Source organism: Struthio camelus, chromosome 5 (genome assembly GCF_040807025.1).
Source record: "Struthio camelus isolate bStrCam1 chromosome 5, bStrCam1.hap1, whole genome shotgun sequence".
NCBI classification, from domain to species: Eukaryota; Metazoa; Chordata; class Aves; order Struthioniformes; family Struthionidae; genus Struthio; species Struthio camelus.
The window spans coordinates 68,561,046-68,633,134 of record NC_090946.1 but is presented as its reverse complement, the minus strand read 5'-3'; the positions used below and the strand labels follow the sequence as shown (position 1 = coordinate 68,633,134).

General features: G+C 38.8%; 2 long non-coding RNA genes across 2 annotated transcripts; one reads left to right on the top strand and one right to left on the bottom strand.

The window, feature by feature from the left end:
* Window positions 1-18,209: 18,209 nt before the first annotated feature.
* LOC138067324 (uncharacterized) lies at window positions 18,210-19,999 on the top strand. The gene is made up of 4 exons (XR_011141197.1): window positions 18,210-18,278; window positions 18,986-19,074; window positions 19,172-19,207; window positions 19,451-19,999. It is a non-coding gene; the product is annotated as an uncharacterized lncRNA (long non-coding RNA).
* A 12,608-nt stretch (window positions 20,000-32,607) lies between these two features.
* On the bottom strand, window positions 32,608-69,678 carry LOC138067520 (uncharacterized). Its single transcript, XR_011141641.1, has 7 exons — window positions 69,442-69,678; window positions 65,510-66,065; window positions 64,880-65,002; window positions 63,173-63,377; window positions 56,180-56,325; window positions 38,408-39,060; window positions 32,608-32,695 (listed from the first exon to the last, which is right to left on the bottom strand). It is a non-coding gene; the product is annotated as an uncharacterized lncRNA (long non-coding RNA).
* Window positions 69,679-72,089: the final 2,411 nt, after the last annotated feature.

Below are 72,089 nucleotides of genomic sequence, written 5' to 3'. Positions count from 1 at the left end.
TCAGGGCTCTGATTATGCTTTTTAATATGTTGGCAAAGATTTTCACTTTTGGAGAACTAATCAGGACACTGTCTGGATCCTATACCTAGACAACCAAAACCCTTTTATCTCCCTTGACACCACAGGCTGAACCTCAGGACAGTCAAATCCAGTTCTGTAGGGTTTTGCTGATTGAAATTCTGTGTTTGTATGCTAATTTTCCAGCTGATAACTCTTATAGTTGTCAGGACATAAAGACCTGAAAATGAGTACATTTCTAGATGACCATCAGTGTATAATTAGCCCATTAAAATTGTCAAGATGCTACTTTTGGTTAGTTAGGAGATGCATCAAAATCATTCTATTGCTTAAAAATAGAAGACTTTTTCCCCCCAAAGGAGAAAGGAAACTTATTCCTTCATCAGTGATTTATGATAAGGGCTGTGTTACTATTATAACACTCTGTTAACACCCCACATAGGCTAGCTGGTAATTCTGATTTGCTGATTTCATAGTAGCTACAGGTAAGCAAAGTTAAAGTCAATGAGAATTGTGCTGAGAATGTGTAAAATTGTGTAAAATTTCAAGCTCTCTCAGAAAATCAGACCCTAGGTTTTTCTTAGTGAACATAAAAGGCAACTTTTGACTGCACCTCAATCCCCATATGTAAAATGGAGATGATAACAGTGCTTTGGCTCACAGGGTTCCTGTAAGGATCAGTTCATTCAGTTTGTATAGAATAGAGAATCAGAACCGCCAGTGCCCCAAAGCTCCTATCTTCTGCATCAGACAATGACCTGGCCTCGGGCAGAACATCATTCATACCAAGAAACCTTCTTCATTGATGGCCACATAATGCCGATATGTTGAGCTAGTTGCTGTGTGATGCAACGTATCATGAGACACGTACATTCTCAGATAAGAAAATGTGTTTCATGGCAGCAGGTTCTTGTTTTTACAATAATTACATTTTGATTCTGATTTTCATTTTGCAAGCATTGTTTTGAATGAGCAATTCTTGTGTTCACAAACCTTGGACTAAACATGTACTGTAGGAAGCTAGAAGAGTTACCTGATTTGAATTTTTAAGTTGCTTTTATTCCTTTATTTCCATCATTTTTAACAGATGAACACCAAGAACTGTTAATTTGCAATCATCAGCTATGTGAGCTCTCTCTCTAACTATGTATTACATAGTTTTCCCATGAAAAGCTTTGTCTGGAATGCAGAAATTTACACGTGAAAAATCACACATATAAATTTTCCAGCATATTTCCGAAGAATGATAGCAAGGCTTCCTCTGACATTTTGGCCCCAGAAGTCTCAAGTCTGCTGTGCTTGTTTGGATGAGTTTGTTTTATTTTTGTCAAACTTTTTTTTTGCCTACCTTACTTGTACAAACTCTTTGCATATTTTTTTAATACACATGAATAAAAGATATTCCTGCGGACTGATGTAGTACACAGGCTTTCCAGATCAAATGGTTTCCTTCTCCAGGTGAAATGTGGAAATGAGAGATAGCGTTGTCATTATACTGTATTATTTGTTTGTTTGAACAAATATGGCAACAGCAATCATTTCCATCGATTTTCTAAGAATGACAGGTTTTTTTTTTAACAGAAATCAATAAATGCAAAATTTTCCATAAAGCCTTCAGTGAAAAATATTCCTCCCTCAACCTCATGTATATTAAAGTGCACAGAATATGCTGACTAGTATAATGCAATAAAAGTGATTACTGGGAGGCAGTGGAGGTGATTAAATATCGCAGAGTAGTTGGAGTTACCTGAAAACATTATGCATCCAACACTCCAGAGAGGAAAAAACATCAAAACAAACAAGTTCTTTGGAAGTCTGCAACTCCCAACTAGCCACCCTGTTCTATACACGGCTTTATGATTGGTGTTTTAACGGATGCATGACAACAGCAGTTGTTATCTTATACAATGCGAAAAAGTTAATCATTAGAAGGGAGGCAGCTGACTGTCCATTGTAACACACATATTTTGACAAGGAAGGTTTAGATTCTCCTGAGAAAACAACATAGGCAAAGAATCTGCCTGCTTACAATTGACATTGTTAAATATTGAGGAGCTTGCTCAACTGGTTGCTGAGCGAACTGGAGAATTTACTGTTGGCACTAGGGAGACTAATTCCTCATTTGATGACTAGCTGACTTAGCCACACATTTCTAAGTCCGAAATACAGTAATGATTTAAAGCAGGGAAAAACCATCAATTAGTCATTTTCAAACTCCCTTGAGGTATTGAAAATATGGAAGCTATTATTTGCAGTGAGGAGAAGTAACTTAAGTCTTAGTGCAGAATATGTTGATGATGGCATGAAACTTTAACAAATACAAGATTCTTCGGGCTTCTTACTAAATTTATTGTCAATATGGGTGAAATTTGAGAAAGGAATATGAGTAATGAACCACAGATCAGAGAAATCCCCATAGATATCCTTCTATTCATTAGAACACACATTCTCTGTTGAAACAGTACACATTGGAGTTGATTCTTTTTACTGGACCTCTCATTCACATCCTCCATCTCCCTATAGTGCCAGACTGCAGCCCTTTGTCTCATTGCAGACCCCCACTTTTAATGCACTACCAGCTTGCCAATCTAGTTTTTCAAAACTCCCTATGCCTTAATTTATTCCAGATCTTCCTTTAAATAGCTGAGAAGCACGAGAAAAATAACATAAACAATGGATCTGCTCCCGGAGTTCATGAACATCTCCAATTCCATGCTGGCTTTAGTTGAAAACCTAAGTACTCAGCCTACCTTCTTTGAGACCTGACTTTTGATTATTCCTCAAACACTCTGTTGACTTCAGACCATAGATCTTAAGTCTGCTCTATTTCTTTGCCATAAATAAGCTCCAGTTTATCTGACTGGAGCTGTCTGCATTTTGGCTTTTGTACATCCCTGTGAATTGACTGACTAATATGGTCAAGATTCACATAAGTATCATTTCTCTACACAGATTTATCCCTCCTGGAGCCCTGAACAAAGGTGTCATAGACCAGAGTTGCTCCCCTGAAAAGGTAGGTGCTCAGCTATCAAAGCACACAAGCATATGCCTACCTTAAGGCAGACTGCACATGCCTACAGAGCTCGGTCCTGAGACTGCTCAGCCCTACAGATCTGTGTCCATCTAGCATGGCTGAATAGCCCCATGCCTCCTCATGCTCAGTTTCCTTGTGGGTCCACAGCCCTGCATTTGAATTCCCTGGAGAGGAGGAGCTCTAGACACTTATCTGAGGAGAAAAAGTCTTGTGTGAAGCTGTAAGAACTGTTTATGCATTTTACCGGGTATCATTTTTTTAATCTGAATTTCAGAAACTATCGTAAAAGCAAAATCCCAAGTGCGAGATTCACTTGCAGTATCTAATGAGAACAAATGTTGGAAAAGGATTGAATGAGACCATATTTTGCTTGAAAGATTAAGATAAATTGCAAAAAGCATCCAAGATTAGTAAAAGCTAGTCTATCAGAGTCTATTCACTGCATTATGTAGATTTTGGATTTCAGTGGAGAAAAAAGTTGCACCTGACCTTTTCTTAAAAATAATTTAATGTGCTAAACAAAAACATCATCCTAAAGCAACTGCTCTCAGCAAAGGTTTCCAAGTGCTTTAAGCTAAAGTAAGAAGCATATACTGAAACCCCAGTGTGTAATAGGGGAAATTTCATATATAAATATCTTCACACAACCCTTCCTAACATGTTCCTAAAACATAAATGCTGTTAGAAATTATTTCTTAGCTTCTTGGGGTTTTTATTCCCTACTATGTGGATATACTTTCTTAGTCTTATTATCATTACTATTACTTTATTGACACTATCAAGGAAATCCACTGACTAGAAACAATTTAAATCTAAAGATACAAAAGTTTAGGAATATGTTCTTCTGGAGAGGTTTTTTTTTTTTTTTTCATATTCTCTGTAACATATCCTTTCATCTGAAAATCAAAATTGTCTCAAACATCTTTATAAATGCAAACATGCCCTTCACTCCATTAAAACAATGCATGCTGAGGCCATGTTCAAACACAGTGAGAAAATGACAGCAGTGAAGCATTGATTTAATTTATCTTAAGAGGGTGGTAACTTTAAATACTGGAGCCTGATTCTCCTTCCATTGAACTCGATGGTAAATCTCTCATTGGTTTCAATGAGAATTGCCCTGGGCCAGGTGTGATTCTAAAACCTGTGAATAACTGGATGGAAAAATGCACACTGTGTTCAAATCACTGTAATGAAATAGTAAAATAATTCATGTTGTTTCCCAATCTTTTTCTACCGGAGCCAAAGATTTGACTTTGTAGATTAGCATAGTTGGGATCTAATAGAAACAAAACCAGGGAGGAGTGTATCACCCTGTGTATACTTGAGGAAAGGAAGCAGAGCTGAGAAGACGGGGAGGAGATGGGCCCGAGGAATTTCACGAGTATAAACAGGGTGGCTTACAGAGTGCTGATAGGCATTGCTCACATGGGAAAAACAGAGCATAGCCATTATTTCAGTTTAACTGACCACAGCCATAATCAATTACTTTTGGGCTGCTTTTCAGGCTCCAGTACAGCATTCCACAAAGTCTGGGTCTTGGATGGTGTCAGTGCATCCACGTAAGGCTACAGTTTGGGTAATCCCCGGACTTACCTGAAAATAATAATGTCAGAACTAAAGTTGTATAACTGCAAAACTGAGGACAGCTGGAGAGGAAAAAATATTATCCAGTGACAGGAGTCTGATGCCAGAAAAACATTTTTGTTAGGTAAATCTGGACAGGTGAAGCTACATAAAAACACCTTTTGCTTGTTTTTACATTTTAGTCATTGCTTTGGAGTAAGACAATGCAAACATAAAAATGCAATTCACTACAATATTGGGGAAAAAATATCAATAAAAACAGGGCTCTAGGTGTCTCACTTTGAAAGACGATTAATACAATTTTGGTAATTTCCATATTAGGAGGATAGATCCATGCTTTATTTTGACCCTTCACTTGAAAAAAGAATTTTTTTTTTGCAATTTCTAAGCTGAATTTTTGCTCTGAGGTGTTTCTTCCATTAATAATAACTTGAAAAAAATATATCTTTTCGTTTTAATAGCAGACTAAGCCCTGAAGTTTGTACTGGCTTTGCTACAAACCATCTCAATAAATAGCAAAGTTTGTACCTTTCCCCAGAAAGGCTAAACTTCAATTCCAAACCCCAGTTTCCTTGTGTGACACTTTTAGTATGCCAAGCTACAAGAATAGCTGCAGAAGCTCCGACCAGTTATCCACATTTATCCATGTTCAGTACTGACTGGACATGGACCGATTTCAATCGAGAAGCTGTACAACCACATTAGTCCTGCACTGTGCCTGATCTAACATGCTTTGCTGAGATTCAAGAGGGGAATAATTAATAGAATGGTGGAGGGGTTGAGAAGAGAAGGAAAGAGACACGTCTTATTTGAGCCTATGAGTACAAAGTCACGTTGGGAATGCTGACGTAAAGAAGCAGCAAGGCTGCTCATACTGAAACGTACAGATGAAAGACACAGCTTCCACCTCACTTTGTTACCAAGGTGATAAGAATGTGAGCAACTAGATTAAACGAAAGCAGAGATCGAAAATGACCCCGAATCTCTTCACACTGCCAAAAAGTTGGCAGTCCCATTTGGTAAGACATCTGTATGTTCTCAGCCTCAGTCACCTACAATAAGAAGAAAATAGTCTTAGATTCCTGTACACAGTCTCTCCTCATCTGAGCCTTAATTTTAACAATGACCTTTGCAGCGGAGTCATACCATAATCTAAAGAAAGACACTGCAGAGAGCTTAAAAACTACAGTCTAGGTACCTCTTATCAGTAGTTAGACAGGACTGGAAAGTTTCAAATAGTTGTGCTGTCTATCCAAATATATTCTGAATTACTCACCGAATGTAAGTACTAAATCTTTTCCACAAGCAAAACACTTAGCAGACAAATCACTTTCTAATTCAGGCTTTTTGGAAAGTTCTATCTACTTTATTAATATTATTATTATCAGTTTTTCCTTTTTCACACCAATTCTTTTGGTTCCATACAAGAATACATAAAATAAAAGGTGTTATATTTGTCTAAATAAGGTAATGGCATGGCAGATATCCAAGGAAAAGGAAAACAGTTGTCTTCCTATGCCAGAATGTAGGTGACCCAGAATTAAAGATGAAGAGTGCTGTTAAATGGCCAGTCACAGTCTTCTTAAGCAAATTGCTTGGAAGCAGCTTGTCTTCTAACAGAAGAACAGCAAAAAATATTAAAACTTACATCAAGGATTTAGCTTGATACCAAATGTATTCAAATTAAAAGGAAAGATTTCTGTGAATCTGAACAGATAATGAACATAAATTGATATCATTGGGTCATTATTATAGGTGATAACACTATAATGTAAAGCTATCTTGTGTGAAAAAACACACGTTATAGTGAATTATAAATAGACAATGATATATGAAGAAATATATTTGATACTAATTCAGAATATTTGCTGTTGATATAGTGTAGGATTTTGAGAAATGTTCAAATAATGTAGTTGTATATGTTCAATAGGTAAAAAGAACAATGGTCAGTGATATGCTACTAAACACTGAACAAGTTTTGGGAAAAAACCGCGGATCTTCTTCCTGGAAAAATATTAAAAAGAAAATTAGCAAAATGACTTTATGGCAATACCATCCAAGGAGTAACTATCGCTGCTGGACCAACAGTACCCAACTATCTTTATATATGCCACAGTAATAATACAGCAGTTCCTGCAGAAATGGACTTTCCAAAGGGATTAATATCTAGTCATTTACTATAGCATTTCCCTGCTGAGCTACAATGCAGTCTCAGAACCTTTTTGCATTACCCAGACTTCCTCAGCATCCAAAAAAAAAAAAAAAACCCAACAAACTTTAGCAAATCTGTTAAGAGATTGCAGTCAATAAATTTATGTGTGGTCAGGGCATCGTATGAGGATATTGATATAACAAGCAGTTCATATTTATAAAAGATATTATTTTGTTTAGTATCTATCACATGCTTTGTATGTGCATGTGGGTATTTGGTATAAAAAAAGAAATCTGAAAGCGTGCAATCTACATGCAGTTGCATAATAATTTCATCATTATATTCTGATTTTATAAGGCCTTGCTCCTTCTTCATATCCATGGCTTGTTATGACTAGCAATCTCATGCCCCCTGCTTGTGTATAGTAAGATGCATTTACCGTACTGCTGGCTGGACCTGAGTGAGATCTTATTATTCAAAGTGTCAGACACGTTCATTGTTCTGAATTATTGCTTGTGTATTGCACAAAGATGTGGGCAGGCATAACTGTCTCTGCTGGAAAAAGCAGGAAGATAAGCACAATTTCTCACTTGTAGAAGTGTTTCTTCAGTATGATCGTGCTACTTTCCAAAGAGCTACCTTTAGTTACACTAGTGTAAACTGAGGAACTCCAAGGCACAGCATTTCTACCCCTGCTGGCAAACCACAAAGTCAGGCCTGAGCACAAACATTTATCTGAACACAAAAAACTTCTGTACAAACTTCATACAATCCAGAACACACTGAAACTCAAATTGACCCTTGACGTCCTGTGTCCTGAGAGGACTGTCAAAGGCATGAAGCTCCCCACTGGCAGTTATCCAATAAAAAAAGCTAAAGGATTACACATATCAAAAGCCTATTGGGCAGAGTGACAATAACTAAAGGCAAATTGCCTTCATGACTCACTTGAGGTTCTGCCTCTCATGACTTATGAGCTATTTTTTCTGTAATGGAAATTGTTTGCAGTAATGATATACAATGCATTGGCTTGCTGCTATCACATGTTCCCTTTCTTATTAAAGATGGCAAGTATACGTGTGTTATATGTACAGAGAGACACATATGCAAGCACACAAACATTACAACCAGTGGCTTCTGCACATACCTTGGAAGGTTTAAGTTGGAACCAAAGGAAAGAATCACAGAAAAGCTGAATAAGTTCAGCAAGCCAGGCACGATCAGATCGCACACCTCTCAGCTGAGCAGCACAATGTACAAGATCAGTTTCTATTGGCTTTATAAAGCCATGACACTAGCTCAACAACCTTGTTGGCTCTCTAAATATCACATTATATGGTCTGTAGTAAATAAACCTTCGCAACCTCCTGTTGTGAAGGGCACAAGAAGGAAGTAAAGGTACTAAGATAGTCTCTATTCAGACATGTTTATTTCTGTCTTGATGTACACTAAAAACACTATCTTGAATTATAAGTAAGAGTAGTCCCAGGTTTATTAAAATGTGTTCAGTCATTTCATGACCATAAAAATAAGAACTATTCATGAGAATCTCAGCCATCCTCTTGCTATCTGACAAGAATGAAGCTCTGCTGTTTTCTGGATGTGATTACCTTGTATGTTTCTGTAATTGCTTAATTTTATGTTCACAAACTATTGACTATTTGTCATCTGGTTTCTACTCTTTAACACCTCTGGCTTAGATGGTCCAGTTCTTAGGGAGCATTGGTAAGAAACCTCTTCAGGGCCTGAATTACTTAAAGGCTCATGACTTGCAGAAACTGCTGACATATTTTATGAACACTTGAGGAGTGGATATAAGCACGTGTTAGGGTTTTAGTTTAAGCATGTTAACAACATTTGATTAAATTTCAGTATTATATAACCTGTGGTCTACACATTACTTTACAAAGTACTTACATTATTGAATTAAACTTCTCAGTTTATCTACACAGAGATCTCAGTTCCAACCTAGTAAACTTCTGAATGTTTTTCAAGGCAAAATATATGTGGTAAGTGGAAGGCAGAGGAAGGAAACAGAGTCATGCGGGGACAGCCCAGGGTAGCCTAGGAATTGTCATGTCACTGGACATTCCCTGGAGGAGAGGAACACTGCCACCTACACAGAGGCATAAATTCACATTTCAAGTCTGGAAACAGTCCAATCTAGTTGTTCAGGGAAGTCACAGGAACCAAACAAATGTAATTATAACCAGCTAGTGGAAGCACGTTGCTGCTAGCAGAACGTCAAAGGAATTCTATCATTCAACGTGAAATAAACTATAGGTGAGATACAGGTGGCATTGTTAAAGAATGAGAATAAGAGAAAACCTGAAAAGAGGAACACTCGATGGCCTCCCTGTGGAGTTCAGATAAAATTCTGTGCTGCTGCAATCCATAGAAGCTGCTTGAATTGTCTCTAAATTATATTGTTGCCTTATCATAACATAAGATTTGAGTAAACGGTAGACAATAGTACTGGAAGGAGTTTCAAGGTGTCATCTCAGTCATCATTTTGTTCCCTTATGTTTTTGATAATGCATACTGAAAGGGAGAGGCCGTTGTTTTCTCTCCCTACATGGTGGAAAGAAAGGAAAAATTGTTCCAAAATAGAGGAAAATCCTACCGTATCCATCACCAGGAGTTGAAACACCTGTCAACATAGCTTCCAGGATGATTTGTCTCAGAAAATCCATCTCACCACTGTGCACAGTCACTGTGCAGTCCCTGTAGAATGTTTACTATTAATACGTACCACTTGCAGCAGTTTCAATGCAATGAAAGTTGAGGTCATTACTCACTTACTTCTCAGATGGATAAATGATATTATAGAGGGGCCAGAACATGCAAAAAGTCATCCAGCAAACTGATGTGAAAAACTGCGTTTAAACTCCACTCACAGGAATCCTTGCATCATTACCTGTCCTCTGAGTCATGCAGCCTAAAACACCCCTAAAAAACTAGCTCAATTCTCTCAGGACAACCAAAGCCTCCGTAGATACCCAAATAATATAATTTTTCCATTACAGGTATCTCCCTCAGTTTCTATACAGCTCAATATAGGACAAGCTTTAACTGAATTTGTGTGCCTCAAGTTGACTAGCTGTAAGACAGTCACAAAAATAATTTAAAAAGCTTTGGAAGAAATTAGGTATTATAATAAAAATAATTAATATGAGAGAATTGCCTTTCCTTTGGTATGAACATCCCGGGCTCAAATGGAAACTTTTAGATTTCCAGGAACTTCTCAGAGTGCACCTTTTATTTACAGAGCATTCTCCTGAAAATTATGCTGTATGAGTACAATGAAATTCTAAACCCAGATAGTTAAGTGTGAAGAAGAAATAACACAGTAATGGTGGCCTTTAGTGCTTACTTCCCAAAAAGACCAACAAAGTCACAGAACTCCAGGACTTTCTGCAGACCGTGCAAGTCCCTAAGCCAGCACTGTGAGCAAACGCCCTCTGTTGCCTCTGCCACTAGGATGAGCCACAATATGAGATGTAAAAGCTGTTCTTAGAAGCAAACACAAATCCTGCTCAAAGGATAGCTGGCACAGCCCTCTGCTTTATGGATGCAAAATTAATAGATGAAAAAGGGCTATAGGATCAGAAGCACACGCTAAGATTTTCATCCATACCGCTTGCATTGCAGTTCATGCATATACAAACGGAAAGCACGACATATGATTCCCTGGCTCAGCTTTTGGCTGCTGCTGGCCAGAGGCATCATGGGGCCATGCATGGAGTCAGGTTTGGGAAAAGCCAGCAAGGGCATGTGTGTTTTATCAGCATGCTGAACAAACTGCGGCTATAAACAATCCTTCAACAGTTAAATTGCAGGCTTCTTTGAGGACTGATGTCTGTTTTTCAAATATAGCTGCATTAAAAAACAATAGACAGATTTCCAGTTGGCCAGCTAAGTGCCAGGGAGGAGGGGGACGAAAAAGGGGGAAGTCACCGAAGCCTGCAGCGCACAGGGACAAAAGTGGAGTCAGGCAAGAGTAAGATGCCGTATGTCATCGATTATCACATTGATTAAAAGCGAGCTTCTTTCCTCACCCCACCCCCGCTCAACAAGCCACTAACCACAGCTATTTCATAGGGTCTTTCTTTGCCCTACTTATTTCATGCACACAAAGTTAACTGTTGTGGTTCAGACAGTTTACATTTGGTGTGTTTGAAGAGCAAGAGAGAAACGTCCCACTGTTTCCTACCATACACTGCTGGTGCACGGAAAGCACTCCTGATTTTAACTACCACCATGTGAAAGCTTTGTCGGCGCATTGGGCGAGCACGGAGGAGAGGCTTTGGGACCGGACCCCTCAGGGACCGGACAGCTTTCGCCCCTCGGTTAGCGGTGCACTGGCTGATGGGGACGAGCTTTCCACATGCTACAGGCTTGCAGTTAAGCACGTCAGCGCTCTGTAAGAAAGATCACAGCTGTGTTTCTCTGTAAGCTCTGGAGGACTTACTGTAGACATAAAGCAAAGCTTGAAGCAAAAATCCAAAAGCGAGCAGAATAACATAAACAATTGCCTTTAAATCCTGTGGTAGGCATCGCTTTGGCACATTTTCAATGTTTATTACACACTTTATAAAAATGCTACTGCCACAGAACCGTGTTATCATGAAGTTACATATCAACAGAAATTGTGAATAATAGCTTTGCAATTGGGGGGGCTTTCTGAATTTGCGACTGACTTAATGCTAGTTGCGTTTGTGTCTTCTGAGGCACTTTAACACATTTGAAAACCTGGCCTTGGTTTTAAAACCCTTACTCTGTAGCCATGGATATAGATTGTAAATCTGAAAATTAATGATCATAATGAGTTTCTGCTTTTGTCATAGCAGCTCAGTGGTTCAGGCAGAGTCTTGTGTGGCTTGAAAGGCAAAACATGCTAGCGAGAGATTCAGAGAGCATAATCCCTCCTAGTGCTCCAGGAAGATTAAGGAGAGCACACTTAGGTATAGCATATCCTTATCTGTTTCCAGTATAGCAAAAGGTAATGGGGAAGAGAAAGTGGGCAATTTTCAGGAAAAGGAAGGCACCAGTGGACAGCAAAGCAAGGCAGTTTCTACTGAGATTTATAGAAGGCAACCGCATGGCTCCTGCAAAGAGAAATTCCAGCTGTGTCTGGATATTTTGCCAGGCCCCTTGTACTTTCTTAATCTGTACATTCATGGCTGGGTTGAGGAATAATCTTATCACATGGCGATCAGTGTTAAGGAATGTTAACTCAGATTATACATCCAGTGATAGAAACTGAAGTTTTATATTCGATGACACAAAATAAGAAAATATTTGCTTCCAGAGTATCGGACAAGGTGGGCCTTGATGTGAAATGCAGAATTCCATTTGGGATCTGTTTGGTAAGAGAACGTTAAAATTGTGAAAGTCCAGAGAAAGTTGTTAAAGATGGCTAGGGATATAGCAAGATTTGCATATAAGGCTTGCAGGTGCTAGGGTGATTAAGTGCTGAAAAAGAAACACTAGAAGGGATTTAATTAAAGCATTTAAGATTATGAAGGGTACAGTCAAAAAATAGCCAGTCCATCTTTTTAACAGTGTCTCAGAACACCGGAACAACAGGAGGGTCACTTGAAGTTAATGACAGGTAAATGTAAAACAAAAAAGAGAGAATAATACTTCACACAGCATGTAATCAGCCTGTGGGATTTCTGTCATGGAGGGTCACAGAGTCAAATACTTCTGCTGAATTTTAAAAAGGGGAAGGTAATTTTATGACCAAGATGATAATTTTATGAATAATGATATTTATGTTTGCTAAAACAGGGATCATTAAAATTCACATCGCCAGGCATAAGACTATTACCAGCAAGGAATTCATTCTACCTCACTCACTATCCACCCGATACTCATCCCACATTGCGCAGTTGTCAGATGATATTTTCTGATTTGTTCACTGCTATTTGAGGTATTTGTTAAATGGCATTACTGGAGAGGGGAATCATCCACTCCAGCAGAAACAGGCTTGAAAACTGGAAGTCTGAGTACATCATGATTTAGCTACTACACTCTTAACAATTCTCTATACCTTTGAGAAGGTCCTCCACTGAAATCTGTATTGTGGCTACCAAATAAAATTCCATGTGGTGCCCCTCTAATGAGTAGACAACTTCTAAAATAAATACTATAATTCAGCTAGAGGGGATCGTTCTTTAAAGGCCTTACTTAGAGAGCACGAAAAAGTAATTTCCTCTGACTTAAGAATTACAAAGTGAGATGTTGTGAGTCATGTGATGATACTATAAGCAAGATCTGCTTCTATGAACAATAATTTGGCATTTTATCTTTCTATCCTTTTATCTTCTGATCACATCAGACTTATTAAAAAGTACTTTTCACTGTTCACTGCCATAGGATAAACTGAGAGGTTGGTTAATGGAGAAGTTAGTGGGGATGGTTCACATTAGTTAGAGAGACTTGGTCTAGCAAGCCAAATATAAAACGAGACTTTTTTGCTATTTCTTCGTCCCCTGAAAAGTCTATCATTTGTGTATTTTGGGAAAGAATCTGTGAATAGTTTCAATATGGAGTCTTCAATGTCAGCTCTCAAGCTAGGTCAAAAACTATTTCTAAGTCCAGAGGGCATCTTCAATGGTCTATTTAAAGTACAGAGATGAACTACCTGCAGTGAAGGTTACTAATGTTTTTCTGTAGTTCTAAAGAACTTTGCATAGTGTTCTAGCGACGATTATGTTCAGGAACATAATTGTTAGCTGGCCTGTAATATTATTTACACATACGGTAAGAAATAACTGTTTCCACAGTACCAGACTACCAATGTGCTTTGTTAGCAGCTTTATTATAGAAACAAAATTACTTCCCATAAATAAACCTCCATTAACTTTGAATTAAAGCTGCAAATATCTAGCAATTATGTAAAGGAAGGTGAAGGGGAAACCTTATTAAAATAGCATGCCACTTAAATATAAATAATAAAAAAAGATAAAGATCTTGAACTCCTCTTCTTCACAACTTCCATTCTGATCCCTTGATAATAGCATTATTAATGTAATGTTTAATTACTAATAAATAAAATAATGATGGTTATTAACAAGCATCTAAAAATCAGGTCTCTGGACAGAGAGTTGAGATCATGCCTATAATCCTCCTTATAAAAAAATTAAGCTGTAAAAATACACTATAGGAGTTAATCCAGAACATAACTCAATAACTAGGGATTGCAGAGCTTTGCTTGTTCTTTCAGTACTTTCAGCACACAGAACATGTTTATGAACAAGCTCGCAAGCTCTGGGTTACCACTGAGCAATATGATTACAATCCAACTGCTGCTGAAGTCAATGGCTTTTCAGTGCAATTTGGATCACAGTAAGTTGCCCCCAGCTGCATTTAAAATCATACTTGTAGTATTCACACTGGAAACCTGTTTCTAACAGTTGCACCACTCCCCCAATCAGACAAAAGAAACATAGTATGTAATTACATTTCCGACAAACACGGCTCCAAAATGAGCTGCCGTTCAAGAATTCTTCGTATAGAATCGTCAGTAAAGCAATAAGAACAAATACGTTTGAGAAAATCACAACCCACTACCAAATAATTCAGAGACAAAACTCACCCAATGAACGGTTTGTTAACATACATTCACTTCTCTCTTACGCTTACTTGAAGTTGCTAATGCATATGAAAAACCTATCCTTGTTACTGTTCCCTCTTTGTATTTAAAGTAAATTAATTTTCTTCATTTCCAGTAGGATCATTGTTACAGCTTCAGTTATACTTTGTATTTTACCATGACAGGATTCTAAACCCGTAGAAATATAGTTTTTGTTCAGTCCACAAAACCATTTTAAGGTGAACATCACTACCCACCCAGAGATTGTGATGTTTGCTTAGGAAAGTGTATTTTTTAAATGGAATGACCTTGCAATGATCAGTGAAAATGCATAAAATAAGTTTTTCATCTCTAAGGGTCTGATTCTATTTAAATAAGTATAAGTGATTCCATTGACCACAGTGAACTTTGGAAATTGTCCTAAATCGAGAAGAATTTAATGTATGTGTGTCTGAATAGATGAAACTTAAGCTGTGATACAACTGAGGTGGAAAAAATACCTTAGTTAGCTGAGTTCTAGAATGAGTTTGCCAAACATCTCCAGGAGTGACACTGAGATAATTTACTTTGCTTTGAGAGAGACGTTAATGCCCCAGCACAATCTAGGAAACAAAGGATTCCAAAGGACCATTATAGAAAAGACCAAAGCATTCTAAAGAACGAATTTTAAAATCCTTTACTGAAACCCTCAAATACAGTGAATTAATTTTAAATAGCCTTACTTAAATATTTTATTTAAAAGTATATATAGAATATGATTTTATTAAAAAAAAAAATTAATAACTACTATTGACATTTATAAGTCTCAAGCTGTTAATATAGATTATTTGGTGGTCTGTCTATTAGTATTAAATCTTGCCCAAGCCTCATATGTTACATTTTAAGGAAGTATGGGTATCCTTGTATCTGCAGGCGGCAACCTCAATATGAACATAAGTTCAAAGCAAAAAGAACACTAGCCTGAGGCAAAGCCTTCTTATTATTATCTAATTATGGCAAGTGGGTGTACTTAATTTGTCATCCTGTCTTTGGGCAGACTAGATCTAACCTTTAGCCTGAGTTTTATACCTTGTGGTTACCTAAACCAGTCTGCTCTTGCTCTGTGGTCAGTTCTAGCTGTGGAGGTGAAAAGTTAATTCTTCCTATGGCCTCTTGTCTATGACCATTTCCTTTAATTCATCTTTCCTTGACATTTCTTTCTGGCCTTACCTTAAAAGCCTACGTTATAAAGCATCTTAAGGCCTACTGAAGGTCTAAAGCAGTCTCTTAGCATTACCCTGTCCCCTCAGTCATTCTCTATATACCTTTCTCATTTTTTAGGTTCCTCCTCTGAATTATATGCACTTAACATAATAGCATTTTAGTTTGTGACTGGGGTCTTAGTTATTGCTAAAAGCTAAATGACTTCTCATTCCCTTCCAGCTCTATTTCTGTGATAAATAAATCACCTCAGATCACAGATAGAACTATTCTGAGAGGGGAAATTAAAATGCAGAAAGTCCTGAAATCAAGACTTCTGTTCTAATTATTAGTTTGTGATCCTTCTACTCGTGAAACTTCTGTAAATCAGAGAATGAACACACAGGTTTGAAGTCAGTAGAAATCAGGCCCATAACATATTTGTTAACATGTTTCTGAAAAATGGCAGGCTGTAATTTGCCTTTGAATATGTGTTTGTGATAATATTATTCAGTTTGAAAGATTTCCAGCATCATAAAAGGATTTAGGACGCAATCCTGCAAACACATATGCGGGTATGCAGCAGCAGATAATCCTGCTGACACAGCATGATTGTTAGTCCAGAGGCTGGACTAATCCAAGCATAAATGTTAAGTAATACACGAAGTTGGTGCTGTAGCCTCAACTTCATCTCAAGCAAACTGCCGTCAGCACCACAAATCACATTGCACTTCATCATGATGGACATCAGATTAGGACTTTTATTAGAGTGGAGGAGTGTGGTGGTCAGGAAGTGGCTGATCTGGCATAGTTGCACCACAGCAGAGAGGGAAAAGCCTTGATGAGCCAGTGAGCTCCATCCCGCTTTTCTACTTATATAAGCCCATCGGACAGCATAGACCCTTAACACAGAGTTGCTGAGCAGCTGAGGTATGCACTTTTTGACTCTTCTGCATCAAAGCTTTGCACCAGCTCTCTTCACCTGAAGCAAGTGGGCAAAGACCTGGAAAACAGCTGTAAGACTAGACTGGAAGCATAAGCATCCCTTGCTGTTGCTAGGTGAGTATGCTACACAGCCCTGTTTGGGAGAGCTGGGCTCTCAAATCATCCTGGCAAATCTGTCCCTGACTTGCATAGCATCGGTAGAGACACCATCAGCTAAGCATCTTTTCTGTTCAACGCTTCTTTCCCCATTATCTATCATCAGGTAGTTAATTTACTTACTGAAAGCAAGACAAATAAAGTAAATTTAAATAGCCTCCAGATTCTTTTGTACCCTTATAATCATCTAAACGTTTATCATGGAACTTCAAGTTCTCTTTGCAGTTCTGTTTGCTGCAGCAATACAGCAGCTCTTTCTCCTCACAGTCTGTATATTAGCAATGCTTTGCCCTGGCTGCTCTGAAATGAATAACTTCACAGACTTTTTTCTTCTCACTGTAGGGGATTATTCCAAGGGGGAAGAGAATTCTGTCAGGTAAGGCTTTTTTTCCCCCGTCTTGATATTCATCTTTCTTGATTCTGCCTCTCTATATTGTATTTTTTCTAAAAATACTAAGTAACCTTTATCTTTCTCTGGAATAGCCTCTCTTCGGAAAATCTACAGGATGTTATCATGTCTCCTAAGTTTAACTATTACTTAAGCAAGGCCATGAGACTTTAATTCTTCTGATTTTTCATCCCCTAAATCCTTCTCTCTACTTTCCCATACAGTGCTACTGCTCTCCTAAAGTCCTCACGAGTTGCCAGTTTTTGCCTGGTAAGAAGTCTGACAAGAGCAAACCCACTAATTTGGGTGTTGAATACTAGAGCTATGTATTACCGCCAGTTCTTCTGCTTATTATTCTGTGGCCATGGAGTCCCTTCTGCGCTCTCTTTTCCTCTCTCTGTCTTAATCCTTGCTATAATTGTCCTACTTTGTTAAAAAATAAAATAATTCAAGCGAGTTCAGTGTTACCTTGTTTTGTGCTGAATATTTGAAAAATTGTTTAAAATCAGGGCAATTTCTCCTTATATCAGATCCAATTGGACAAGATCATAAGGAAGGATTGCTGATACTGCTGATTATGCAGCATAGCTTTAAATTGACAGATCATAGGGTCAAATCATTCCGACACATGATGTTCACTAACTGAGGTGTATATGATGGCTGTACAGTGCAGTAGGTTCCTCTGTTGGATCTGCATTTCTGTGGGGATATTAACATTTGGAATTGCACTGAAAAGTCATTCTTTAGCTCTCAAGGGCATATGTCTGAACTTGTATGGAGGTACATCCTTGCATTATTCCAGTGATAAATGAGCACAGTGTAATGAAAATCACAATATTTTTTATTGGCAGCCGTTATAATCGCAAAATTTTATACTGCGAGTTCTCCATGAAGTAGCATGCATTCCGCTGTCATTTGAATGTGGTCAGAATGTTATGAGAGGTTAAAGCTTTCTCTTCTAATGGAAATGTTTTTAACTATGTTTACTTTAATTAAGAGCCAAAGCTGAGCAGCTCCTTGACAACGCCTTGAACTTTCATTTTTTGTGCAGAAGATGATAGTTCAAGTTATCTGCTCTGCACTTTGGATGAATAAAAGAGGGAAAATGACAATGTGCTAACTGCTGACATCACTTACTACCTCGTTTCCAGGTTTCGTTAACCTTTGTGTGCCAGGAGTCTGGGGAATGCACAGGCATGGAAGTGAATCTCAAAGAAAGGTCTTTTCCCTTTTTTAAAAAAGTTAAAATAATATTAATACTTTATATCATTGTTATCACAAAATACTTGGACTCTAGGTGAACAGTCTGGCTAAAACCCGAGGATCCTGAAGGATGGTACGAGTGTTCATTCATTACCAGTGAGAGTATTAAACTTAGTGTGCGGCTGGATTTTATCATCCTCAGAAATGGCATGTGGTAGCTCATTCCCTGAAGAGTTCTAGCACATCAGTGCAGTTACTCATAAATATTACACATCTCTGAGAATAATAGAAAAAAATAATAAAATCAAGGTACCGATCCAGGTCCAAAAAGAAAAGGTGAGCAACAAATCTGCATGAGCATATTTGAGAAATGTTTGCACTTTTTCTTCATAAGAATTTTGAAAAGGAAAATGTTGGCATTTGCCCCCTATCCCTCCACTAAGGATTAGATTTTTCATGGACAGGCTTAAAGATTCAGCTGGTTATGAGCGCCAAGTATCTTGTAGGAGTGCTCAAAATTATGGAAAATCAAGACATTTGTGAATAACCATGAAACATACATTAAATCAGTGCTATATCCAAGTGCTACATCATTGTCATTATTAATGTATGGCTAAATGCAATGTATTCAGCTGTTCTCGGCAAAATATGGATTGCTGGGATGCTCAGAGCTGGAATGATATTTGACTACTCATATCACTGTTTCATTATGAATGCTTTCAGTTTGGCTTTACAGCTATATCCATGAAGCCAAAATGCTACTAAATGCCAAAGATGCGTAAGAGACTGTGAATCTCGTTATAAGAAAAGGGGTAAGCAGATAAAATCTACCTAACTAAATTTATTAAGAAATTCTCTGTGATAAGTCTCTTATAAAATGTTCTAAGCATTGCCTTTCTTTTCTGACAGTCTGAAAGCCCATGGACATCCAAGAGAATTATGCCTGTAAGTAAAAAACATACTTTTGACTCATATGTGGTAACTGGGTGTTCAGCTAGTAGAACTTTTTAAACAGTGCTGAGTGGGACTTTCAATTTTTGATTCCGAGTTCAGACCTGAAACTTCTTGAGAGTATCTAAATGCTGCTGCGGAAGGCCAGACCAAGAGAAATGTGATGGGCCAATATTCGTATCCCAGAAAAGCCATTACAACTACAGTTAACTCTTTTCTTGTTGGTATTCTCCTCAGAATAAATGGCAATGGCAAAGGAAATTTCCTGTGCTCACCTGAGGAGACCATCCAGATCAGACGCACGGAAGACTGGTAATAACAGAGCAGAGGAAACCGGCTGTTGGGTTTTGCTGTTTTTAATTGGTAAACATAGGACACCCGTTTCCAATCTGTTAATCCAGTGCTTTTCACAGGCACTAATCACATTAAAATAATGTGAAGCCATGCTTTCTATTGAAATTGTATCGTTCAATATATCAGAGGAATGCATTTTCTTTTCATAATTTTAGTTTATATCTTGGCAGCAGAGCAAATGTGATTTCTTTGACTGATGGCTTGTTGCAATTGTGTGCATATTTAATCAACAATAGACTCAACATATAAACAGTATATATATCTATGGAGTCACAGTCAGCCATAATCTGCTGTCAGCTAAGCCTGGGTAAATCGAGAATAAGCAGCACTGAAATTAGTGGAGTTTTTCTGGATTTACAGTGAGGTAAAAGGGAGCAGAATCTGTTTCCCTCTCTTTAGCTGCTGAAATAAAATCACAGTGTAAATGAATAAAGGCCCTAAATTAAAATCCCTAGTTTTAGGAACATTTGAATTTACTACGTCTGCCTTTTGACTTTAAATAATTAAAAAAGAGGGAAGAACTAAACTTTGGCTTAAGTTAAAGCTTCAGAATGATTTTAATAATTGAATTAATTGGGGGTGGGGGAGATTGTGCTTTGAGCTTCTGCAAAACAGCATGCCCCCTCCAAAGCAAAAGAAAATTTCCTGTGTCCTTGCGCAAGCCCCAGTGGCTCCATCCCCTTTGCTCTGTGAAACCGGTGCTGGCACCTGCCTGGTTCCCTACGGAGCGGAGGACCCCACTCGCTTCTGCTCTGCAGAGTACGGCTGATGGAGCGAGCTGCTAAGCTACTGGCACAAAGGGACGTCACGGTGACTTTGCTTCCCCTGTATCTAAAAGGCAGTAGTTTTTTCCCCAAGGCATAAGGGCTGGCCCTGAAGTTCTGTCATCCTTAAATGGAACAGCTTGGGCCCTTCCTTCATTTATTTATTTTAGAAGTGAATTTGAGCTGTGTTTTGTAGCATTTTTGCTATGAAACTCCAAAAACATTGAGCATTTTATTGTTCCACAACTCTACATGCTTTCTTACTTTCAGCTCAGGCTTATTCAATAAATGACTTTTATTCACTCCCACGATTCACACTCAGATATTCAATAAAGGCTTTAATGAAATGTTTTCATTGTAACAAATAATAATAAAAAAGTAATGGGCATTGAGATATAAAATCCCATTTTCTGCAATAAGGTCACTCAAATAAATCTAGCATGAAAGAAAGCAAGTACTCTGAGAAGTCCCAGCAGGTACTTAAGTGGAGGGTTTGAATTTAGAGAACTGGTCTACCTTTCTGACTGAAGTGAAATATCTTCTCTTGCTTTACCCAAGCAGAGACTGTTTTGTGTAGTTTATTGTGGTGCCTTCAGATTCATCATATGCTATTTCTGGGTTTAAATACAGCAGGAGTTTCATCTATTGATGTGGCATGGATGCCACACATTTATGTGTGTTAATGGATGGACTAAGCGATTTAAGAAGTTGTAAAGTTAACCCTTTTCAGGAATGTCTGAATATCTCTGAAATAATAGTGCAGCTGCGACAATTTTTCACTGGTAACCAACCCTTCCTCCCTCTTTCTAACTCTACAACACTCTCTCCTTCAGAACGGAAACTTATAGGCTTATATAAATGTGTGATAAAGTCTTGTGGCAACGCTTACTGTTTAAGGACAATATGTTTGCATGTATTCTTAGTAACTTGATAGTACAGACTTCATTGGTACTGTTTTAAAAAGTCTTTGATGCATGCACACAGTGAAAAACATGCATCAGGAAGTCTTTCAGAGTGTGTTCTTGTCTCTCTGTCAGAATATGAGCCCAATGAAGGTTGCACAGGACTTGGGCTTGATGTGGCCATAAACCAAAGTGAAAAATGAAGTGAAGGAACATCCGGATGAAAAAGAATTAAACAAAACAACATTTACAGCAAGGAAATAACGTAATAAAATAATATCAGCCACCAAGGACTGAAAGCCTCTCCTTCCCTGAATTTCACTCATTTAAAAAAAAACACCCCACAGTCAGACAAATATGACACAAATAACTCTGTCCTGGCTTAAGGGGAGACAGTGAACAAATAATGCTCCTGTGTCTACTCCAGTTGTGATTTTTACTATTCTAGGTCACTATTTCTCCCATTTACTATGTTTCTGGATCCAGGTTAACACTTCATGTGTCAGATGAGCCATGGACCCTTGTGTGAAAAGACTTTCAGCACTCCTTATGCCTGACTAGTGTTTAACTAGCATCTTCCACTTGATCTTTGTTAGTGTCTTAGGTTTGTCCTTGGTTAAGGCTTCCTCTGAGTAGAAAATCAGTCCAGTCATACGACTTTAATGAGTGACCCTAACATTTCCTTCTCGTTCTAATCCCAGCCTTTAGGCCTCTGCATCAAAACACTGTAGCAAATACTGCAGAGATTGCAAGTCTCTTGCTTCACAGTCTAGCTCCCTCCTGAGTCCAGATTTTAACTGAAAAACTTAACACTAGAGCTCTGTGGATAGCTGCCTACAGTATTGCTTTAGGGTACAGTGTTATGCCATGCTGATACGCCTTTAATGTGCTTATAGTGGGTAATGATCACAAGATAAATGTCAAAAACATCTTTACTAATGAATCCAAGTGAGTCTGGCATGCACTGCTGTCCAGTTATTTCACACTTCAGAAATGAAGGGGAGAGATCAAATTTCTCATTGCTTCCTAACCCTCTAGTCCTTGTCCTGACTGGATACATATTTGTACCAATAGACCTCAACAAATTAGAGAAATGTAAGACAAATGGATAAAACAATATTCCCAGGCTCCCTCTTCTGTGTTGTACTGGCACTGTAGCGACGGTCTTTTCTGGTAAAATTACCAGCCCTTGTTCCAGTCTACTGTTCCAAGAGATTAAGACATCCTGTTTTATATATATATGTCCTCCCCAAATGGGGAGATCAGCTCATAATAAACACTGGAAAACTACATTTCAGATCCTGCTCTGTGAATAGTCTGTCTGTGAATTGGGAGACCACTGGTGGGCATCTAAACTGCAGGATTAAACAGATAATACCACAAGAAGCTTATGCTTTAATGAGCTTCTGGCTGCAGAAAGGTAAGTGAGGATGGAGAGGACAAAAGGACATAGACGAGGAATCTACGTGCGGACACTGACATCTCAGTCACTGCATCACCAAGGTCACGCCTTGAACGTCCATAAACAGGGCACAGAATCACAGAACAGCTGAAGTTGGAAGGGACCTCTAGAGATCATCTAGTCCAACCCCCCTGCTCAAGCAGGGTCATCTAGAGCACATTGCTCAGGATCGCATCCAGGTGGGTTCTGACTGTCTGCAGCGAAAGGGACTCCACAATCTCTCTGGGCAACCTGTTCCAGTGCTCAGTCACCCTCACAGAAAATAGTTTTTCCTCATGTTCAGGTGGAACTTCCTGTGGTTCAGTTTGTGCCCGTTTCCTCTTGTCCTGTCACTGGGCACAGGTGTTGTTCTGAATGACCTCTAAAACTTTGATTGTATCCTGAGAGTAGACAGGGCTGTGTTGAAATGGTGAGCAACGTCACTCCACCCACACAGCCATGCAGGAGGGAAGGTCACATTCAAGTGCAGGATTCATCCACTTACTGGGCTAAAAATCTTAGTGTTTTATTAGTTGCTTTTGAGATAGATGTTTACTTAAGGAGAGTTTTCTCTTTTTTTTTCCTCCATTTTTTAAATTTATTATTATTCTATTTGAGGATATTTGCCAAAAGTCAATGTAGTCCATATTTCTCATATATTCAGGATGATGTTGGCAAGGCACATGCAGAGAAATTAGTAGATGCAAAAGCTTTTTTAGAGGTAAGCTGAAAAAGGCTTACAGTGCTCAAGAAGGTATTCTGTACTCAGCTCACCTTCCTTTTTCAGAGGGAGACAACTCCTCAGAAGCATGAAAACAAGTGTCATTACTTAAATACGTGAAATGCAATTTCTTAACTTTAAGGTGTTTTGTCCTGATGCATAATTAATGCTATTAATTACTCATTTCTTTAATGGAACATAACCAACTTTCAATATTCTACTAGGATATTTTATTGACAAGGTCTCTGAAGTTCTCTAGTGACTTTTCATACTAAAATACAGAAATACGGATGCATGAACCACTCCAGCTTTCATCCAATTAAGCCTTTGTCTGCATCATTCTTATTGAACAGTGTGTGCAGTTCTCCTCTGCCTCCCTGGCTGAAATACTTACCTGACTGCATAGGTTTATCACCTGCAAAATATAACACCTCTGCCTCCTATCTCTCCCCTACAAGCCCTAGCAAAGAGTAATACTTCAGCAGTCATATGTATGACCTCACATGGGGACCTAATTCTTTATGGTGTATTTCTTTTAACAGTAAATTTTGAATTGACATTTCTTCTCCATATGTCCAGGTGTTCTTTTAGCAACTAAATAAGAACAAAATATACAGCTTATGTCAGAGCTGGTCAAGCTTTATACAGTGTGATCTCCTCATCTGCATCAGATTATCCTCTTATCACTGCCTTCTCCCCAACAGTTACTGTTTGATTACTACTTCTCCTCCCAAAATGTTCTAGTTGGTTGCCAGACACCTTATGCATGGTTTCTTCGTAGCTGCTTATTCCCTGGGCTGGCTGAGCATATAGGTAGCACTCATGCCCTACCATTGATTCATCTCCCAATTTCCAGCTGTTGTGATGGCTCTAGATTGCGATAATATTTGGCATTGCTATTCACTAGGCAAAATATGCTCCCAAATTTTCTTATGGTTTTCCTGTAACGTGTACTATGTCCAAAGAACCCAGAAAACAGAGCTTAATGCACCCTCAAAAGGCTTGGGAAATAGAACAGAGAAAGGAGAGATGCAAGTCAAAAGGCCATGGTTTGTAGGGACTAGGAGATTTGAGAGTAAACAATCCCAGCCTACACTGTTTTAAGGGATTTAAGAGCAAGAGGGGAGGGTTTTGCAGTATCTGTTGTTGAAAAGAGCCAGATGACTGCTGGAAACCTTGTTTTGCACTGAGACCCAAAGGCTCTGCTATGAGTGAGAGCATTCTGCACAGACTGAGGTCCTATTCCAAGGCTAAAGTCCAGCTAAACACCTGCTACTTCCTACTGCTGCCTCTATTGCCTTCCTCTTCCTTCTGATTCTCTCAAAAGCATTTAGCTCTATTATCCCAGCACAGGGTCATATGTGGAGTAGTACCAAATTCTTGCCTGTCTGTTCTTCAGATTTTAAAACGTGCATCACTTCCCATAGCTGTGTACTCATTATTCCGAGATCAATGCGTGACTTCAGATTTTAAGTCCGGAAGAGGCTTTTAGATCACTTATTCTGACCTTGTTTATGATTCAGACTTTATAATTTCATCCCATTCTCCCTGTGTGTGAAAGCACAACGCACATTCCTAAGTACTTGCTACGCACAGCATGCGATGATGTATAATTTAATAAATAATAATAAAGTGCATCTACATGGCATCTCAGTATAAAGGAAGGCTAAATTCACCTTGCTATATTATTGGCCAACTGAGAATTTCAGGTATTTGCTGGAAAGTTTAATGCAAGCTTTGAAATTTGGAGAGCATGCTTCTTTGTGTAAGAAATCCTCCATTTCTCATCATGAGTTTCTCAGAAACCATTAACATTTTTTATTTAAAGTAATAAGCTCAGAAGAAGGGGATGTAGCCATGAGATAATAGCCTTTGTGAAATCACTAGGTGTGCTGAGGTGAATCCATGGGTACTCAACATAATGACAGGATCATCAGCTAATGCCTACTTTTATAGAGTTTTAATATTCTAATCACTTTTCCAAGAAATAATCTTTATATTTAAAGGTATAAGGACAGTATTAGAGCCAAAAATGTTAAAATAATATTATGTTACTCTACGAATCTTGTAGACAATTAGTTTTAGTAGAACCTAATACACCAGTCTGATTCACTAAGACTGTAAGGTTTTCAGCTAAAAGAATTACAGAGACTATGCCGGCTCATTATATCTCAGCTCTAAGCCAATTGAGCTTCTCTTCCTCAGAGTCCTCAGGCTCATCTGCTTGGCAGATGGATGGTTTTGCAGCCTGCTGTTCCCTTGTGGCTAGCATTATGATTAAGCCACCCTTATTGCTGGGGTTCCAATATGAATGTGGAAGTCAGGATACACATACTTGACTCCAGACTCTAGCTCACATTTCATTCCTATAGATCCATTTACCTATCTATGAAAGATAATGCCGTGCCTGATTGCTGCAAGTCTTAATGAACTGATGATTATACAGAAGGTTTGAGACCCCCCACCAATAAAAACATATGTACAAATCTTCACTCTTAGATGACCTGTGAGGAAAAAGTTATTATCATTAAAAAATTCTTAAAATACTACTACTTACTTGGCTGCTAAAGACAAGCTTGCAAGATCTTATTATGAAAAGGGGAAAGTAGATCTGGAGCACATGCTACGGAAAGTATATGCAACCACATAATGCAAAACCAATCGTGTAATGGTGAGGGAGAGCAGACAGAGCAAATACTTCCCTGGGTTGCCAGCCATTTTGTCTTGCAGGTGGCAGCTCACTCTTTATGACAACTAAAGGAGTTCATATTATGAAAAAGTTGTTTTGTTTGTCTGCATACTCTCTTGGCACAGATATGCTATGCAGCACACATTTCTCCCAGGACAGTCAACTCACTCTATCTGTCTGCAGGTAAAGTATCTATTCCGACTTGGAGATAGGCACCCCCAGAGAAGATGGCACCTCTGCCTGTTCTTGTTTCTAATGCAAGTGGGATAAACAGCCTTCTGAAGAAGCCTAACAGGACTAAATTAGATCAGTTGCCTAACTTTTAGCAGATATAATTAGCTGAGGAGAATATTTTAATTTACCTTGAGGTGATACTACCTTTTGCATCCAAATCTACAGGCAAATTTGCAAACATATATACATGCTATATCCGGTTTAAAAGAGCTGTTAGAGATTGCCCTCAGATATGAGCCAGTTTCTGACTTGGCCAAATAGGCCTCTGGAAAGGAATTAAGTGTTCAAAGCATGAAATTGCTAGTCAGACTGCAAGTGTTTAACAAATATCAAATAAATATAATTGTTAAAAAGAAACAAAATTCAGGATGAGCAGGCAAATTTATCTTGTCATCATTTTGCAGATCACAAAGTCATATAAACTTTTTAAATGAGAAAGTTCATTGCATCCTATATAAAGCGGTGGATGATAGCTCAAGAAAACATGGCCATGCAGGAGGGCTTTTTTGATTGTATTAGATAGCAAAGCTACAAAGCCATTTTACTGATGTGCTTTCAGATATGGTTAAATAGTAGCCATGGGGTTATTTTCTGATTGTCTGTGTCTGAATATTCAAATGCTTTCAGTACTGTAATGAGGATTTTACTACAGTGCTTGTGATGCTACTGAGATCCAAGTACCCCTGTATTAAAGTAAGCAAGAAACATAATGTTACTCAAGTTATATTTTCCACTTGAACTGGCAATGAAATTGTGCATTCCAAAGCCACAAGCATAAAACCCTTGGAAACAGAAAGCAAGCAACAGTACATACTGGGATGTCAGTGATCCATAAAGGCTATATATAGGTTTATATAGCAGAAAAATACTATACTGTCATTAGACAGCAAGTAATAGTTCAATATTTGGGTCCTATGTCAGATTTCTACAGAACATTATTCTCCAACAGAGAGTATGGAAGTCTCTTCAGGACGAGGACAAATCATGAGAGAGTGTTCTGAATAACTGGGCAGCCAAGTCAACCACACAATTCAATGTTAGCCTCACAGGGGACACATATTAGAAGTTTTTCATGTAAAGGGACCAAGGAAATGAACTTGGCCTATTCAGGCAGTTCCTGGTAAACCTAAGAGACAGCAGTACCATCAGTTCATCCTGTAGCCTGCATTGCAAGTTCACATTAAGCGTTCCTCAGTTGCTTTAGTATGTTTTGTCATCTGTATATTCAGCTTTAGTTCATTGTGGCTTCCTATTACAGAACTAGTGACCGCCTTGAACAATGATTTCTTTTTTGGGCTTCCTCCCCCCGCCCCTTTTCTGGCAATTTGCTGTGGGTTTTCCCATTATCCCTCATGGTTAAATTAGGGAGATATGCAGAGACTATTTCTATTTCTCATAACTCAAGAGGCGCTAAGAAAATTCATCACTGTGAAGGACCAGTTATTTATTTTCCTTCTGTGAATCTAAGGCCAAATCAGACTATATTTTTTCCTTTAAGGTCTTTGTCCTTCCTGTAACCTGAATCACTTTTGCGATCCTTCACAGAAGATGCAAGTGAATGGCCCTTTCATCAGGACTTTGTCTTTTTTAAATATCAAAAGAGTTCTTTCTTTACAATTTGATGGCTAAAACTGTATGGCAGAACAATCTTCCAGCTGTCAAATAATATGCCTGACCAATTTTTGCTTCCAGACAGTGCATATATCCTGGTATTTACCTATTTCTACTTATTTGCTTTTCACTCTTCACACAGTCATCAAGATATCATGTGTTTTATATTTACTGGTGGCTAAACATTGTAGGCATCTTAATCTCTATTGTCAAACTTATCTGTCTTCCAACAGCTAAAGTTCACATCTCCCAAAAAAACAAACAAGGTTCAGGTCATGACTATTACATAATGCCTTTACTATGTTTTATTTTGAGCTACAGTCTCTGGGCTAGATTCCACAGAAGATGTAAGCCTGGCTGAAGGTCTGCTTCTGTCCTAGGCATCTGTTCCTATCTTTCAGCAGTAGAGTTATGCTCCTTTGCTCTTACTCTTCAGTGACCTCATGACCCTTTGCATAACTTCAATAGGGAAGCATGGAGAGAGCTCCTACTCAGAGAGCTCCTACTCAGAGCGTTCTTACCAACTTACCCCTATCTGAAGACTTAGCAAGAATTTTTAAGGCTATGCGTTGTGGGGAAGAGGCTGATAATCTTATTGTACGTAAAGATCAAGCTGGATGGACACGTGGACTCGCTGAGAGTCTCTTAAGTGTAAAGGTTTGCAAACTGGCTACAGGGCTACGTTCCAGCAGTGAAGAAGGCTAACAATGCTGGCATGGAAGCCAGGGACTTTAGCCTACTCCACATCCCCTTAAATGCTAGTTTAAAAATTTAAATGGACCCTATCCAAAGCATACGTTCCTGGCTGATCTATTTTATGGAAATCAACTACAGCCATGCCGTACACAATGCAAAAATTATTCTAGAATTATAGCTTGAAGGACCTATATAGAGGCCATTTGCCACCACGTGTTGCAGTTTTATCCCTTATCAATGTTACCCACAGCTGAAGGCAAGACTATGGCATTGTTCATTATGTCATTTCCTGGAATCAGTAACAAATCACAGACCAATACCTGGACAAAGCACATTTCACGGTTTGGTAATCAAGGATGATAGTGTCAGCTAGGCCTCCCACATTGCCAAAGCTGCAAATCCCACAGTTTAAAAGTGGTTAAAAAGGTGGAGGGAGACAAAGAGAAGACAGGCTTTCATATTTTACCTTTAACAAATGCTTTTTTTGCAAGAACAAACTTAAAAGGTCCTGATTTTTTTAATCTTTCATTCTGGTACAAGAAACACTCTTCACCTTTAAATGCTGAGTTTATTACTTTAAAGAGTTAAAAACTGAGTAATGTTAAAATGTAAATGATTCCCCTTTCATTTTCAAGTTATTTTGTTTTGCTGTACTGCGTAAATTTTAGGGAGATCAAATCATCATTTCATTCTTACATATTCACACACCATAGTTCTAGTTTTTGGGTTTTTTTTAAATCTGCTTTTAGTGTCATATCAGAAACTATTTATCTGTTATTGAGATGCAGATTATCTCATTGGCTGCTAAGCAGTTCTATCAGCTTATGCAATACCCTCAGTGAAGTGATATGTTCTTATCACAACCTCAGCAAGAACTGCCTGGAAAAGGATTTTTCCTCTTTATAAAATTATACCTCGTCATCAGGAAATCAGGCCACAATAAGTTTTGACCAAAACCTTAAAAAAAAAAAAAAATTAGAAATCTTTGTCTTCATTGAGCACTGAAAATAGGAAAAGACATGCAAATTCTGCTTTTGTAAATTAAGATATATTAAGGATCATTTTATTGCATACACTGAGCAAACTTTATTCACAGCATCTTATCACAACTTATTGAAAAATTCACTATTTTTATTATGTCCTATAGAGACAATGGGCCAAACAAAGTTCACAAGCACCTAGAGAGGTCTATTCACTACCAAACAGAAAGATTTGGCTCCCTGTGTAAATATATCTTTTCCTTTCCATCTCAATATGTTACTGAATGGTGTTATTATACATTTATAACATTATAATTATGGCATTTTTCAGAGAGCCCTCTCCTTTTAGTTAGGTGATTTTAGTTAGGTATGATTTTAGACCCCTGGCTTTGAAACTAGTTTAAAAATTCTGGGACTATTTCACAGTTTTAGGCCAGGAAGGAACACTAGGTTCATGTAGTGTGAACTAGTTGTACCCAGTTTACTTTTTCAAAATTTCTATGTCATAAAGAGCAAACAAAGAAATTGGTCATCATTGTACCCCAGTGTTGTCTTAGTCACTGTATTAAACAAAAATAGACAAATATTATCATTGTATTATTACTGAGACAGTATTTGGAGCTCCCAAAAGAGAATGAGCAGTATTGTACCATATGTTGCTCAAAAGCAAAATAAGATTTTCAAGATTCCAGTCTTAAAAAATAATGCTTCTAGGATAAGAAGCCACTGGTTTAGCTTCTTGGTCTATATATTGGTTTGAATATGAATCAACCGACGGATCTAATTCAGAGGGTTTCCTCTTTTTTTCCAACCCCTCAAAAGAAGAACTTGTCAGGGATGTGAAGGTCAGGGACAGCTTTGTTTGCAGTAACCATGAGATGGTGAAGTTCTGCATCCTGAGAGCACAAAACAAGGGGAAAAGCAGGATAACAACTCTGGGCCTCAGAAGAGCAGACTTTGACCTGTTCAGGGACCATCTTGGAAGAATCTCATAGGTTACACTCCTGGAGAGAAAAGTGGTTCAGGAGAGCTGGTTGATTTTCAAGGATCACCTCTTCTAGCTTCAAGAACAGTCCATTCCCATGTGCAGGAAGTCAAGCAAAGGCATCAGAGGGCTTGCAGAGATGAACAAGTTGCTCCTGACAAAACCCAAACATAAGAAGGAACAATACAAGAGGTGGAAGTAGGGACAGGTGGCCTGAAGGAATTAGAGACACTGTCTCTACATGCAGGAGTGGGATTAGGAAAGCCAAAGCCCATCTGGAGTTGAATGTGGTGAGGGACATGAAGAGCAACAGAAAAGGCTTCTACAAGTATATCAGCAGCACAAGGAAGACTAGGGAAAGTGCTGGCCCACTGCTGAATGAGAATGGGGACCTTGCAGCAAAGGACACAAGAGAAGTCAAGGTACTTAATGCCTCCTCCGGCTCAGTCTCTATCGGTAAGACCAGCTGTCAGGAATCTTAGGCCCTGGAGACCAGTAGAAAATCTAGAGAAAGGAAGACTTACCCTTTGGTGAAGAAGGATCACCTTAGGGAGCATTCACACAAACTAGACATACACAAGTCCTTGGGACCTGACAGGATGCATCCACAGGTGCTGGGTGAGCTAGGCCATGTCACTATAAGGCTTGGTTATCTTTCAAAGGTCATGGCAATCAGGGAAGGTTCCTGAGGACTGGAAGAAACAAAATGTTACTCCTGTCTCGATGAAGGGCAAGAAGAAGTATCTGAGGAACCACAGGCCGTCAGCATCACCTCAGTCTCTGGTAAAGGGATGGAGCAAATAATCCTGGAAACCATTTACCAAACATATTGAGGTGACTGAAAGAAGTCAGTATGGCTTTACAAAGGGGAAATCATGCCTGACTAACATGACAGCCTGCTACAATGAGATGACTAGTTCAGCAGATGAGGGGACAGCATTGGATGTTGCTTTTCTTGACTTTAGTAAGACTTTTGATGCTGTCGCAATTAACTTCCTCATTGACAAACTGAAGAAGTATAGCCTAGGTAAGTGGACAGTGAGGTGAATTGAAAACTGGATGAAATGCTGGACTTAGAGGATTGTGATCAGCAGCACAAAGTCCAGCTGAGGACCCCCAAGGGTCATTACTGGGTCCAGTATTGTTTAATGTCTTCATTACTGACCTAGATGATAAAATAGAGTGCACCCTCAGGAAGTTTTTAGACAATACAAAAAAGGGAAGAGTGGTCGATACACCAGATAGTTGTGCTGCCATTCAGAGAGACCTCAACAGGCTGGAGAAATCAGCTAATAGGAATATCATAAAGTTCAGTGAAGGGAAATGCAAAGTCCTGCACCTGGAGACAAATAACCACATGCATAAATACAGGCTGGGGGCCAACCAGCTGGAAAGCAGCTTGGCAGAAAAGGACTGGAGGGTCCTAGTGGACAAGGAGATGAACATGAAGTGGCAGTGTGCCCTTGCAGCTAAGAAGGCCAGCAGCCTCCTGGGCTGCACTAGGAAGATTGTGGCCAACAGGTCAAGGGAAGTGATTATTGCAATTGTTCAGTCTGGAGTGCTGCATCAAAAGAGATAATGGACATACTGGATCATGACCAGTGAAGGCTCACAAAGATGATTAAGGGACTAGAACACCTGTCAGACGAAGAGATGCTGAGAGAGCTGGGATGGTTTAGCCTGGAGAAGAAAAGGCTCAGGGAGATACCTTATCAGTGTGTACAAATACCTGATGGCTGCGGCAGGGAGGGAGGGGAAGTGCAGAGATAGACTCTTCTCAGTGGTGCCCAGTGACAAGAGGCAATGGGCACAAAGTGAAACGTAGGAAATTCCGTTTAAAGATGAGACAAAGACAGGGAATTCCGTTTAAAGATGAGACAAAGACTTTTTATTGTGAGGGTAATCACACACTAGAACGGGTTGCCCAGAAAGGTTATGAAGTTTCCATCCTTAGAGATATTCAAAACCCAACTGGAAAGGGTCCTGACTAGTCTGTTTTAGTTGACCGTACTTTGGGCCGGAATGCTGGATTAGATGAACTCCAGAGGTACCGTCGATCCTCAGATGCTCTGTGATTCTGTGATACATCCTAGGAAGTCGCAGTGCTAGAACGTCGGATAGGAATTTTAAATAAAAGCACCGTTAGTGTTGCAATATTTTCCACGTCAGGGGGGAAGAGGGAAATTAAAAAAAAAAAAAAGGAAAAAAAAGACTGCACCATCACCACCCTCTTGGGTGCCTCTCAATTAAAAACTGACATTTGTTTAAAGTAATTCTTTCAGCAATCCCAGTGTGACTGAGGCTATTATAAAAGCTTTTGTTTACATGCATTAAATTACAAGTGTTTTCCAAGAAATCTGTTTTCATTCAGTTATTTACTCTCAAAAACAGGTTTCTTCAGACCAGGGACTGCTTGTGACCATATGGAATCCTCTGACCATCATAGCTTCCCCTTAGAAGTTCCCATCTATCTATCTTTTGCAAATGCAAATCAATCTGACTCTGTAACACTTTTCAAAGCAATAAAAGATTAGAATGCATTTGGAGGCCACTGTACAAGAGAAATGAATACTTTCCCACCACACTCCCCCTTTTCTTTTACCCCCGCAAGGAAAATAGAAAAAAAAAAAAAGAAAAGAAAAGAAAAAGCTATACATTTGCACTTGAACTAAAATAGTATTGGTGGTTACATGAGAGTGGAAAAGAGAGAGTTCTGGAGCTGGAGCTAACTTCAGGCATTTAGTGGTCATAAGTATTATACAATCCTGTAAATTAAAGAGTGTATAACTCATAAACCCAACCTCCCCCTCCTGTCTCTCCCTCTTTTTTTTTTTTTTAATTGAAGCCAAATTCAACTTTTAACCAGCAACAATTCCCTACCCTCACCACCCTATTGTTGGAAATGTCTTGCAAGGCCAGATGTTGGTTATAATGATTTGGCGGATGGAGAGCCTGCAATAACCACTGCCCTCTGGAGGAGGAGAGCGCGGCTTTGCTGCTGGAACCCTTCCGCCATTGCGGGCTGTAATGTATTGTACGCTTGTGTTGTGGTTTTGCTTAACAACAAATGGGGATTAAAACTGGAAACTACTTAATGGTGCAAAAAATTAACATAGCCCCTAAAGGCTTGGAATTTTAAATCTGAGTAGAGTTTGTACTCACTGATATTCTGTGGTGTGTCACGTTAATTCATGTCCTATTTTTATGTCTTATTGTGAGAAATGCTGCTTATTATAGAAGGAAAAAAATCTGTCGGAAGCGATCAATGCCCTCATTTTTAGGATAGTAGCCTTATTGTAGCCACACAAGCCTAAGTTTTTAGAGCAAGGTAATGCCTTTCTTTCAGAAAAAATGGGCACAGGTGGGAAAAGCACATGCTTTTCAGGCACAGTTCTGTTTTTAAATTCAGGTGTGCTGAAATGTGCACATATGTAATAGGGCATAGTTATTGAATGCTTGTACTCACATATTTAATAAACTGGAGAACCAAATTCTTACAAAAAAATTTTGATCTTTCGCTAAAGAGAATCCCACACTGTAAAAAGTGAGATGAAAAAGGTAATGAATGCTAAGCAAAGTCCTAAGCTGCTGAACAAACATAAAACATCTTAACTCTTCAGATTTACAGTAACATTTACAGTAACATTTTCAGGTGAAAGTAAAACATAGTATTTCAGTTTTATAAACTTAGTTTTAATACCACAAACAAAAATGTTTCCATGTTTTACCTTTAAATGCAACTACAAAAAGTAAAATATGAAGCTAATCCGTTTTACCACAACTGCAAGCCAAATATTCCAGTGCTGGTACATGAAAATGTAAGAGAGAAATTGACTGTAAACATTAGTAAAAATGATTGGTCCCTTTACTGTGGTAGATGGAAACATAAGCAGCCAGCACAAGTGGTAGAAAGTAAATTTGATTTAAAAAATTATTTCCTTTTTTTGCAAAATGAAAAATTTTCATAATTGTTATGAGTTAACATAAAAGTATTTCTTTAAAAATCAAAGTCCTTTGAAAAATGACATACTAAACAGCCTGACAAACAAGATCTAATAAAAGGCATAAAGTCCTCTGTTTCATCCAACTTCTAAGTCATCCATCATGATCCTAATACAAAATAATAATAGGAAGAGATTTGTTCTGGAAGGGTCTAATATTTAAAACAGACCATTTGTATGGAAAGTTTTCCAAGGTTCAGTCTCTCAATAATCCTTCTTTTCCATTAGAAAAGTAAAATAGAGAGCAATGAGAGCATTCAACTGCACAGCTACAGGAGAAGGCCTCCTTGAAGCCTGTTTTGACTGATTATGCAAATAAATAGATGATCCACAGCCAGCTTGGGAACGAACAAGTTGCACAGCCACCAAGAACAGCAATCCTTTCTCCCCCAAATCTGCATTCACTAGCTCCCTCCACAATCCAGAGCTCCACTGAAACCTCCTGGACCCTTCCTGCACACACTGCTTTCCACAGTCTCCCCTGGCCTTTCTCACCCCTCACCCACCTTCAAGCCCCTTAGCATCTCCCAAGCCCATGACATCCCTACTCATCCCTCTCAGTGTACACCTTCCTGCACTCACTCCTTGACTTGTCTGTGTCACTACTGCAAAATTCAATTTTGTGCCTGGGAGGAGACTTTGAATAGTGGAAGTGAATGTCACCTCTGCTTCTGAAAAGGCTTGAGTGGGCCCTGGCACTACATGAGGAATTGTATTATTCAGTGAGGAATGAGATCTGAAGAGCCCCATTCATTCTACAAATCATTTACTCAAAAGATTACGATAGATATCTTGCAGAAAATAGTATGAATAGCAGGAAAAAAAATGGCAGCCCCAATCCTGCAAACAGTTATGCGTACACTTAACATAATGTAGATGAATATTGATTTCAATAGCAGTGCTCATATGCATAAAGTAAGGCATATGCATGCTTATAGGATCAAGGCCAAGACTGTTAAGTACTGCAAGCTGAGCTTTAATGACTGATAAAGCAATTTATAAATACATAAAATTATGTCAAAGAAATATTCAGGACGTCTGACTGTTTTCAGTGCATGTAAAATGACATTTCTGCTCTCAGACTGAAATAGGAAAATAAATTATTAGTAAATTAATGACAATCACTTAAAAATTAGAATATAAGATAATATATAGGCAAAAAGAACACACATATGTACATGGGTAATTCTACCTCCTGATGGAATGCATCCATTTCTACTAATATGACAGCTATTGAAAAATATGCAAAACCGTAACAGTTTACGTCAGAAAGGTGAATATCCTCCCATTTGCAACAGCCAAGAAAAATTAAAGAAGGAATGGAATTGATCATGACAGAATTCATCCTGCAATATACAAACTGGGAGCTGTGAAGCCAATGGGTGCTTGTCTGAGACTCCACTAGACACTTTAAACAAGTTTGGTTTTAATGTGCAGGTGGACTTATTGGCCACACAAATTATCTCATGCCCTGTGGTGTAACGCAGTTTGAAACATTGCTCTAACATTTCACCAAAATTAAATTTTTCCTCAGCTTTCTATAAAAAAGAAAGGATACAAAATGCTCTGTGAAAATGCACACTCTGTTTTTTTTTTTTTTAATGCTCTTCTGGAGGCTGTTTAATTGCATAACCGAAATGATAGTGTGAGACAGTGACTAGTAACTTAATGTTGAGCAGTTTGAAGATCTTAGTCTTAATTCCCTGCTCAGTAATATCACAACTAATTCAGCAGTGATTAACATGGAAAATAGACCCTTCGCCTGGATGCCTAGCTGATGCTGTTTTCAATTACGGTGACCACTTTAGTCTTTAAGGATACCGAGTGAGAACACAGTGTTTGTGAACAGTGTTGGACTGACAGTCAAAGATATTCCAACTTTCCAGAGTCTACAAGCCACATACCTAAATCTTCTTTAGAAGCTGTATACAACATCTTTTAGAAAGCCAGGATGAGGGGAACTCTAGGAGTGTACGAGTAGCTTACAGGAAGGGGATAAGAGTAGTCTTGCAGGGAATGAGGCTTGACTGAGCATGTAACTGAATTCTGTGGTGCCCTGGCAGAATTAGTCTGTCTGCCCTAGTTGGCTCTTTCCCTCCTGCAGTCACACAGAGATCACCCAGATATCCCCCTTTCAGCACAACCTCAGTATTCACTGTGTGATACAGTCCCTGCGCAGTAACTACGTTCGTAGGCCAAGCAGCTGAGCCACCAGCCTTCCCTTTTGCCCTCTTCAGTGTGCAGAGACAGAGACGGAGGGTATGTTTGCACTGCCTGGATGGTGACTTGGGGAGGGGAAGCTCTTCAGACACCTCTGAGTAGGTTGGTGCAGTAGTTAAAAGCTGCTTGGAGATAACAACAAAATAGCTAGAGTTAGAGCAGTTAGAATAATAAGTCCTGCCTTTTACATAGATAATAAGCCTAATTAACGCACATGTAGCCAATGGTGAAAAGGCTGTACCATCTCCAGCCCTGAAGGAGGCGGTATAGCCGTGCCAGGTGCATGGTTCCCAAGCTGACTATCAGTTCCAAGCTGATATGGAAGGAACTTCTCTGAATATGAGCCGATGGGTAAGTGTCAACTCAGATGTGGCCATCTCCGCTAAAGTTACCAGTTCATGACTACCAGTACCTGGTACCACTGGAGTTTTGTAGGAAACTGAATAGCAGGCCTCTGAGATAGGCAGTGCTTCAGGACTTCTTAACACTAATTAGTAGTCCTTTTTGAGGTCAATAGCAGGCCAGCAGCAGACCAAGGGCTCTACCTAGCCCTTCCCTACCATAAAGAATATTTCTAGTGTTAGGGATCTTCTTAAAGGACCAACGTGAACTGCTAGCATGCAAGAAGTTAGTGCCTTAAATTTAGGAACATCCTGTACTGCAAGTCAATGTTTTTCCTTAGGAAGTCTGAAACTACCAGAATTCAGTTCTTCTAGGCATAAATTAAGAACATACAGCTCTAAACATGGATCCACCACTAGAGAGAAAGAGAGAAGCCAACTTGCCCTTATATATGTGTGTATATTCGAGGTGCTCTGAAGGGAGCAAGTGTAAGCCTTGAAAAGTCCACATGTATGTATGAGGGCAGCATGTTGTCACACAACCTCAGAAATCCCTCAAGGAGCCATATGAGGTCAGGATTCCTGCGTTCCTTCCACTTTACTCCAGAATGACCAAAATAGCAATAACCAAAAATAGCAACAATTTGCTAGCTTTTCACCTACATTGCCTCAGCATCATTACCCAAGGAGGTAGGGTGTCATCTACTGAACAGACTGCTTATCCCTGCCTATCTAAGAAGCTGCTGTAGAGGCATATACTTACTTTAATTATTTTTAGCTCCAGGTGCTGCAAGGGGCAAGCTAATGGATCTCTAGGAAAGTCTCAGGAGCAAGTTGCACCGTGATCTCTAAAGACCTTGAGAACACATTGCACTCTGGCTTGCCTTTTTTCCCCCTCTGTCTGCTGTGTACCTTCTTGAGGACATATGCAGTTTTCCTAATTTGGTTTAACAACAATATAACCCTGTCTGTGAATGCTGTTCCCCAATCTGCAAAGCACTGACTGTAAGTATAAAAAAAAAGTATAAAAAATTTTTAAAGGCAGAAAAGATCATGCTTTTTCTCAGTATGTAAGATGTCTATTTTAGTAAAACTTTGTTTGCACTGCCCAGTGCAGAATTGTGGTGTTTTTTTTTTCTGAAATTACACTTTAACATAGTGTTCTTTGCTCCAGCCCTGCAATTTTCATCATGTCTATTTTCTACAAGAAGAAGAAAAACAATGTAGGAACATCCCAGTGAAATTAAACTGTTACCTTAGAGAAAACAGAAAAACTGTGAACTTTGAGGACAGGGCTTGAAAACAGTTATGCGCACTTTAAAACCAGATCTTTAGCTGATGAAAATCAGCATGGCTCCGCTGAAGCAAATGGAATGATGCCAAAACACGCCAGGCGAATATTTGACACTCAGTTGCGCGCAGCAATTCGCTGGTCTGTGGCCACTTTACAAACAGTTGAACTGGCAGTCTGTTCAGGCAGTTTTTCGATTTGTCCGTGGAGCTGGAAATATTTTCTCACCTCTTGTCAGCCTGGATCTGTAGCCAGCATCTTTCTTTAAAAATCCATCCCAATCTCATTCAGCTCAAAGTTGTATATTAAAATAAGGCAAGCCCTGAGATGAATTAGAGGCAAAGGACCTCACTGCACACTTGAACTTTCTGTGCAGCTTTTGTTGACATCAATGCGAGCTGTGTCTGCAAATCAGTGGCCCCCCTTTGTTAGAGAGTAACAAATGTTTAGCACGCAGTCTGCTTCTGACAGAGCCAAAGTCTTCCTTTGAACAAGCACATTCTTCCCTCAGATTCACGCAAAGACATCAACCAGAGGTACCAGATGACACTCTCAGAAAATCAGGATGCTCTCTTGGACTGGTAGGGCAGAGACGGATAGATGAGGACTGTGCAAACCTAGAAAAATAAAGACTTTTAGGATTTATTTGCAATATCAGCAAAAATACTCCCAAAATAGGACTATCCTAGTTTTAACCACAGTAACTGAATTCCTAACACTCACTAACCAATGATAATTCCAATGACAGCAGGAATGTGTCTGGGATGTTAGTAAAAAAAAAAATATAGGGACATAATTCCAATTTCCCAGTACCTAAAGTTAAGGCCACATTTTGAAGGAACTAATTTAGACACCCGTAGAAGGATAACTTTTCAAGCATGCTGATCATCCAAGAGCTTCTATTCTATCTCCTTCCATAGCTGAATTTTCCTAAGGCCTCAGTTTCGCAGTGCTGGGAACTTTTGCAGATCTGATGCTCAGTTTGCATATTTCTAAAACATTGACCAGAGAATGTAACTTAAGGAAGTCATGGGTGGTACATATCTTCCTTTTGGAGTCCAATAAATAAACAGCAGTCACAGGGCGTACATTTACTTCTCCACAAAGAAAATGGATTTTGTTCTCTTAACTTCTAGCAATGAAATGGTTAAAATACTGAACGGCCAGAAGTATCAGAACTGAGAGAGAGAGTGAGAGAGAATGGAAGGAGGAGTGTGGTACTGCACTTTGCAAACTCAGCAGTTCTTCAGATGTGGTCTGGCATCTAGTTCATAAAGTCAAGCAAATCTGCTCATTTTGTCGTATATACAGACACATATGCACAAGCAGAGATATATACATAGATTTAAAAAGTATCCGAAGAGTAAAATAAAACACCACTACATACACCTTTGGGAGGTCAGTACAAACAAATAAAAACTTAAAAATGAAATCATTGCTTTGTAGTTTTGCAGCACGCAATTGCTAGCTGCAAGTTTCAAGTATGTGACAGCTACAGTAGGTTTTCTGGGAAAGGGCACTGCTGGCAATACCATTTTGAACCTTTTTCATCAATGTGAGTTTCTCATGGTTATACTTTTTGCTAGAGTAGATAGGAACATTATTAACAGAAGACATTTTCATCTTACAACACTATTTTATGACAGCAATGTCATTTCATGGAAATAGAGTGATTTGAAAATTTGTTTGTCTAGGGACTTTTTGAGGTCTCCCTTGTCAATTCCGAACAGGGAGAGAAAAAGAGAAAAGCAGGAGGAGGGGAAGAAAACCAAAAAAAGAGAGAAGAGCGCATGTGTACATTCATGTAAGAAAAAGAATTTTGGCATACTTCTGGACAAACGAGAGAGGAAGAAACACATTTTAGAACATTGAAATACAGCCATGAAAGTGAATCCTTCTTCCTGGGTCTGCTCCAGCTTTTTCTACTGGAGTGCAGGGTTTCTGGGTCTTGTGTATTATTTCTTTTAAATTTTCAGTGAAATGTGGGAGTTGTCTATTTCTTGGATTGTGTCAGACTCAGCATTGCCCATGCAACCAGAGGTAGTACAACTGAAAGGTTGGCCATAACAGCTATCTAGAGCAAGCTGCAGCAAGGATAATGTTTATTTATAACTCTGTGGCAGGAAAAAACTTCCTTCCAGCCTTAGGACTGGGTAATAGGATTTGAGGTGATAGCTAGGGATACTTTTTGTAACCAGCATGAGATTTTCCCACTTTTCAATGGAGAATTAGAAGTGCAATATGCTATGAGGTGAACAGGTAAATCTCTGCATGTTTAGAAAAAAGTGTGGCCTATCAATGTAGACAGTAGATCTCGTTCTCTTTGGTTTTTGTCAAATAAATAATGAAATTGACATTTTTTAATGTGAAAGGAAACAAGATGTTTGATAGTTGCCTTTCCAGACTGGAGCTCTTAAGAAAGATTTAGATAGAGTGAAAACGTGTGACTTTCTCAGCCTACGTGAAGCAGCATCTGATTTTTCACATCGTTTCATGCCAACTTAGAGTAATAATAACCTATTGTTTGTACAGAAAATAGGAAATAATATCTAACAAGAAAATGTGTGCATCCTTGGCTGACAATGCCCACTGCCACACTGTGAGTGTGTATGCATGAGCAAATGTACTGGGTGTTGCACAGCCCTTCTTCTCTAGTTTGTTTTTTCCACTTCCTTGAAGCAGAGCAGTTATGTCATGCTACCTACAGTAAATGTGGATGCTCAAAACCATTGCACTTTTGGCATAAATAGGCTCAGAGGAGGCCTATTTAATAAGTTTCATCCTTCTCAGAGCACATTTGCAGCAATAATGAGCCATAGCCATTTTTTCTAACCACTGCTCCTTTGGTCTATGCCTGTTATCTGTCCTCCCTACAGCTCAATTTCCATAAATGCTATAAGAAGATTGTCCCTGTCTTATGGCAAGGGTTCAGTTCGTAACATTGATAAAGAACCAGAGAAACAATCAGCAAAAATGACAAGTTGTGAACATGGCATACTCTTTGGCCAAAGAACTCATTGCCACAAGGTCACTGTGGCCCTGGGGCTGGGCAGGATTCTGAGAAAGGCGGGACAAACACAAACAGTGAATAAATACACTAAGAGATACAAGACTCTGTGTGTGTGTGTGTGTGTGTGTGTGTGTGTGTGTGTGTGTGTGTGTGTGTGTGCGCGTGTGTGTGTGTGTGCGTGTGTGTGTGTGCATGCATGCATGCGCATGTGTATTTTAAATACATTAATACATGTGCATACATAAACACAGAAGAAAGATTTGAAAAGTAAGGCAAGATTTAGGATTTAAACTAATCTCTGTTGAAGCTAAGGAAGACACTTTCTTGGGACTGACTGTTCCTCGTTTGCCCTGTTGTGCTTTCTCCTCTAAAGCAGCTTGAACTGGCTGTTGAAAAGATCCTTTCACTTGTCTGACTTGCCTGTACGCTATTTCCTAAAAGCTCACAGAAAAAGGAAAGCACTCTGTCCTCCACAGGAGAGCCCGAGGTCTGGGAGACACCCTGTCGTGCTCAGCACAGCTCACCTCTTTTAGCTGTGATTCCTTGCAAAGGGGAAGAAACCTCGGACCTTCTGTTTATGAAAGCCAAAACAGTCGTAGAGACCTCTGGACCAGACCAGACTGTGCCTGGCTTGTCAGAGCGCTACATCCTCCACAGTGTTGTAGTTTGCCCAGATGATGACGATGACGATATCAAAACTTAAGAGATCAGTTTAGGAAGCCTACTAAACCTTGTCATGCTTTTCAGCTCATACTTCCACTGCACAGGCAGTAGGGTCAATGTAGCTCAGTGCCGTCCTGCCGTTGCACAGGGGGATCTCAGGTTTTTGGTAGACCCCACTTTCCTTGCAGCCTGCGGCTCTGGGGCCTCTCAGGCTAAAGTACCACAGCCCTTCTTTGCATTAGCACATGGCTAACAGTGTGCCTGATGTCACCACCTGGGCAGATGGGGTATAGAGAGGTGGAGGGTGCAGGCAGAGAAAGGGCATGGTGGGGCCAGTGCAAGGTGGTAACAAAAACTACCCAAAGCCTTTTCCACAGATCACCTGATGCCTATGCTGGAGTTGAAGGTTGCGTCCAAATAATATCAAGATGACATTCAAAATACAGTGTAACTTTCCCCACATGGCCCACATCTCAAAACCTTTACTCACTGTAACTAAGGAAAATTTTGGATTTGGTGATCTGCTTCTAATTTTTCCACTTGACAAATTACTCTCCTAATTAACAGATTGAAATCCCTCATAAACTAGCTGCAAATTAGCAATTGATACCTTCTTTTTCTTCTAGTACTTTTTCCCTGCAATGAAATTCTCTGCTGTTCAGCAATTGTGTGTGCCTGGGACTACTGGAAGAGTTAGGTAAATCAGTTTTAAGCAAACCATATATTGTATGCTTATATAGTTTCATTTCCAATAAATAACCTGGAATAGCTAGTCAACTTTACATGCAATCTTAATTTGAGTTTCATATGCATAACGGAAGCAAGGAAAAATGGGATAGACTTGAGAAGGGAAGAAAGATTATATGGCTACAAGCACAGTGCAATGTAAACTCATTTACAAGCGCATCTGCATCTGTATGTCCAGTCAAGTGGCACAGTGAATTGCGAGGGGATTATTGATTTCAAAATGGCTTAACTGCAGCCATGCAATACTGAGAATATCTTATTGCTTCCCTTAGCTTCATGTACCAATTTGATCATATTTCGTGTATGTCTTTGCAGTCACACATGTAAGCTCTGAAAAGAAGGTGATTAAAAGGGTAACAAGCAAAAGGGTAACAACCACAAAAAGAAAAAAAAAATTAAAAATGAAGGAAAGCAGTCTCTCACCACATAAGAGATCAGGCTTGCTCTTTATTTTCAAAAGCCTCAGATAGTATGCTTATTTTTGGGGGTATCTGTCTTAAAGCAATTGAAATGTAAGTTCTTATAGAAACGCTGAACATCAGCCTTCTAAAAATCAGGTCCCATCCAAACTGGAGCCACCCAAACAGGTTACTTATAATGCTTTAGCCTTTTAATTTCCCACATCAGCAGGGGTACAACTGTCTGAATGAATGCTTAGTATGGAGCTAAGAGAACTTTAAAATGGCCCATTACAAGCTTTTTGAAACATCCTTGTGCACACAGGCCTGTTAACCTTTTAAAACTATATTACAAGAGAAGGAGCAAGACATAAGTAAGCATCAGCTCCCTTACATATGGATTAAGATTTTTACACTGAAAGTAATTAAAATACCATGACAAATTAAGAGCTGATAAAAGGCCACAGCTAAAGATTTATGATTTTTTTTTTTTATGTGCCTTTAAGCTTTACCAAATGTATAGTGCTCCGTGTACTTCAGCTCTAACATCTGAATCCAGTTAGGAACGATTTTCAACTAACAGGGTGTTCCTTTGCATCAAAATGTGTAGCAAGATCTCTGTGTTACGCATGTCATCTTATGACAGTCAGTTAGCTCTCTTGCTGAAGTGCATTATGAAACTGTTTTAAAGAGCTTGCACCTTTTGTCAGAGTGGTTAAAAAAAAAACAACATTGTTTAACAGCCCTGTATGTCTTACCGTTATACTCTCCACCTTTTGCGAAGGTCAGGGAAGTGTCATTTTGTGACTGTACTAATTTATTCAGAAAGCACAGCTTAACTCTTCCTGTGACTTGTTAAAATCTTGACAACACCATATCTGTTTGGGGGGACCAGGATTCAGAAGTGTAGACAACACACGTTTAGTGAGTAGCTTTTTAGTTGTCTCTTAAATCAATCACTCCTGACATTTTCAAGGAGAAATCCTATCTGGACCCTAAAAATCTATTTTCTTTTCTCATGACAGCTGTGATTAAGGCAGGGCAGCTAGTACCATGCAATTCTCTGATGATGAAGGGAGCCCTTCATGTCAACTTCCTTCTTAAAGTCGCAGTTATCAGAAACATTTATAAGTGAAATATCTCCCTTTTTATTTGTTCTTTGCACATTTCCAGGAAAAATCACTTCCATTTGGGTCGTTTACAGAACTATCCCTGGATCCACTCCAGTCAATAAGAAATCAAACCTTCTCATTTCCAAAAGGTAAAGCTGATTGGATCTTGACTTCGCACCTGGTATTTCTGAGGAATAGAAAAGGAATCGTGGCGCCGACTTGTCACCTGGAGCCGTCCTCCCATTGCTTTGTACAATGTGAATGGGGTGCCAGAGTAGCTCAGCGCCTCGTGCTATATTAGTGTTATGCTCAGGGCAGTGTAGACTCGAATCTCATTAAATATGGTTGTTTGAAATGACTTAGATGTTGAACGGCATTGCGTCTGTATTATCAGCACTTACAGTAGGTCCAGAGGCTTATTGTCTGGGTTGTATCAATGCAAAGTTTCACTACCTTTCTTCACTTATCTGAGAAATACCCACACTACTTAAAATTAGAAATGCTCTGACAGGGGATTATCTGCTGCTCACTCCTACCCATAGGTGATGGCAAAAAGCCTTGCTTTTTATTGAGTTAATAATTACTGATCTTTTGAGGAAAGAAAATGATCTATCTTTACACTTCTGATATAATGCAATACAGGCCTTCTTGTCACATGGTTCAGCACTCAATAACTAGACTTAAAGAGACAAGAACAAGCACTGTGCTACTTTGCAAGTCTAAAACACCCACCCTCTTGGCCCCTCAACTCTCGCCAGCTTACTGGAGTTTATACCGTTGCCATCCACTGGTTACTGAACACTTTCCAGCACTTAAGCTCTAGAAGTTTTTTCCCCTCTTTGTGAAAGGCACTGTAATTCTGCTGGGCCTCAGATGGATTTTCAAAGTCAACCTGAGGTTACGTGTGTGAATCTTAAGAGAAGATCAGGGCACATCTGGAGGGCTATACATTACTGTCCTAACCTATTAAAAAACAACAACAACTACTACTACTACTACTTAGGAGTTCCTGTGGCTAAGCATGACAGCAAAAACAGATGGATTCCACTCCAGAATTTAATTTTCAGATGTGATTCCTCCATGCAGATGAATGGTTGGCGCAATTTCTGATGTTAAAACAGGTTAATTTTCTGGGAAAAAAAGTCAAATTATACACTAAGATCCTTGAGACAGAATGAAGAGTTGTGATAGCCTCTTGTTTGTGACAATATACATATCATAATGTGAAACACAAATTCCTCATGGTGTAGGATCTCCATGGGATAAAGTCAGAGCCCCACCGGCTCAGGTAGCGTCAATTTAAATATCTACTGATCTAGGTATGGTTGCTCATCTTTTACCCATGTAACGGATCTGCGCCATTTACCTACTAGTGCAAGCACTAGTGCATTATATCATGCTCATATGAAACTACTCTGACACATTTTTAGAAAAATCTTTCTTGATTAAAATATTTGCAAAGGATGATAACTGAAAATAACCATACAAAAATGATTAGGTTCTAAGTGATTGGTTTACATGCTTGCCTCCTTACATGTGGGGAGGAAAAGTTATATATTGTTTATGGTAGAGAGCCATAACCTTTGCTCGTGACAAAATTTAGCTTGCCAGTCAACCACGTACCACAGTTCAGGTGAGTTTAAAGCCTAGAGCTTAGGTATTTTTTTGTGCTAGAAGAGCCCTGTGCATGCTCTCTGTATGAATATGTAATTGAGAGACTGCTTGCTTGTATACATTCACCCCACATGCTCACCCTACACGCATACACACATAAATACACGCTGCTGCATGCATTATTATCATACCATAGGGATACGTTGAAAAGGAGAATGAATCCGTATCTATTTGCCTGAAGAAAATGGGTTTATTTGATAAAAGCCAGCAATTAATCCTGATGAGCTTTATGCATTGTATTTCAAGTTAGTTGTCCAAATATTTTCTGAAGCTTCCTTTCTACTTGTTCTTGAGTATCATCTTTCTTTCTAGAACCTGTTTCTGATATACTTTAATATGCTGTCCGGAAAGCTGCACAAATAGCAAGTATCAGACCAAACTCCAGACTGCATGATACATGTTTGGATTTTCTCAGTTACTTAAAGCTTCATACAAGTTACCTAAAAGATAATATATATTTTATAGTGATGCTATAGCCCCATCTTTTTTGCATAATCCTAACAAGGTCCTGGAAGCCAAATGCCTGCAATGTGTTTGCCTTGGTCTTTGTTAAAACAGGTTCTGCTGTTATGCACACCTGTGTAATGCCTGCTGGAGAGATGAAAGCACAGATGAGCTACATAAGTAGGGTCTGGATCTATAATCCCTTTTCTTTCTCTCCTCTGCCCCAACCTCCTTATTTTGAAATAATTCAGCTTTCCATGCCCCCATCCTGTTTTTACAATGGCCCATGTGGAAACACAGACAAATGATTGAGACAGTTAGATCCATATCATGACTTGTTTACCTTTCAATTACGTACAACTGAAATGCAAAAAATAAAAAAAAAAAGTATCTAAGAAAGATGGTCTTTGTAGCAGGCTAAAGAAAAGATTATAATTTTCTTAACATTAAAGAAGTCTATCAGTTATCACTTAAAAAAAAAAATTTGTCAAAGAACTACCCTCTGGGATACACATTTTTTTAATGGTCATCAGTGCATGAACAGTCTGTACGATCTTAACTCCTTTCAGTTTTATCTAAACACCACCATACCCTTATTGGACTTAAGGTGAAACAAGTTTTTTATAAGAAAATATTACCCATTATTTCTCATTTCCTGTTGTACCTAGGAATCCTTCAATTAGCCACGTGTGCCCAAGCTAGATTTAATGACGGCTAATCTTCGAGCAGTATCTGTTAATTTTATCTGTCTATCTCTGGTTCAAGACAGAGAATAGGCAACTCCCCGTTAGGTAATATATGCTTCAAGCTCCAAAGCCAAAGAACAAAATACATAGGAGAAACAGATTCAACTAAGATTTTCTCCTTTCTGTGGGAGACAGTAGTCTCTGTTAGTTAAATAATATCATCTACTTCACCCTGCGTGGATTAGAAACAAATGCAAATTATAAAGTAAGAAAAAATGGTGTCCTGTTTATTCCAGTAAGGTGTCAGAAAGAGAGATGAAGCTTTCAGAGTATTTCTTTCCTCTTCATTTTCTGTCATCCTTCTCATAGGAGGGGGAGGATTCCCAGTCTGGAGAAAGAACTAACATTTCTGGGAAATAACCTCAGCATTGGTTATGAAAAAGAAAGGACCTCTTGCTCTTTTTACAAGAACTCTGCTCTGGAGGGTGCATGAAAAAAATGATAAAACCAAGGTAGTGACAGAACTCCCCAACCTGCCACACAGTGACCAAAAAAACAAGAGTTTTTTTTCCCCCAAGCCCTGGATTACAAGCGGGAGGTATAAGCGAAATTTCTTTAACAGAGCACCATCATTCACAAGCATCACTTGCAAATGGCTGGTGTCAACACAGAACAGTGAAAGTCAATGGCCCAAAGGCCTCAGTAGTCAGTGAATACCAAATCTATCATCTTTGTTGATGATAAGAGTCTGTCTTCTACTATCTGAAAGAACAGTGAAATACAAGCACATTTTGTTGTTTGAGCACATATACCACATAGAATCCTCAACTACAATATTCGTAAAAATCCCTGCGTGTTTGAATCTTGCAGTAGCTGTGGCTGTCATTAAAAAATGGAATTAAGGGGCACTATCTATGTATTTAACGTTTTAAATGCAAAAGACATCTTCTAACTTTTACTTTCCTTTAGCTGACATTTATTCTTATCAACAGTATCTCACCAAGAATGCTCTAGACACTTGGTAGGCAAGGCAGGAAAGAAATGCCCTGCCCCTACCAACAATACAGTTTAACATTCATAAACCACACATAGGCACAATTTTTCGAAAATAACAAGCAGTCCCAGGTACCCAATTTGTGACGCTTGAAAAGAATCTGATTTTCAAAGGGCAGGCGCTCATGAGAGTCTGAAATTGTCTCTTTCCTCCAACGCTGGCCACCTCAGAATTGAAGCGCTCCAAGCTTATTATCCACATTAAAAAACCGTTCTCAGAATTGCTTTCATCCCAGTTATTTGCATGGCAAGACAATACCAAGTTGTGTATCACTGCTACATCATTTAACCCTTAATTTGAAAATGACAGGCATAAGACATTTCTGACCTACTGCTGTGATGTGCACAAAGTGGGTTTAGACCTCCAGACTGGAAACACTCTGGAAAGTTACAAATGCCCATGGCTATAGTTGAATAAAGGGTTAAAGATAAACTTTTGCAGAAAGACTATACTTTTGCAGCATTTACAATATGTATAACTCTCTTAAAGGACTGGGACCTTAAGTATCTTCAGCTAAGTTTTCTGGCCAGTAAGAGCTGATTCAAAGTGAAAATTAACAAATATACTCTGAAGTAGACATCCTCTTGTCTGTGAGCACACTCAACAACTTTTCTTCCAGCTGAGTAATTCCCATAAAGAACATTGCGACTTGCACTAATTAGTTAAATTGTCTCTTTTTTCTCTCCTCTTTTTGTTGAAGCAGTTGCTATATTGTAAAGTAATTGGTTCAGGGGTTAATCCCTGGCTTCCTTACCTTCTGAGAGGCAAGCGTATACAAATATGTCCACTCTTTACAATGTTATCACAGTGCCCTCTCTTGTCAAAAGTAAATCAAGAGGGACTAAGAACACATAAAGGGTGTAGGATTTTTTCTGGGGAAGGGAGGGGGGAGACGTTTTGCTTTGGTTGGTTGTTTTTTGAGTGTTTTTTACACGCCAGCTTCAAATGTAACTCTCTCTCCAAAGACTCACTAAGCAGAGACACCTTAATGAATTGTCAAACGTGTTGCTAAGCTGCATACTGAGAACAGACATTCAGGAAACAGACACCAGTATCACATATGTTCCATAGCATCACATTTTATGCTTAACCCTGAAATTCAATTATTTCCTTTAAATTGGAACAATAATTACAAGATTAATCCATGCCTACAACACAAGTTCACTTAATTTGTCAGTAGTTGCTTAGGAAATTATAACCTTTCGATTGTATAAACACCTGTAAATGCTGGTAATAATTCAAAGGCTTGAAAATAGGAAATTTCCATGTCAGTAGGTGACGTCAAACAAATTCAACAGGAAATAAAGGCAACTACTGAGGCTAATTTTCTTTTAGCGAATAAACCCAGCACAGGTTTCAAAAAAAAGTAAGACTAGTTTTTATTTGTGAGATCTGCAAGGTAAACTTGCAACACCGATGACATGTAAAACGAGATGGAAGATAAATAACATGGGGTGACACACCTGAAGGAAACAGCTCCCTTTACAGAGAAATTAGGATTTAAGGAACAGTCTTTTCCCTGAGTTTCTGTTGGAATACAGAGAGGTGGACACGATTGAAATTTGCATTTAAATGGAAATGGTTAAAGGTAAAGGCACAATGTTTAGAAAAATGAGAGTATCCATTTTTCTAAGAGGGAGGCATACTGTTATTGTATACCATTAAGGTGTCACAGAGCCTAAAATGTTTAGAAATATTAGACACTGCTACAGAACAAAGAACAGCAAATGCCATTTGGAAATGACTATACACTGTGAACGAATCTGACCGAATACTACATCATATACAATTGTCTTTAATGTTTTCTGCTGCCATTACCTAATGTGAGTCCTGTTCACTAAACGGTAGAAGACATATTAGATAGCTTTCTGCTACTTTTCAACTGCAATGCAATCCAGAATTCATTCATCATTCTATCCTGGTGATTTTTGCAGGTCTTTCTCCATAGGACACCATCAGACCCTAAAATGTTTGCCTGGTACACTTTCTGAAAACGCACTGTGAATTTTAACTACGCTACATGAAAACCCTGTTGTGTTTCTGTGATACCAGTGAAGAAATACACATTTTGCTGAAGATAATAAAATATAGGATGCAACGAGTCATAGAATTGTTCAAATCTCAGGTTGATTGGAAAATGCCTTAGCAAATATTTGTGTGTGAATCTGAGACAGACACAACAAAGTACTACCAAGAAGAATGGTAGAAGACAGAGAATCCTTTCTCACTTTCCTTTTCCAAGCATAAAGATAGCAAGTCAATCTTCCGTATGTGTGGACTATATATACATGCACAGATATATATATGAATACTATATATTTATATAAGTAGACAATGTGTGTGTGTGCACGCACATGCGTGTACCTAGACATTAACAGATTTAGTCACTAAATCATCCTATTTTAGTAGGTTTGAAACTACTCACACCAAAATCTTTAAAGGAAGTGAGTCATTATAAGCCTTGAAAAGACTTGGCTAATGTTTTTTGACTTTTTTCACTATTATAATTTTATGTATTTCTCAAGCCTGTTTCTTTCACTTCTCACTAATTTTACAGTGATGTTAATCCTCTACCTTCAAATAACATCGCAGCTAAAATCACAAGGTATTGAAATCTCAGTCAGTAAGATCATTTTCCGAGCATTACTTATTTGGGAGAAAGGAGGAAAGACCTCTCTACTAAAGCCCCAAATTAGATATGATTCTTAGCTATCATGTCCTAGCTCAGATCCATATTTACCCCTAGTCTATGAAAAGGTTGGAACAGTCTTATCATTGAATCCATGAAGGTGAGCTCACACTGTTTCATTCAGCTATCTTTTATCTGTATTGTTATGACGGACTTCCCCACCGTTCCAGGAAGAAAAGCAGTGGCGTTGTTGGGCTTTTTAACTCTTCTTCAGCTCAGGGAGTTAAACACCGGTGCATAGGTAGGTGGGGTTGGGGGGTGGGGAGGGTTCCAGGTCCCTCCCAAATTCCCAGTCTCCTGCTAAGCCACCAAAAGGCCCCTGTCTGTGATGTTCTTGATGTAAATATGGGCAAAGTAAGGATGTTTTGTCTTCCACCTATTGGACCATAAGAAATGACAGTTTGGAAGAATGAGATCTCTTGGCTTATCCTGGCCTTTTTAACCAGGTTTATGGTTTCTATTTGCTAAGATGCCAAAATATGTTGATACATCAGCTCCAGAATATGTGAGTGAGGTTCCCTGTTTAACACGACTAATGACGAAGAGTCCGGAAACAAGCTTCACCTATTCACAGACCCAGTGGCTGTAATGGTGTCAGCTGAGCTTTTTTGCCCGGTCAACACCAAGGGCCCAGAGATGAGAATTTACAGTCTTAGATACCTTTGGTAAGGCTGTTACCAGATGCACAGTGCCAACCAGAGAGGCATCTGATGAAATGGCACCACCTGTTCAATAAGGATTAGACTTACACCATCACTGAACAATCCAACACAGAGGTGGAAGTCTTTTCTGGTCTTTACCCACACCCCAGGTGCCCAAGAACTAATCTCAAGACATTGTCCTCCAGTCCCCAGACAACTCAAGGACACCAGATACAGATATGCACCATCACCATCAATGTAAGCTGGATCAGTCCCTTTGCAATTATCTGCTCTTCAGATTCTTGCACAACTGGTTGCATGAGCATTGACCCATACATAGAATAAGCCAAGTAGATCTGCAGGCTCTTAAACTAGGTCACTGCTTTTTTGGGGGGGGGAGGGGGGCCGGGGGAGAAAAGAAAAGGAAAACCTTCAAGTGAAATCAAACAGATGGACCCCTCCATAAAAGTCCACATTTTTATTTAAATGTCATGTATACCCCACATGAAAAGCAGCAAAGATCAAATGTATACATTTCTACCATTAAAGATTCCTTTTTCAGACACCTGTGAGTGTTTCCACTTCCCAAGACTTCAACTGTCTGCACTGCCAGGGACCAAAAATAAAATTGTAATTGAAATACAGATAAGATAGAAACCTTTAATTTACCTTCTCCCTGAGCAACAGGACTTTTCCAGCTGCATCTGATATACTTTTCTTTTTCATGCCTGGGCTGGTGCAAAATTATCTTATCTTTAGATAAAATATTTTAGGGATTTAGGGATTTTGTGTGCCTCAGGACAAAGGACAGTGTTTGTGAGAAGATCACTGTCCTCTTTTTGAGACAAAATTCCACCTTTATTGAAATTCCAATGTAACAGGAAAGTATGCCATTTCATTACCATATTATCTGTCATACACTCTAGTCACTTTTACTACAGGCGTGCTTGAACACCAGCCTCTGAGTGTCATGAAAAACTAGCAGAAAATGACATGAGTATTTTCCCAATAAATCCATTGGCCAATTTTTTAAAAAAAGTTTTTTTTAATGTTCTCATCAAAGGGAACCTTTCTTTTTTTGGGGGCACTAGACTACAGGTAAAATTCATTCCAGGAAAATAGGTTTATGCTATAGCTTGCCTATCAGATATCATTGTTTTTTTTCAACACAGCAAGCTGTGGTTTATTCAATGACCAAGTACTGAAGAGAGAGGACAATGGTGTGATCCCACTCGGGGCTGAAAACAAAACCTTTCCTACTGCATCAATTAATAGGTTGGAAATAAACTCCTGGAAGTAACTTTTAATGAAAAAGTAGGTCTGCAAACATGTTCAGCTAAGCAAAATGCAGACCACAACATCCAGATCTGAACCTGCAAATGCAGTAAAGCAGCCTTTCAGGGGGCTGTACTGAAAATGCTAATAACTGAGTACTACCTAATTTAATCTCTTTCCTGGGCAACATTTTTGAAAGGATTCAGAAGGAACTCCATGCTCTCTCTTTATTTCTTGCTTTACAAGTATAGATACCTCTGCTGTAGGTAGGCTAGATCTTTTCTTCATATGCTGCATTCTGGCTGATAATCTCATGGACAATTTGAGGTACATTGCTGCAACAAACACCAGTCTCCGGTTTTGAAAGGCAGGAGAAGAGGAGTTTAGTAACTGTCTCAGTTAACTTCATACATTTGCACAATGCTCTATCTAACCTGAAAAGCCCTGTAAAGCAGTGGGGAGTACAATACAGAAACACATAAGATGGCCCTGCTTGATCTTTTCAGGTCTCAAAGCAACCATTTCTGAGTTATCTGCATTTTTCCATTAGACAAGGCGTCAGAGCATCCCTTTTTCCCATGCCCACCCCAATTCTGCTTTATTCCAGATAAGAGAAGTGACTGTGTCTTAATTCTAAAAGCTTTGAAGAAATGATAATTATTATATTGACTTGTGCAGCACCTACCACGAAAGAAGGTCCATGTCAGATCACTGGTTAGCCCCCAAAAAAATGAAGATTAATACACGTGGCTAATGAGCTAGTCCTTCTACTCAGGAAAGAAACTGCAAATAATGAAATTCCTTCCCGTATCTCACCTGTATGACTGAGGCTCAAGACTCCCTGACTCCGTGACGTTAAGTCACAGAAAGGATGAGAACTGCTGGGATACTGTAATTTCCCTGCTTATATCTATACTCTTATTACTATAAATATGGACTCATGCTGTCACTTCCTCATGATATTTAGCACAGAGTAACTCCAATGTTAGTGCTGGGCTAACAAACAGTCCTATTTTAACTATCATTCCACAGCAGATCAGTTTTTCTCCACTATTGACTAGAGGATTGAAAGATTGTCCTGCAGCAGCAAAAAGGGAATAACAGTAAGAAAGAATTTTCCATCATACTATTCAGCAGTTTTCCCAGACATAAGTTCAGATACATTGAGTAAGCAGTTCTGCTCAGTTTTCAGCCACACATTCCTTTTTTTGCCAGAAAGGTGCAGAGCAGGAAAGAAAGGAATGATTGGAGCAGCCACATCAAAGCAGTGGAAGAAGGGAAATATTTTTCCTGCCAATAGGCACCTATAATAAATGCCTGCACCTTCAAAGACATTTAAACCACACTCTTGCATGTCTAACTGCTTACCCTGTGCATGTTGGTTGTAGAAGTTTTTATGCCTGCAAAAAGCAGAATATTTTTAAAAATGCAAAATATTAAACATGAACAATATCCTACACTATTTTTAGACTTTTCTGAAGATGTAGCACTTTGACTTCAGCCCTCCAAACTTTCAAGTACCATTTTACTTTTTCCTTGAACCATCTTACAACCAGTCTTTGTTTCTTATTTATGTGCTAATGTGCTTCCAGAACAGTCAAAAAGAGTCAATGCTGACTATTTGCATTCACTCACAACTTAGCCATTTAATAGGTTAAAGAAAAAAAAAAGGAGAGAGAAAGAAAGAGAAAGAGGCAGGATAACAGATGAATAGATAAAGTTCAAGGGAAAAAAGTTTATACAGAGAACAGTAAGAAAAAAAAGAAAAAAACAAATGACAGACTATTCTTCCTCCTGCTGTTTCAGTGATAGCTATTAATGCATTTTAAAGTCTTCCAGATTGGTCTTAAGAAATCAGTTATCCTGGTCCTTGTTTCTGTAGAAAGACCCATGGGAGCTATTAGCAGTAATCTAAGTTAATAAACTGTAAACTAACTTTTTTTTAAAGGAGGAAAAAACCCTACAACCTTTGACAAAATAATTGCACCAGTTATAAAACAGCCAAATGCCGGTTAACAGTCACATCAAGCCACTGGGGTGGAAAGAAGATATCCATAACCAGGCCACTTCCAATAAAACTGTTTGTTTTCTCTTATTTAAACTGTTCTTTTTTAAAAAAAGAATAATTCCTTTGCAAGCCGTAAAATGTTTGAATAATGTCTGATGGTGCTTATCCACTGGCTAAAGTCTCCAGTTAAAATAAAGAGAGGATTTAGGGCTTGATTCACAAAACACTTATCTGCAACTTATACAGCCCTTTATGTTAGAGAAACAGGGCATTTGCATGCAAAAGTAACTAGCACTCTGAATCCCAATATTTCCTATTCACAAAATAAAACCCATTATGTGCAACTCCTCTGATATCAGCTACGGTCTCTTGCCTACATATGTGAGGGAAAGGATAGAGTGTATACCCAGATGAGGTTGTTTTGGGCTCTAGAGAGGCTGTTACCCATTTGCAAAGATGCCATTTTCTTCCCTTCTAGCCAGCAGCAATATTGACACGATGACAAGAGAACGTTACAGTGGCAGCTCGAAGCGAGGGTGCCCCTGGTTCTTCTCATGGTCCAAAGAACAAGGAGAGGGAGAACTGCACCTTGCAAACCACGTTAGACCTCTGTTATTGTTTCTATCAGAGAGGATCATGGAATGACAATTTTCTCACCTAGATAATTTCAGTGGAATTAGTATTTTTGTTTTCTGGTTATCAAAAAATAATCCTTTGAGGCTAAAATTACATCTAGGTAAAAACTTCCCCTCGAATAAACTATTTTCTACTAAAGGTATGTGTATAAGCGACGAACATTTCTGGTTGTCTGAATGCTTTACCCGGATATCCTTAACCTTTTGAGCTTTGGCTAAGATATAGAGAAGAAAGAAAGAAAGGTTCATTTCCACTTCCTCCACAGCAGCTTCAAAGGAGGAAGCATTCTTCTCTTGTATTTTGGGAAACACTGGATGGAATTTGCTCTTTTGGACTCAGAGTTATGAGGACAGGAGCTGCCTATGTGTGACTAAAGATCAGTCCTCAGGCACAGATGACTCTAGCGCTGGTCCAGCAGCCCACAGAAAACAGCTTTGTAACCATATTGGCTGGAAATGCCCTTGGCATTGATGCTAGAATGGACTGCAGGTGGAAAGGTGTTAAAAGGAAAAAATATCTGGCCATCACCAAAGAGACATTATTCCAGGCATAACCCCTAAGAGTTAGAACATTTGTGAGCTGGCCTTGAGCAATTCAAGGGGATTTAGCTAAGGGCTAAAAGCTTCTTTCCTTCCCCATTTTATCTACCCATGTTTACCTACCTACATGTGGGCTGAACAGTCAGGTTAAATTTTTCACCTTACTGCATATTGGACTTCTGTTCCTCAGGCAGCAGCTGGCTGATGCATATCCAAGAGCTTTAAGTAGCCTTCTCACAGACAGAAAAAGATGGGAATAATTTTCCACTGGCCACACACTCCTTTGCTGCACCTGTTTTTGTATTCCTGCAATACACAATGGCCATAGTTACGAATTGTCGCAAGTTGTTCAGTTGATTAACTCCGTGTTCGTGTTGCATCCCGAACAATGGGACCTAGTTACAACTGGAACCTCTGAACACTGCTGCCTTAAATACACAAGCAATACACATAACGAATAAAAATAAGTTGAGGCCCACTGGTTTGTTAAATTAAACAGAAGACCCCACGAATGTACTTGTTTTCCCTAAAAAATCTTTACCACAGTGGATCAAAGTAATGTATTAGAAGGACTGAAGAAATGCTATTCCTATTTTGTTCAATACTACCAGTAGTTAGTCATGTTTAACAAATCATATTGCAGCCTAACTTAGCCTTGATGAAGCACTGTTTATGGCTGTGGTATTTCAGAGAAAATGATCTTTTTTCACTTAACTTGTGGCCTTTGACCAGTACCTGTTTTATTAGGCAGCTACAATGCCAAAGCAAATGTTCCATTTGCATATAGTATTTAAAATGAAATTGGTCCATCTGCATTATTTACATTACGGAAATTTAGAAAATAAAATGGCAACAACACATTTGGAAGAAATATTTATCCTTTGTACCAAGCTTCTGAATATTTAAAGTATGTATTTATGCTTCAAATCAAGCAACAAGGCTACAGACAAATAATAGCCAAACTGTGCTGCTTACAGGCCTACTGAGACAATTCAAGCAGATTACTCCTGTCAGGGATATTTAACATCCAGAAGAGAAAATGAAACAAACTGGACTGCTCACACCAGTGGTGAAATTTGAACTCCACCCCTAGTCCATAGCAAAACTCCTACCGACTGCAGTGGAGTCGTGATTTCACCCCAGATGCACGCGCTGCAACGGACCTGCAGCAACTTCCACGGGTTCAAGGGAAGCCGGGAGCATCTGCTTAAACGGGGCCTCCCAATTCCCTGCAGCTGCCTCGTATCCAGCTTGCAGACATAAGGCTCAATAGAAAACTCATCAAAATCAATGGAGTCTTTCGATTGGCTGCTGCTGGCTTTGGATTAGGACCACAGAGAGAAGGCAGATCATCATTTTTCCTTATTAAAGTATTTAAAAATTGTCCTTTAATAGCACCAATTTAATACACACCGAAAGCTGATAAAATGCTGTTTATACGTATTTCCATCTGGCTCATGCCCTGTGGAAGCACCTCTCAGATTTTGTATAGCTCTTCCTGGGGGCTGAATGTTTTGCAGTTCTTGTTGACTCGGGCCATTAATGTTAAATTATCTACAAGGGCCCGTTTGTTTTTAAAACTCCCCAGTTTGTAAGTGAGCATGCGAAGTCTAAACTCTGATTCTGGAAGTCCGAAGTTTTCTATGGGGATTTTTACATCACAGCCAACCCGAGGGTTTCTAAAGCCTTCAAACAACTGACACCATATGTTTGGGTACAATGGAATCTACAGAATTATCAGCAACAGCAAAAATGTCTCATTACGCACCGAGAGCTACAAGCACATAACAAGTATATTGAGTAGCACGTATGCTTGCAGAGAAATTAATCGACTCAGATGCATGCAAAGGGATTTCCAAAGTGCTAAAAACATATTTCAGTGAAAAAATACACTATGCTAGGCTATGATTTGCAATATAATAAATAATCCTCCTAAAATTCACTTAACTTCACTGTGTCTAATGTGAGGCTTCACAGATTGTACAGAATATGCTTTGTGTGACACAACATACAGAAAACAGCACATGAGAAAAAAAAAGTATCTTTTTCAGGTCAGTAGAAAATGTTCCCAGAATCCTGGCAAAATCTGCAGAATGTATTGTATTTTTATTTACTCTGTTTACATATTTATTTGTTTGTCACATGCCTACAGAATTTTACCAAACATTCACCTCAGATACTTAGCAATGTCTACAAAATTATAGCTGTGTTTTGGGGAGGGGTAGGTAATACAAAGTGACGATTCACATCTAGAAATAGAAATCTGGTTTCACAAAAAAAAAAAAAAAGAAACAGGATAGGAAAGCACTAGCATTATTTATTCACTTATTATCATACAATCTGGCCTAAGTTATAGGAAGAGAAATTTTATGAGCAAGTTAAAAATAGTGAGATATAAATGGCAATAATAGTGGATAATAATAAATGGTAATTAGCAGTATTTTTCACTGCAATATGACCTTCTACCCACAATTGTGGCTGTGCCTTAAAGAAACAGGTTAGGAATTCTGAACCACTGAATATTTTATTTGCACAAGTAAATGAATAGTTCATCCAAAAAAAGATGTAGACATTCCTTAGAGTAAACGCTCCCTAATATGACATATAGGGCCTTAATTTGGCATAAGGAACAAGCTGTCCAGTATTTCTGCGAGGGGTACATACCCTGATAGGAAAGGTAAAGAATAGAGAGGATAAACACCTTGCAGAACTGACTGCATTTTTAAAATGTGAAAAGACTATTAAACTTGAACTTAAACTTGAAACTGTTTAAAATAAATCAAATGTTTCTTAAAAGCACATCAATTCTCACAAATGTTTCATCTTTGGTGCAAGTTCGTCATGTTCATTATTTTTTTGGTTTGTTTCTTCTTGGTTTTATTTTGATTCACCAAGGGGCTAAAACTCTACTTTCAACAATCTGAAATGACTTCCCAGAAATCTCTGGGCTAGCCAGAGGCCAAGGCAAGAATAAAATCCTTTACCAATCAAACCACGATGACCAGTAAACTGCTCATTGACTTTAAAGTCTGTCGTGGGTTTTAACCATAAGACAAGAGCCAGGAATTCTGGTTCCAGAGCAGTTTGTGCTATATCACTAGACAAACATCCATCCCCCACTTCTCACTCTCTCCGTCCTTAAAACGAGGATAATAACAAATATTTACCTTGTAAGAATCAGCTGTAAATTGCTGTACAGTTTGTTGCTGTTGCTTTTAAAACACTAAAAAACTTTGCTATTGCTACTACTGCTCACAATAACAATTATAAAATATTATTTATGTAGATATTCAGTGCTATAACTATCACTGAAAGGATATTTACATGGGGTCCAAACTGGTCCGAATCTTCATTCCCAAAGGTGAATTAAAATCAATCAAATCAAATATTTGCTTTTCTTTTTGCTGCTCAGTCTTCCAGAGTCCTAATTCAGGCATTTAAGTACATACTTAAGACCTAGAAGAATAAAAGTGAAGCATAAACTTACATAGTTTTCTGAATCAAGGCCCAGAACTAAAAAAGCTTATTATCTACCAGAAGTAAAGCTCTGATTTTTCTGACCTTTACACGGCATAGGGTATGAAAAACGCCATACAAAAAAAAGTGTTCCCAAAAGATCCTCAGACTCAGTTTGCAACATGAAGAATTTAGGATGGCTGGAATAATTATCTAGACTACAGGTGTGTATTCCTAGCTAAACCAGCAAATCTTTTAACAAGAATTTCTTAAAAATTTTAGCATTATTTTTTTACCTGGTACCCGTTAGCTCTGTACTGCTGTGGCTGAGCATAACTTTAACTCTTGACCTGAAGATTTTCTTCCTTCTGATTGCTGTTTGCAAGCATACTACAAATCAATCTTGAAAAAAACACCAGTTCACTCTGGATGGAAAACATCAGCAGAGAAGTACTAGCAGCACTTTATTTGTGCTCCATCAGCGGGACATGACTCGGTTTGGGTATAGCAATAACAATTTTACTCAGATCTTTTGACAGTGACTTGGGACAAGAAAGATAAATAACCACGTAACTCATATGGAAACAAGTATGAGACAGCAAAGGGCTCAGTCTTGGCTCTCATTAATGAAGTAAACAGGTACTTATATATGGAAATAGATGTGTTTCCTTGACCTCTCCGACCTGTTCAGCTAACAGAGACCTTTACAAACATGTTAGAGAACTTAAGACTTTCTGATTACTAAATTGGAGATGCAAAAATGACTCCTGTTTGCCAATGTTTGCTTTATGAGGCCATGAAGTTGTTGTTTTTATTCTTTGCCAATGAATAACACCCTGGATGCATTACTGGTTTCTGTAAGTTTAATCAGCACTTACTTCCTCTCAATCTTGCCGCCTAGTTGACTTCCACAGAGCCTATAAGATCAGGTACCAGTTTCCACTGGCACTGCAGCCTACTGCAAATTTTACAGCTGAATTACCTGTAGAATATGACTAGATTGGATGGTAAAAAAGGAAACAAGCTTCTATGAGCAGCAAGGAGAACACAGCTTTGCCAGCAGACCTATGCTTCGAATTTGACATGTAACATCCCGTCACAGCAATGGGCCCCTGTCACTGTCCCTCCTTAGAAGCTGTTTCTTACCCAGCAGCCCACAGCTGGAGCAGAGGATAGGAATTTGAGGGTCTTCGCACTCCAGAATGAAGAAATCAACCACAAGCCCCAGGAAAAGCACAGAGCTAAAATGAAATGGTATTAGAGAAGGAAACTAAATGCTACAAGTTGACCTTTAGCACTGGAAACTTAAAGAGGATGATGATCCTTCATACAAAACAAGAATGTAAAAGATATTTTACTCTACTGCTACACAATAACGCTATGAAAGAGAGTCAGGGGGAACTCATATGAGCCATATCTTCACAGAGAGAGGTAGTTCCCTTGCAGTGACCACAATAAACATGTTTGCTGAACCAAATATAAGCAAAGAGGAAAGACCTGCATTCCTGAATGTCAAAGGAAAAACAAAACATAACCACTAACCTGAGTTCCTTTGGGTCTAACATTTTGGAAGAAAGAATTGTTCAGTTCTAAGTCTCCTAAAAATGTGACTTTGATGCCAAGGCCATTTTTTTGGATCAGAAATAGAAATCTGATTTACAGAAACATTTTCAACTTTGCTGAAATGCTGATGATTCCATATGTTGCTTTTAAATTTTAAACCATGCCATCTAAATGATAATGTCTCAAAAGCAGATTTCCCTTAATGCACATACAGTTGTGTTTGCAGTGGCTGTTAGGATTATCAGTTGTGTTGCTGTAGTTTAGAAAGCCACCCAGTGAGACTGGAGAACCCCTGATTTCAGTTTTAGCAAACTCTCTGTATGGCATAAACTGTTTTGAGAAACTGTATATATAATTCAAAGTTCATGTACGCATGCAGATACTTTGCTGGTGCAAACAGTTCATAATGTTATGGGTTCACACACTTTTAATAGGTGCATGTCTTTAGGAATTTGCCTTTATTGTCTTTGACTCTGTAAAAGGCAGGGAGTCTTTTTGTAGGCACTTGATACGCAAGTCTTGTCTCCTTATTTATGTTGTATGGCATCTTACTCATTATTGGTCTTCAGGTCACTAGTGGAGAAAAAGTATAAAACAATTCTATCTCGGTCTTCTTTCCATTAAAAAAAGAGTTTAAAAGTGAAATAGCACTGAAATGGCAGATGGCTATCCAGTACTGTCAGCTGAGTGACAGATTATTGCAGGACCTGTTGCAGATGGATATGCTGTAGGGACCACTGATTAGGGCACATATTTATGTTTCATAGTAGGTATCCTATAGAATAGGAATAGATAACTCATTTGCAAGTAAACCAGATTTAGAGAAATAGTTATCTAACTCACTCCCACTGGTTTCATTTGGAAAATCTCAAATTCCTTTCAGATTCTGGTCTTCAATGCCTTCATCATTTCTGAGAGTGGAACTTAAAAACACTGAAAAATTATTCCTATAGTTTGCAAGAGGATTGTCAGTGTCAAGGTACAACGTACTGGGGGAGGTCAGGTCCTTTGTATTCACTGAAACTGCATTTAAAATGACCTGTGAATATATATTTGGCACTGACTCAAGGTGCTGGTTCTCCATATGTCCAGATCAGGGTTGTGAATCTGTAGAAAGAAATATCCAACAGCTTTATGAGCCATTGATATGTTTGTAATGTTTCTAATTGCTGTGAGGAGTGGGGTTTTGAGGGGAGAGGGGAAGATTTAATTTCTTTTGTGTTTTACAGGGATTACTGCGCTAATTCTATAGCTGCAGAGTTTCCTAAGAAGTTCTAAATATGCTTTCAGTGATGAAGAATTTTTAAATAACAGATTTGGGATCATAAAATAAACTTTTATTTCAAATTGCAATTTGCATCAGAAATGTAAAAACTTCAGTTCAGTTTTCTTGACTTTGCTCTAGAGCTTTCAGAGACCATGTGAACTCTCTGGAGGGCACAAACTTCCATGTACACATGAAAAACTTTTCAACATTTGATTTTTCCTTCTGCACAATGGAATCATTGCTGAAATCCTAATGCGTTGTGCATTGGAAGCTGTTTCCTGCCTGCTCTACTCACAAGGAATTGTTTCCAAGGATTTCTGGATGCACAAGTAGAGTAAAAAAGGCTGCAAACCTCCCCATTAGATTGCGATAGGGAAAGATTTTTTTTTTTACGTTGTACTTCATTTGTCTTTGTTTCATTTTTCTTTATACCTGCTTCTATTATCTGGTTATCTTGAAGTATTGTGATATTTACTGAGATCTGAACCAAAACATATTTTGTTTGATTTTCTACTTGTATATTTGCATTTTTTCTTACAAATTAGGAAGAAATACCTATTCCATCTTTAAAACACTATTTCATGCTAATGACATTTGAGTATCACCCTTTAAATCTCGGCTCAGCATTCTTCATCCTTCTGTCACAAGTGAAATAGAATAAACCACAAGCCCTAGTGGATCTTGATACTGGGTTCATTCAACAAGATGAGGTCTTTACTCTCCTTGATTAACTCACAAAATCACTCGCTCCCCTCCCCTGTGTCTCAATTTCTCTTCCCAGTGCGGAAATGGACTGGGAACAAACTAAATAAGGGCTGGTCTGGGAAGGATAGACAGAAAGTCAGATCATGCTGTGCTGCTACTCACAGTTGCCAGTCTTGGACATTAACTGGCCAAGGTCCCTGGACATCCCCCAGCATTCTTCTCCACACAGCTCTCCGATCTTCAGGATCTTCCCCCACTTTCAGGATCTTTCCTCTAGCCAGGATCTTTACCTTTTTCTTTCCCAGTCCCCTTCTTTCTGACATCACTTTTTTTCAGGATCCCTTCTTTTTGGCATCAGCTCTTCTTCCTGGAACCCAAAGTCCCCTGTTATCCCAATCTAAATAGTCTATGTGCAGAAGCACAACACATGAGCAGCCTCCTAATTGGTGGTTGTGTCTATTCTCTTTGTTAACTGTAAGATTCAAGGTGTGCCACTTTTGTTTATTCCAGGTATTATCAAAATTTACTAGCAGCCCGTATCAGTTGCAGTGAGCAAGTAGGAGGCTTCTGCTTTAAAGTTCAAAAGTTCAGTTGCAGACATTCACCCCTCACACACATACACACAACTATCTGTCACCTGTTATCATTCACATTTTAAGCTTTTTTTTTGTCTGCAACCCCTTCCTAATTTTTCTATGCTTTTGCTGACTTTCTCTGCATTGCAACATTTAGCAATAGTGGGGTTTAGTGCCATGTTGTTAAGCCTGATCTTGCACTGTGCAGAGCACTTCCACGTTCTTGCTCTTGTCAAAGAAAATGGGGGCTACTCAAAAGACCTCAGAAAAGTAGCACTTCCGTTCCTGACAACATACAGTACGGATATAACCTTCTAAAAATGTTATTCCATTTTGTAGATCTGACACTTTTCAAAGGCTTTTTCAACAACATCCTGATAGTTGCAGGAATTCGTGAGCCAAAGAAAGCACTCTTCACAGGGACTCTCCAGCTGCAGTTGGTGGGTTGCCATATGTGTGCTTGAAGTTGAGGCTGCCTCAGCCACCACAGACCTGCCTGTGGCAATGCAGCTGCGAAAACTGAGGCTGCAGTTCTCAGCCTTATTAGCTCCCTCAATAACAAGTGAAGAATTTGGCCCACCACATTTCAAAATCTGATGAGTAAAGAGATTAAAATTTCTTCCATCATCAAACATGCTTGAAGGACTCATACTAAACGTTGGAGTTCAAACCAGCCCAAATGTGTGGGTTTGCAGCCAGACTGTAATTGCAGAATTGAGGCCTAAGCTACATTTCGGTGATTATCACTTGAGGAGGTATTTGCAAATACTAATATTGCGTTTACAAACTGAGGGATCGTGTGAAGTGATAAGAGAAAAAAGAAAAAACAAGAAAAGACACATGTCTACTTTGCTGATCATGGTAACTAGCGACGCCCAGGGTACAAAACAACAAAACCACACAGAGTCGCCTTTATCTGCTCAGATAACTTTACGTAGGTCTGTGGTCAAAGCCCACGGGGGCTTTACTGTAAAGCTCAGTAAGAAAACATATTCATCCTTTTGATGTCTGGCACTCTTACTACATAACATCTCTGGTATTTTTTTTTCTGCAATAATGTTCACAATCTGCACTAATATTCCTTTTGGTCAAAGCTGAAGAGAAGGGAGAAAAAAGAAATAAAGCACCATAGAGAGAAACTTAAATGGAATGGGACATAAAAATTCAGGACATCTATGTTTGATGCCATCATTAAAAAAAAAAAAAAGGGGGGGGGGGAGAGGGATGACAAAGTGAAAAGAAAAATGCAGCAACTCTTTTATGTGAAGATTACATTTAAAAATAACCAACTAACAGTCTGCACTTTTCAAAAGACTGACGTCCTGAAACGCATTTAGATTGATGCAGCCTGAGCCTGAAGTTCTCTTGCTGAGTAAACAGTCAAGTGTTCTTAATAGGAATTGCAGTTTCTCGACATCTGTTGGGGAAAAGGGAATGGTGAAACAACAATTTAGATTGAGATTGGTTTTGTTAAATGCATTTAAATTCCAAGATTAGTGGTGTTCTTTCTTTTTCAATTAGCATTTACTTGCAGAAAGGTTACAGATGAAGGGGCTGAGAAATAGTTCTTCAGGGGAGGGGGGTTAGCTCCCAGGGCAGTACAGAGCGCACTAAAACCACGTTACACGGAGTAGCATAAGACTTCAACAGACATACAACTTAGCAAAAGTGAGTGTCATTGAAAAGATCTATGAAGGAGTAAAAAATTAAAAAAAAAAAAACAAGAACTATGACTTCATTTTTTTGAGCTCTTAAAAACCAAGCTGGAATTCATATATGAAAAAATATTATTATTGCCTTTCAAAGGAATTTTCCAGCCCATTCATTCTGCAATTCCCCACGCTGATTAGACTGTGAGAGAACTGTGACTTCTTAGAGGTCACAGAAAGGTAAAAAGAACGGAAGGATATAAGAAATGTCCTACCTGATTTGCTGCTTTTCAAAAACCAAGCTCTCTTTATGAGTTTTGCCGAAGAGAGAAAGAGTCTTCTGCCCCAGTGAACCAGTTGCAGTCTTTGGGTAACTGCAATAACAAAACCTGGTCCGAATTGTCCAGCCCTGTTTATTTCTGGAGCATGTTAGGAATTTGAATCACTGTTCTAAAGCGAGGCTGCTGCAACAGCTTTGATTTCAGTGTAAAGTCATGAAATCAGGCACCAAACCCATACCATATAGAGCTTTTGGTTTTTTTTGGTCAATATTATATTTCAATTTTTTTTCAACATATAGATTTCAACTAATTCTGTCTTTTTTATCTGCAGAAATTGTGACTGCTATGTTGCTTTGGCTTTTCAAGTTTGCTGTCCTTGTTCGTCCTTGTTAAATATCTGGAATGAGTTGTGTTTGTTTGTTCACTTCATTTGGAGCATTTGAGATTATTACTCCTTTTCCTTTGCAAATCCCGGAAAACTACAGTATTCCTCACCCATTAGCGATGCACTCAAAGCTGGACAAAGATTATTTATTTCCAGCCTGATTACCTGGGAAAGATAAAACAAAATCAAAAGCAAGCAGGGTGCATTTGGAAAGGAATAACTGTATGTATCTATTTCTCTTATTCAACCACTCAACAATGTTGTAAACATTTATACCAAAACATCCATAATAAGTCAAGACTCCCATTGGCTTTGCCAGCTAAGTGCAAGAAGCATCGTAATGGGCAACACATGGGTTAGCATCAGCGCAATGTGTTTGGTGTTCTTTCTGCTGGTAAAGGAACGTCAGTCTAGAGGAGTTCTGTTTAAATCTCTCTCCGGACAGTTAAAACTAGCTGAGATTGATTGCGCTATTTATTGATCTCATTTATATTGTCTTGGAGATTTCAAGCTAATGTTAATCTGATGAAGTGCAGATGAAGTAGGCTGCAGTGGTTAGCACTGTGTACTTTATTGCACAGAGCAGTTAAAGGACCAGAGTGAACAGAAAGTATGAGCAAACAAGTGTACAGATAGCCCTGTGGAATATTTATTTCTCTAACCACAAGTAGATGTGATCGCAAGAGACTTTACAGGAAATTGGACTTTGGACTCTTGTGCTTTCAAGGGGAGAGTCCCCCACCCCCTCCTTTTCTCCTTCTCAGAAACCTTCACATTTTTGTACATCTGTCTCAGCATTTGAAACACAGACAGTTAACAGGCATGTCCTCTGCTTTATGCTAATAGCCTGGTTTCCAGGAGGCCTTCACACCATATGTAAATGACATGCAGCCTACTATCTCATTTTGGTTTCATAACTGTGCCCTCAGTATTATAATCTGGTCATCTACCACAAAGCCAGGGAAGTTCCACAAGTAGCAGAAACGATTTTACTGATGGCAATGGAGCCAGGATGGTTTGCATCATCTGAGGCCCAGGCACATGAAGCAGCATTTTGTTTCAGAAGAAATAAGCAGCTTTAAGTAACTACAGATTTTCTTCTGCAGCAATCTTGATCCACACTTTGGGAAGCTTGATTTGTTTTCTTATCTTTTATCTCCTCTCCCACAAAATAAGGGCTGAGTCAGACAAGTTTTACTCATGTGGCTAGTTCCATTAACGCTAGAAGAATTATTTGGTATAAATAACAGCTATAGGCTCATCCCAGAATTTATTTTGTTAAATAAAAAATGGTCAGGTAATTTGCCAAAAAGTAGTAACATTTCACAAAAAATAGAAGCTGGTAAGACCTGTGTTTGTTTTAATTAGAGCCATTCAGGCTCATATAAAAAATGACAAAGCTTTAGGTAAGGGCTGGGTTGTGCCTTCAGTTTCCACCGAAAGCAAAGGCGTGCTAAATAAATTGTACCACTTCAGCTGTATCTCCAGGAGGTGCTGTGTCACAGATACACTGCTCTGGCACACACTTTTTTCCCAGCTTCTATCCCATCCCCTGCGCAGTAAGTATTTATACCAGCAGCAAATCATAGTGTACCATATGCCTGTCCAGCTGTGCGCACTGGGTGGAAAAGGAGATTCTTGATTTTACCCTTTTGCCTCCCATGGGACACACGACGCAGCTTTGGCCGACACAAAAGGGGCATTTACTGGCTGAGATCCTGCTTATTCACCCACTGCTTTAAAGTAGACTTTCGGTAAGCTCTGAGTTAGCTTGTTCAAGATACAGTGCAGTCTAGGGAAAACACTACATTTTGTGTCATGCCAAAACACACGGTGCATGAACTGAGGTTCTACATGTGTACTGAGAGAGAGACATCACTGTGCAGCAAGCTGTCCAGGAGGGGCTGGATAGTAGCACTGCGTATTTTACTACTTGGAAAAGGACTTGAAGTAGTCTTGTTTTGCTTCTTGCTTGGGACTAGCTGAGCTCAAGTATTTCATAAGGTGATATTCCTGCAGACGGGGTTAGCACACATTGGTGAAAAGGGCATACTCTTAGCTGTAGCTATGAGGATCCAGTTCTGTAGCTTTATTCATTTTAGACATACTAGGACTCCTCCCAGAAGAAGTTACCCATGTGCAAATATACTTAATTTTTTTTCAAGCTGGTGGCTTGAAAGGATGAAATATACAGAGTTGAAAGAGGAAAAACAATTTTCCACATCAAGGAGGAGTTGTGGCACAACGGATTGTGGTTTTGACACAGATTCCACTCAGAGTTAGTTGAAATGAAAGGAAACCCAGACAGAGATGCCTGGAGAGAAGAGGCTAAAGAGACAGAAAACTAAACCTGAATGAATCTGGATCTGGAATTTGTACAAGTTGTCTTCTTTAGTTTTCTTGGGGCTGAATTTGTTGTATATTAAAGGCTTTAATCAAATACTCTGGGTCATATGAATGTATTTTTAATGCTTTTATGGTGTGGCATGTTCTAAGCAAAAAGTGTCATCCCACATATATCACATTTGTCTAAATTTGCATTCTCCCAGATGGCCACATTTATTGACTTTGTGAAGTTAACTATCTGTCCCTGCTTCCAGCCAATCAGGGTTTGTTGGAGGTTCAAACAAAGTGAATCCTTCATTGTTTCATCCACTGCTGAGAATGACCCAAAACCAAAATCTCTGACATCAACACCCCCAAATGTCAGTTCCAGATTTGCACTGAAAATTCCTGGCCCAAATTCTATTTTCATTTTTACAGTTTCCATGGAATTCAACACGTTTTACCTGTGAACATGAGCAGTTCTCTCACTACCATGTTATTTGCACTTTTGCCAGGCAACCAACCTTCAGTATTAACTAGATTTAGGGAGAAAATGCCCCTTCCACAGCCATCGAACAAATTATAACTTTCCAGCTATTGTTCCAAATATACTCATTCATACACATGTGACCCACAACCCAAGAAAAGTACTCAGTTCCTTGCGTTTCTAAGAACTAAATTTTAAATGGCATGCAAGAGAATTTTTTTTCTGGTTCTTCCAAGTCTGTTCTTTGCAGCTATCTATCCTTAATAATTAAAAATTCACAAAATTCAGTCAAATTCCTTTCCTTTAAATCACACTAAAGGAAAATGAACAACAAAATGCCCAGTCAAGGTAGCTGCCAATTTCTTTTCTAGTAAATGTTTAATCACTGTTTTTTTTTTAAAGTCCAGGTGTAATAAGTATGGGAATTTAATCATCATTTCTATTAGTACAACTGCTTGAGAGGGTCTTGAAGACATTTCCTCTCACTTTAGTTTGCCCTGTGGATAAGTAGAGCACTTGGGTTCTGTATTGATTTGTCCTTTACTGCAGTGATCACCTTTCATTTTCAAGCACTCACCTTCCATTCATGAGCATTAAATCCCTATTTAAAAGAAATAATAGAACTGGAATGGTGGCTCAATAGGGCAATGATCAGTGGAAGAACCCAGATGACTTTATCTGGGTCAGAACTTTATTTCATTAGGTTGAATAGTGATTTCTTGCCCTCACCTCCTCTGTCTCTCAGGCTGTGACAGGCCTTCCCTCTCCCCAAGGGTGTGGAGACCAGCTGCCTTGAGATAAGAGAAAAGGAAGGGAAAAAAAGTGCATTTATAAAGGACACTGGTCTACACGTGCAGTTAGCAGCATATAAAAGCCCCCTGTGTGTGAATGTGGGCTAACACATCAGCACATGTCTGTTTTGAAATGAAGAGCAGCAGGTACATTTTGACACAAATTCAAATCAAACGTGTGCCTTTGATATCATACTGGCAAAACTCGATCATATGCTTTGCTAATCGAGTGTGCCGAGTCTCCTATGCTTATGTTTTTTGGAATTAAATTTCATGACTGTGCTTTGCTCTGTAAAATGTGTAAATGTGTAAATTATGTCAGGACAGATTGCAAATGCCAGTTGAAGAAATAAAAAATATGCTGCACTCATTGTAAAGAGTGCAGGGGTGTGGCCTGGGAGATGGTGAGAAGGGGTTAATGCCTCCTAGCAAAATTCCTGGAAGAAACAGATTGATTTATTAACTGTTATTTGTATTACTAGTATTAACAGCATAGTGAAGAAACACCAGAAAACCTAGAAAACCTCACTTAGAACTCAGAGCCCAGTGAGACTGTACTATATCAATAAATGTAGAGCCATAGCTCTCACCTGAAGGAGTTTGTTGCCTTAGAGATAAGATGAAATAAGTGAGTGTAGTGAGCAAAGGTAGAGTGTATGAGTGAAAACAGCATGGAGTTACACATTGGCCCTGTTTCAGGAGAGCACTTAAATAAGAGCTTAAGACCATCCCCTGTAAGAAAAGCACTTAAGCAGAAGCTTATGCACAGCCATGTACAGGAATGTGTCCTTGAAACAGAGCCAGTATATACAGGTTGCTTGATACATTATATTTACATATATGGAATTATTTGATCAGCTTGTAATGTGTTTTAATTATATTTTAAATTTCCAATTAAGCCAAAATTCCCCATGCTCCCACATTGTTTATCTCCTTTCCTCTTCCTTTTTCCCTTGAAAAAATGACTTGGGATTAGTCTCCAGATACTCTTCTATTCCATCTCTTCTATTCCTATCTTATTTAAAAGAGATGCTGAAAACCAGTGATTGTATCTGAAATCAAGGAGCACAAAGATCCTCAGCTTCTCAATAGCTTGCTTTCTTTTCAAAGTTTGATTATTCTTATTTTGGAGACGTAGCAAATCCTGATCCCACTGAAATCAAAATCAGCAAGAATCTGTCCGAGTTCAGTTGTATTAGTGTACCCCCCACTGTGCAGTGGAATTATCACCCGGGAGTGATCGTTCTCCTGTCAGATGAGATTCATTCAAAAAGGTATCAGATGACTGTCCTGAAACAGATATTAGTAGATTGTGAGATTAATTTAAACATATGTCATTCAAACCACTGGGAATAAATATTCTGATTTTATAGACTCTCTTTTTTAGCCCCCAGCTATTTGTTTAAGTGGGTCATGTTTAACCTATAGAGTTATGTAATCATTTCTGTGTCTTTATTACTGAATATTTAATATTTTATCATCAAACATATTTTGTAGTGATGTTTGAACTTTTTGCTTTAATGGCGTGAACTTCAGAACTGTACGTTTTCAGGAGTGGGGAAAACACTTTAAACCAGTGTGAAAAAAGTATTCCAAGGTAAATCTATTTTCTATATCTAACTGACTCTGACTAGTTGTAACCTAATGCAACCAAATTTGTAGAAATTGTGGATTAAGAATTCTCAGGGTCTATTTTTCTAATAAGGATTTGTAAGTCTCATATGTGACCAATTAGGTCAGATAATTTTCCTTCCCCCAGGAGCAGAACACACTTGCTGCTTCACAGCAAGCTTTCAGATTGGTATGAAACTGCTTAACATCAATATTCGCATGGCCACCTGTCCATCTGAGGATCCAGACATGGCACTTGGTTTTCCTGCATTTGAGAACTGGGATCCACATTGTATTTATATTTATTTGCTGTGCCCAATATCTTAGAATACTTATTTAATGTTAAACCATGGAAGTTATGGATATATCTGTAGATTACAATTATATAGAGTAGAAAATTCCTAAGAACCCTTCCTCTACAGCAGCAAAAGCATGAACATCTTAATGCATTTTGTCCATGGCTTTCCAGAGCCTTGATCCCAGAGGTATTTACATAAATTTCATGTGAGAAAGCCAGAGACAAAGAGAGTATGAACAGCCACTGTAAAAAAGTCTAAACATCTGGAATGTTTTAGAGCACCTTGGAGGGGAGTGTTGTGGCTAATGAGGCAGACTGGAACAATCACAGGGTTGCTGTAGTCACCGGGTTTGCAGTAGCTTATGGAGAACATCACCAGCCTACAGCTTTGATGCAAAAAGAGATTTTCTTCTCCTCCTGTAAGGAGTGTGTCATTCATTCAGTGGTCTCACTGCTCAAAGACCAGCTGCTCCTGCCCATCCAGTTAATGGGAGAAAAGAGGAGAAAGGAACTATCAGATTGAATAAAGGTAACCTCACCCTATAGGAATTTACCAAACTCTTATATATCAACTCTCACCTTCAATTAATGTAATGTAACAATCAAGCTAACTTCTCCGAAATAGCTGCTTATGTAAAATATTTCATCACACGTTTCACACTCGCTCAGGTATTTTC